Source organism: Leptosomus discolor, chromosome 18 (assembly GCF_034619465.1).
Source record: "Leptosomus discolor isolate bLepDis1 chromosome 18, bLepDis1.hap2, whole genome shotgun sequence".
NCBI lineage: Eukaryota > Metazoa > Chordata > Aves > Leptosomiformes > Leptosomidae > Leptosomus > Leptosomus discolor.
This window is the reverse complement of record NC_141408.1, coordinates 15,879,227-15,950,779: the sequence shown is the minus strand read 5'-3', so window position 1 is coordinate 15,950,779 and position 71,553 is coordinate 15,879,227. Positions and strand designations below refer to the sequence as shown.

Here is a 71,553-nt window from a genome sequence, read left to right as displayed (position 1 = left end):
CTAACCCTAACCCTAACCCTAACCCTAACCCTAACCCTAACCCTAACCCTAACCCTAACCCTAACCCTAACCCTAACCCTAACCCTAACCCTAACCCTAACCCTAACCCTAACCCTAACCCTAACCCTAACCCTAACCCTAACCCTAACCCTAACCCTAACCCTAACCCTAACCCTAACCCTAACCCTAACCCTAACCCTAACCCTAACCCTAACCCTAACCCTAACCCTAACCCTAACCCTAACCCTAACCCTAACCCTAACCCTAACCCTAACCCTAACCCTAACCCTAACCCTAACCCTAACCCTAACCCTAACCCTAACCCTAACCCTAACCCTAACCCTAACCCTAACCCTAACCCTAACCCTAACCCTAACCCTAACCCTAACCCTAACCCTAACCCTAACCCTAACCCTAACCCTAACCCTAACCCTAACCCTAACCCTAACCCTAACCCTAACCCTAACCCTAACCCTAACCCTAACCCTAACCCTAACCCTAACCCTAACCCTAACCCTAACCCTAACCCTAACCCTAACCCTAACCCTAACCCTAACCCTAACCCTAACCCTAACCCTAACCCTAACCCTAACCCTAACCCTAACCCTAACCCTAACCCTAACCCTAACCCTAACCCTAACCCTAACCCTAACCCTAACCCTAACCCTAACCCTAACCCTAACCCTAACCCTAACCCTAACCCTAACCCTAACCCTAACCCTAACCCTAACCCTAACCCTAACCCTAACCCTAACCCTAACCCTAACCCTAACCCTAACCCTAACCCTAACCCTAACCCTAACCCTAACCCTAACCCTAACCCTAACCCTAACCCTAACCCTAACCCTAACCCTAACCCTAACCCTAACCCTAACCCTAACCCTAACCCTAACCCTAACCCTAACCCTAACCCTAACCCTAACCCTAACCCTAACCCTAACCCTAACCCTAACCCTAACCCTAACCCTAACCCTAACCCTAACCCTAACCCTAACCCTAACCCTAACCCTAACCCTAACCCTAACCCTAACCCTAACCCTAACCCTAACCCTAACCCTAACCCTAACCCTAACCCTAACCCTAACCCTAACCCTAACCCTAACCCTAACCCTAACCCTAACCCTAACCCTAACCCTAACCCTAACCCTAACCCCTAACCCTAACCCTAACCCTAACCCTAACCCTAACCCTAACCCTAACCCTAACCCTAACCCTAACCCTAACCCTAACCCTAACCCTAACCCTAACCCTAACCCTAACCCCTAACCCTAACCCTAACCCTAACCCTAACCCTAACCCTAACCCCAACCCTAACCCCAACCCTAACCCCAACCCTAACCCCTAGCCCTAACCCCTAGCCCTAACCCCTAGCCCTAACCCCTAGCCCTAACCCCAAACCCTAACCCCAAACCCTAACCCTAACCCCAACCCCTAACCCCTAGCCCTAACCCCAAACCCTAACCCCTAGCCCTAACCCCAAAACCCCTAACCCCAAAACCCCTAACCCCAAACAGTCTGATTGGGGTTGTGTAGGGGCATTTTGTTATCTGGGTGGTGGAAGAAGAATTTGCATCTCATTTGCATAATTAATGCGTTAATTTATGTAATTAATTGTGTAGGTACTGTATGTGTCAGGTGGGGAATATTTAATGAGGTATGGGATTGTAAATAAAAAGAATAAAAATAATAAGAAATGCATGCAGCAGCAGGGCTTGGCTTGCTCCTGGGGCGTAGTCGCTCCTTAATAAATTATTAATTTTCTTTAAAACTTGTAACAACTATGCCCCAGGAGCAAGCCAAGGCCTGCTGCTGCACCAGTTTACAAAGAAAGAAAGAGACACACAAAAAAAAAAGACAAACACCAAGGAGTAAAAACTCTTTATTAATCTTTATTCCTTTGCTGCTTATTTTCTTTATTTCTGTCAAACTTGAACTCAATGACTGTAGCTCTGCAAAGTACTGAGCTCACAACAGCTACAACACATACATAACTCAGGCGCAGAGCCTACAGCAGGCACAAAGTGTACAGAGCTCAGGCGCAAAGTGTACAGAGCTCAGGCGCAAAGTGTACAGAGCTCAGGCGCAAAGTGTACAGAGCTCAGGCGCAAAGTGTACAGAGCTCAGGCGCAAAGTGTACAGAGCTCAGGCGCACAGCCTACAACAGCTACAACACATACATAGCTCAGGCCCAGAGCCTACAGCAGGTACAAAGTGTAGGCAACTAAGTCATGCCCAGAGCATGCTGAAGACACAGAGCTTACAGATTTAAACCACACAGCATAAACAGCACAGATTTCAATGACAGAGCACCAAGCTTACAGTTTACACACTCAAGGGCACAGCTTTACAACACTGAGTACAAACTGTACCCACCGTCTTTCCCATCGGACGCACTCACGTACACGGGGCTCATCCCTCGCTTGGCGTCCGTCCCTTTTCCTCTTTAGAGTGACTGCTTCTCCAAAAACTACGATGCCCGGGCAAAGAGTCGGCCGGCTCTGCTCCTCCTGACGGGACCTGGCCTTTGGCACCTGCATGCAAACAAACAATTTTTAACAATACCATTACAGCAAAAAACACACAGCCACAGTTAAAAGCCTAGCCATTTAAAATACAGAGAGGCCCACTTCACAACCCTGCCTTCCTCAAAACAGACTATCTAGCCCCTCTCACTGTACCTTTTTATTGCAGGATCCTCAATTGCCTTCCTTAGACACTCATCTAAACATAGCACCTTACAATAACAGAGAAATAGCCACATTCCAGACCGGCTCTCCTCAGGAACAGTGTTCCCAGGGGCCTCCAAAATCACCCTGCCTGCGAAAACCCCGGCCCTAGGCCCTCCGCCACCCAAACTTTGGCGATGATTGTCGCCGTGCGGACCGACCGGGACCGGGGGAAAAAAAAAACCCAGCCGGGGGGAAAAAAAAAAATCCCCCGACTGGGGTTTTTTTTACTCTAAGTTGTGGTTGGTTAATATTTTTTTTAAAAAAAAATATAATGCCTGGAAAAGAAAAAAAATCTCAACTCCATATGCAGCACACTAACAACTATTACATACTAACACACAACCATACAAACCCACACACAGGCACAACACTCGCTCACCTACCCAACAAGCCAACCCTCCCTCTCTCTGCTGCCCGCCGCCCCATCTCCGTGGCTCTCCTCGGGAACGGGGTTCCCGGGGGCCTCCAAAATCGCCCTGCCTGCGAAAACCCCGGCCCTAGGCCCTCCGCCGCCCAAACTTTGGCGATGATTGTCGCCGTGCGGACCGACCGGGACCGGGGGAAAAAAAAACCCAGCCGGGGGAAAAAAAAAAAAATCCCCCGACTGGGGTTTTTTTTATTCTAAGTTGTGGTTGGTTGATTTTTTTTTTTAATACAATGCCTGAAAAAGAAAAAATCTCAACTCCATATGCAACACGCTAACACCTATTACATACTAACACACAACAATACAAAGCCATGCACAAGCACAACACTCGCTCACCTACCCGACAAACCAACCCTCCCCTCTCTGCTAATCCCTTCGCCCAGCACCATGGGCCATCATCCCGTCTCTGCAGCTCACTGAGAATGGTTTTGCCAGGAGACTACAAAATGGCCTTTTGTGTGAAAACCCTGGCCCTAGACCCCTCGCCGCCCAAACTTTGGCAATTGAAGGCACCCCACAGAGCAATGAGGACCTGGGGAAAAAGAAAAAAATAAACCCACACCCAGCCAGGGAAAGAAAAACAAAACAAAACAAAAAACCCCCAGCTGGTTTGGTTTTTTACGTTGCGGTACTCTCAAATCAATACCTTACTGTCAATATTATATCCTACCTGAAATAAAAACAAACAAACAAACCACATTCACACACCCATAAGTTTACACACAATAACTCCCAGTCAGTCAGTCAGTCAGTCAGTCGACTCCCAGTCAGTCAGTCAGTCAGTCGACTCCCATCCATCCGTCCGTCCGTCCAACTCCCGTCCATCCGTCCGTCCGTCCAACTCCCGTCCGTCCGTCCGTCCGTCCAACTCCCGTCCGTCCGTCCGTCCGTTCAACTCCCATCCGTCCGTCCGTCCGTTCAACTCCCATCCGTCCGTCCGTCCGTCCGTTCAACTCCCATCCGTCCGTCCGTCCGTCCGTTCAACTCCCATCCGTCCGTCCGTCCGTCCATCCATTCAACTCCCATCCATCCGTCCGTCCGTCCATCCATTCAACTCCCATCCATCCGTCCGTCCGTCCATCCATTCAACTCCCATTCATCCATCCATCCATCCATTCAACTCCCATTCATCCATCCATCCATCCATCCATTCAACTCCCATTCATCCATCCATCCATCCATCCATTCAACTCCCATTCATCCATCCAACTCCCATTCATTGCTCCCCTCCTCCAAACATCTCTGCTTCACCAGTGACCTTCTAGAATAGCATATTTCCCCCAATTCCAGAAGCAGCCCACAAATTGAGTCACTAGGATCCTCCAAACAACATCACCGCTCCACTCGAGGCCAAAATGTCAGCCTTCATAATGGGAAGCACAGGAAAACGTCACATCACGCTTGAGACCCGGGGCAATGCAGAGCCATATCGTGTGACACAGTCTCACTTCACGCTCCAGACCCGGGGCAATGCAGAGCCATACAGTGTGACGCAAGACCCAATGCAATACAGAGCCATAGAATACTAGGCAGTCATAGATCACAGTTGAGACCAAGCATAATACAAACCCATACAGTGCGACGCAAGACCCAGCGCAATACAGAGCTATAGAATACTAGGCAGTCATAGATCACAGTTGAGACCAAGCATAATACAGACCCATACAGTGTGATGCAAGACCCAGCGCAATACAGAGCTATACGGTGCGATGCAGTCTCGCATCACACTCCAGACCCTGAGCAATACGGAGCAACAGTGCGACGCAAGACCCAACGCAATAAGGAGTCAAACAGTGCGAGCAGTCTTGAATCACAGTCAAGACACAGGGCAATACAGAGCCACAGAATACTACGCAGTCTTACATCACAGTCGAGACCCAGCACAATATGAAGCTGTACGGTGCAACACAAGACCCAGCATAATGCTGAGCCGTATGGTGTGACGCAGTCTCACACCACGCTTGAGACCCAGGGCAACGCGGAGCCATAGAGGGCGACGCAGTCTCACATCACAGTCGAGAACCGGCGCAATGCAGAGCCATAGAGGGCGACGCAGTCTCACATCACAGTCGAGAACCGGCGCAATGCAGAGCCATAGAGGGCGACGCAGTCTCACATCACAGTCGAGAACCGGCGCAATGCAGAGCCATAGAGGGCGACCCAAGACTCAACGCAATACAGAACCAAACATTGCGACGCAGTCTTGAATCACAGTCAAGACAGCGTGATACAGAGCCATAGAATGCTACACAATCTTAGATCACGGTTGAGACTCGTTCCTTTGCCTGGCCAAGCAGAACTGACTCTGGACAGCCCTCTCCCCTAAGCTAAATTTAAAATTCCCTCCCCGACGTTCCCAAAGTTATCTCCCCCTAGTCCCTACCCCCTCCCTCCAAACGCACGTCCCAAAACTTAGCTTGCAGAGGGCCGGGGGCGCAAATCCATCCTCAGCAAAAGAAACACGTCGGCCAAACGGGATGCTCCCACTGTCTCCAAACTCCTCCTTGTTGTCTGAAAAATCCAAAGAAAATAACTAAATATTGCTGGCAGACAGCACCGCACCGCTCAGTTCCAACCTCTGCCACAACACACGCACCCAACCACCCCCAAGAAGGGCCGAGGCGTTCCACTCCTCACCTGCCCTGCACCGGTTCCAGAGTTGGGTGCTGTGGCCCTCAGCGCTCGCCGCACCTGAGATACCAAGAAACAAAAATCACTGTTGCGCTTGTGAGAAGTCACCGGCTCCGTGATCCTCCTCCCCCCGGCTCACCTCAAACTTTCATCCTATTCCAGAAGCAGCCTGCACTTCACCTGCAAAAGAAAAGGTAAGTGCTTAAATAAGCTGCCATGTAACACTTGGCTCATAGCCACCGAGGCAGCCCACAACAGCCTCACCTTCTCCAATTGCTCATCAACATGAGGCTTCGTCACTCCCAGCCCCTGTGTGGCACCTGTGAAAAACAAAGTGGAAGACACAGTTTGAGTTACTGCCCAAAACCAATGCCTGCCCGCAGCGATGCGTACATCCCGCCTCCTACACCTTGCCTGCTCCCCTGTCCAGCCTCTGTCATTTTAGGCTGCTGCAATGAGGCTTGCGTACCACCTGTAAAACACAAACAAGAAGGCATGCTTAAATCTTCATTGACAATACGACAACTGAAAAATAACCGCTACTTCAGCCCGCTAGCCATGGCTCACCTTGCCAGAGTCAGCACCGGCAGCACCATCCCGCTTTGCACATCACTGGGCATCTTCAAATCAGAAAAAAACCCCACACAACCCATGATGTAGTCACATCGCCACCGGTCACATCTTCTCTCCGACACCCTGCACTGACTCACCTTCTTACAAGGCTCTGCTCAGCCCTTCACTATGGTCTGCTCACCTCCTCTGTTGCTCTTCGAAGTGCATATTGTCCCTCTGCATCTGAGAAAACAAAAACCCCGACCAAAACTTGTTACATGGGACACCCAGGTGCTGATCGATAGCTTCACAATTCCAGAGCTCTCACCTCCATTGCGGAGTAGCACCTAGAGGCAAAGGGCAGCCTGCCATTCAAAACAACACACAGAGCTTCGCGGCCCGCAGACACAGTCCTTTGCACCTTTGAGATGCAATCTGCTTCACTCCCGCTCAACAGCCCCTGCCCAGAAGGATCCCAGCCTCTCCATGAAACACTCCCAAAATGACTGGCCGCACAGCCTGCCAACAGCTACTCAACCAGAGATGACTGTACAAACGTTGCCTAAACAGTCTATGCATATCATCAAGACATTAACCAGAGATGCTTATCGCTATAACACCTACCCCTGACTCTACAGCCCTGGGCAGAGCAGCTCCAAGCCACACACACACACACACACACTCAAAGAGCAACGCTACACAACTCTGCAACCAAGAGAGTTTGGGCAAACAAGGCGACTCAAAGAGGAGGGAAAACTCTCAGCAAGAAGGATGACTCCCGATTGAGTTGCGCTGTCGGACAACATGACATACAGAGCCGTAATGCAAGGCGAGGGGTTCTATGGCAGGCTCAGAAAAAAAAAATGGCACGAACCTAATGGCCCATTCTGAGAAGTTACGGTCAAAACCGAGATGACTGATGCGCAGGAAGCCTGCCTTCGAGACCTATGAACGCAAGGATGCAGGGAAGAATTCTCAGTATATGGAAATGGACAGCTAGCAAGCAGAGCTGCTGGTGCAGCCCAGAACCACACCACAAATGAGGACGGCCCGGAAACTTCCGAGATGCAAGACCGATCCACGCTAGAAGCTCGTCACGCAAAGAAAAAAAGAAATGCCCGCGTGGCACTATGCCAACCAGTACAGGCATTCGAGACCACAAGGATGGCGCCTGAGATGTCTGGCTTGCTCTCGAGCGCAAAGAGGAACGACGACATTGAGACCTCAGAAATCTGTAAGACACTGAACGGACTAGACAAACTATAGAACAACACAGAGACAGGCTGGAACTGCCCTGCCCGTGCTACTCCGGTGCCAAAAAGTAACCCGCTCCTTTATCTGCCCAAGGAGGACTGACTCTGGACAGCCCTCTCTCCTAAGCTAAATTTAAAATCCCCTCCCCAAAATTCCCAAATTTCTCTCCCCCTCAGTCCCGCCCCCCTCCCTTCAAACACACATCCCAAAACTTACTTTACAGAGGGCCGGGGGTGCAAATCCATCCTCAGCAAAAGAATCATGATGGCCAAACGGGACGCTCCCATGGTCTCCAAAAACCAAATTATTACTGGCAGACAGCACCGCACCGCTCAATTCCAACCTCTGCCGCAACATCCCCACCCCCACCAAACCACCCCCACCCCCAAGAAGGGCCGTGCCGTTCCACTCCTCACCTGCCCTGCACCGGTTCAAAAGCTGGGCGCTGCAGCCATCCTCGCTCACCACACCTGAGATACCAAGAAACAAAGTTACTATTATGCTTGTGAGAAGTCACTGGCTCCGTGATCCTCCTCGCTAATACCCAGCTCACCTCAAACTTTCATCCTATTCCAGAAGTAGCCTGCATGTCACCTGCGAAACAAAAAGGTAAGCGCTTAACCAAGCTGCCATTTAATACTTGGCTCTTAGCCACTGACCCAACATTCAACAGCTTCACCTTTTCGGATGTCTCATCAGCGTGCAGCTTTTTTCCTCCAAGTCTGTGTGTGGTACTTGCAAAGAACCAGGCAAAAAAACGCGTGCTGAGATACTGTCCAAAACCAAAGACTGCTTGCACCTATGTCTACGCCCCATTTCTTTACCTTGCCCGCTGCCCAGTGCGGCCTCTGTCATCTTGGGCTGCCGCAATGAGGCTCAGGTACCACCTGTAAAACACAAAAAAGAAGGGATGCTTAAAACTTCACCGACAATACGACAACTGAAAAAATAACTGCTACTTCAGCCCGCTAGCCATGGCTCGCCTTGCCAGAGTCAGCACCAGCACCAACATCCCACTTTGCACATTGCTGCGACCCTTCAAATAAAAAAAAAGAAAACAAGCCATGATGTAGACATGTAGCCACCGGTCACAACTTCCCTCCGACACCCTGCACCGTCTCACCTTCTTACAGGGCTCCACCCGCCTCCTCTATTGCTCTTCAAAGCACATCTTGTCCTTCTGCATCTGAAAAAAAAAATTATCAGCACCTGGGTGACTTGTTTAAGTAGCTTCACAATTCCAGAGATGTCGTCCCCATTTCACAGTACAACCTAGAGGCCAAGGGCAGCCTGCCATTCAAAACAACACACCGAGCTTTGCAGCTCAAACAAACATCCCTTAAGACCGTTGAGATTCATTCTGCTTCACTACTGCTGAACAGCTCCTCCCAGAAGGCTCCCAGCCTCTCCATGAAACACTCCCAAAACAACTGGCTGCACAGCCTCCCAATGGCTACTCGACCAGAGATGACTGGAAAACCATTGCCTAAATGGTCTATGCATATCATCGAGACATTAACCAGAGATGCTTATTGCTATACCACCTACCCCTGACTCTACAGCCCCGGGCAGAGCAGCTCCAAGCCACACATACACACTCAGAGAGCAACGCTACACATAACTGTGCAAACAAGGTGACTCAAAAAGGAGAGAAAACTCTCGGCGAGAAGGATGACACCCGAACGACACAAGGTGTCAGGCTAAAAGACGTACAGAGCCGCAACACAAAGCGAAGAGGTCCTATAGGGCAGCCCCACAAAAAAAAAAAACCTCGAACGTAACGGCCCGTTTCAAGAAGTTATGGTCAAAACCAAGATGACTAACGCGCAAGAAGGCTGGCCTCAAGACCTATGAACATAAGGATGTGGGGAAGAAGTCTCAGTCCCTGAAAGCGGACAGCTAGCAAGCAGAGCTGTTGACACAGCACGGAGTGACGACACTAACGAGTAATGGCCAGAACTGGCAAGATGCGAGACCAATCCACGCTTTAAGCTCCTCATGCAGAAAGAAGAAACGCCCCACTGGCACTACGCCAACCAGTACGGGCATTCGAGACTGCAGGGATGGCGCCCGAGACATCTGGCTTCCTTTCGAGTGCCAAGAGGAATGAGGACATCGAGACCTCAGAAATCCGCAAGACACAGTAAACACACTAGATAGACTACATACCACAGAGACAGGCTGGAACTGCCCTGCCCGTGCTACTCTCGTGCCAAAAAGTAACCCACTCCTTTATCCGCTCAAGGAGAACTGACCCTGGATATCCCTCTCCCCTAAGCTAAATTTAAAATTCCCTCCCCGACGTTCCCAAAGTTATCTCCCCCTAGTCCCTACCCCCTCCCTCCAAACGCACGTCCCAAAACTTAGCTTGCAGAGGGCCGGGGGCGCAAATCCATCCTCAGCAAAAGAAACACGTCGGCCAAACGGGATGCTCCCACTGTCTCCAAACTCCTCCTTGTTGTCTGAAAAATCCAAAGAAAATAACTAAATATTGCTGGCAGACAGCACCGCACCGCTCAGTTCCAACCTCTGCCACAACACACGCACCCAACCACCCCCAAGAAGGGCCGAGGCGTTCCACTCCTCACCTGCCCTGCACCGGTTCCAGAGTTGGGTGCTGTGGCCCTCAGCGCTCGCCGCACCTGAGATACCAAGAAACAAAAATCACTGTTGCGCTTGTGAGAAGTCACCGGCTCCGTGATCCTCCTCCCCCCGGCTCACCTCAAACTTTCATCCTATTCCAGAAGCAGCCTGCACTTCACCTGCAAAAGAAAAGGTAAGTGCTTAAATAAGCTGCCATGTAACACTTGGCTCATAGCCACCGAGGCAGCCCACAACAGCCTCACCTTCTCCAATTGCTCATCAACATGAGGCTTCGTCACTCCCAGCCCCTGTGTGGCACCTGTGAAAAACAAAGCAGAAGACACATGTTGAGTTAGAGCCCAAAACCAATGCCTGCCCGCAGCGATGCGTACATCCCGCCTCCTATACCTTGCCTGCTCCCCTGTCCAGTCTCTGTCATTTTAGGCTGCTGCAATGAGGCTTGCGTACCACCTGTAAAACACAAACAAGAAGGCATGCTTAAATCTTCATTGACAATATGACAACTGAAAAATAACCGCTACTTCAGCCCGCTAGCCATGGCTCACCTTGCCAGAGTCAGCACCAGCAGCACCATCCCGCTTTGCGCATCACTGGGCACCTTCAAATCAGAAAAAAAAAAACCACCAAGCCATGATGTAGTCATGTAGCCACCAGTCACAACTTCCGTCCAACACCCTGCACTGACCTTCTTACAGAGCTCCGCTCACCTCCTCTGTTGCTCTCCAAAGCGCATCTTGTCCCTCTGCTTCTGAAAAAAAAAAAACCCAAACAAATCTTGTTACATGAGTCACTCAGAGGCTGATCAATAGCTTCACAATTCCAGAGCTCTCGCCTCCATTGCGGAGTACCGCCCAGAGGCCAAGGGGAGCCTGCCATTCAAAACAACACACCGAGCTTCGCGGCCCACAGACACAATCCTTTACACCTGTGAGATGCACTCTGCTTCACTACTGCTGAACAGCCCCTCCCAAAAGTCTCCCAGCCTCTCCATGAAACACTCCCAAAATGACTGGCCGCATACCCTGCCAACAGCTATTCAACCAGAGAAGACTGTACAACCGTTGCCTGAATGGTCTAGGCGTATCTTCAACACATTAACCAGAAATGCTTATCGCTATACCACCTACCCCTGACTCTACAGCCCCGGGCAGAGCAGCTCCAAGCCACACGCACACACTCAGTGAGCAAAGCTACACAGAACACTGCAAACAAGGCGACTCAAAGAGGAGAGAAAACTCCCGGCGAGAAGGATGACACCCGAACCACACAAGGTGTCGGGCCAAAAGACCGACAGAGCCGCAACGCAAGGCCGAGTGGATATATGGCAGCCCCACAAAAAAGCCTCGAAAGTAATGGCCTGTTATGAGAAGGTACGGTCAAAACCAAGATGACTAATGCGCAAGAAGCCTGGTCTCAAAACCTATGACTGTACGGATGCAGGGAAGAAGACTCAGTCCGTGGAAACGGACAGCTAGTGAGTAGAGACATCGTCGCATCCCAGAGTGACGCCGCGAATGAGGACTGCCTGGGAACTTCCGAGATGCAAGATGGATCCACGCTTGAAGCTTGGCATGCAAGACAAAGAAACGCCCGACTGGCACTACGCCAACCAGTACAGGCATTCAATACCACAGGAATGGCGCCCGAGATGTCTGCCTTGCTCTCGAGCGCAAAGAGGAATGAGGACATCGAGACTCAAGAAATCTCCAAGACACAGTAAACAGACTAGACAGACTACATAACACCACAGAGACAGGCTGGAACTGCCCTGCCCGTGCTACACTGGTGCCAAAAAGTAACCCGCTCCTTTACCCGCCCAAGGAGAACTGACCCTGGATATCCCTCTCCCCTAAGCTAACTTTAAAATGCCCTCCCTGAAATTCCCAAAGTTATCTTCCTCCAGTCCCACCCCCCTCCCTCCAACACCTGTTCCACCACTTAGCTTGCAGGGGGCCGGGGGGACAAATTCACCCTCAGCAAAAGAAACACGTCGGCCAAATGGGATGCTCCCACTGTCTCCAAACTCCTCTTCACCGTCTACAAAATCTGAACAAGAAAACAGTGTTGGTAGACAGCAACGCACCGGTCAATGCCAGCTTCTGCCACAACACACACACAGCCCCAGAAGGGCCATGTCATCCTACTCCTCATCTGCTCCTCATCAGTTCCAAAGCGATGGGCTACGGCCATCATCGCTCACCCCACCTGACATACCAAGAAACAAAATTACTGTTCTGCTTGTGAGAGGTCACCGGCCCCAGGATGCTCCTCGCTAATCCCCAGCTCACCTCAAATGCTCGTCCGACTCCAAAGGCAGCCTGCACGGCACCTGCAAAAACAAAGGTAAGCGCTTAACCAAGTGGCCATGGAATACTTGGCTCTTAGACGCTGACCCGGCACGCTAACACCTCACCTTCTCGGACGGCTCATCAGCATGAGTCTTCGTTCCTCCGAGCCTGTGTGGGGCACCTGCCAAACGCAAGGCAAAAGACATCTGCTGAGATACTGCCAGAGACCAACTCGTGCCCACAGCAATACCTAGCTCCTTCTGCTTTACCTTACCCGCTCCCCGGTCCTGCTTCTGTCATTTCAGATAGCTGCATTGAGACTCAGGTACCACCTGTAAAACAAACAAGGGATGCTTAAAACTTCACCGGCAATACAACACCTTGCCCGAGTCACGACTGGTGCCTGTATCCCGCTTTGCTCATCGTATCGTGCCTTTAAAATACAAAAAATGACCAAAAGATAATGTAGTCAAACAGCCACTGGTCACAACTTCCCTCCCAAACCATGCACCGTCTCACCTTCTTATAGTGCTTCGCTCGCCTCCTCTGTCGCTCTTCAAAGCGCACCTTGTCCCTCTGCATCTGAAAAAAAAATAGTAACAAGAGCCACCCAGGTGCTGATCGATAGCTTTACAATTCCAGAACTCTTGTCTCCGTTTCAGAATACCGCCTAGAGGCCTTAACACCTGTGAGATGCACTCTGCTTCACTACTGCTGAACAGCCCCTCCCAGAAGGCTCCCATCCTCTCCATGAAACACTCCCAAAACGACTGGCCGCACAGCCTGCCAATGGCTACTCAACCCGAGAAGACTGTACGACCGTTGCCTAAATGGTCTAGGCATATCCTCAACACATTAACCAGAAATGCTTATCGCTATACCACCTACCCCTGACCCTACAGCCCCGGGCAGAGCAGCTCCATGCCACACGCACACACCCAGTGAGCAGCGCTACACAGAACACTGCGAACAAGGCGACTCAAAGAGGAGAGGAAACTCCCGGCGAGAAGGATGACACCCGAATGAGACAAACCGTCGGGCAAGAAGACCTACGGAGTCGCGACGCAAGGCGAGGAGGTTCTACGGCAGCCCCACAAAAAAAGCTTGAATGTAATGGCCTGTTTCAAGAAGTTACGGTCAAAACTGAGATGACTGATGGGCAAGAAGGCTGGCTTCAAGACTTATGAACATAGGGATACAAGGAAGAAGTCTCAGTCCGTGAAAACGGACAGCTAGCGAGCAGAGCCGCTGACGCGGCCCGGAGGGACGCCGCAAATGAGTAAACGCCCGGAACTTTCGGGATGCAAGACCGATCCGCACTTCAAGTTCGTCACGCAAGACAACAAAACGCCTGACCGGCGCTACGCCAACCGGTACAGGTATTCAAGACCACAGGGATGGCGCCCGAGATGTCTGGCTTGCTCTTCGAGCGCAAAATGGAACGAGAACATGGAGACCCGAGAAATCTGCAATACACAGTGAACAGACTAGACAGACTACATAACACCACAGAGACAGGTTAGAACTACCCTGCCCGTGCTGCTCCGGAGACCTATTCCTGGACAGCCCTCTCCCCACTATGCTATTTTTAAAACCCCTCCCTACAACTCCCAACCTTGTCCCCACCTCCCAGAACACCCTCCCAAACACCCATCGCTCCACTTAGCTTTCAGACGGCCGAGGCTCTGAATCCATCCTCGACAAAATACCGCATCGGCTAGCCAGGATGTTCCTGCAGCTGCCAGGCTCATCTTCATCTGCACAGAACCAGTACCAGCAGCAAGCATCGATACAGACCTCTTCTACTACACCCTCCTACTCAAATAGAATGTGGCCTTCTGCTCACCTGCAGCAATTCCAGCGTTGGATGCCAGAGACATCGTTGCTTGCGGCACCTAAAATACCGAAAGACAAAAGATTGCTGTTGCTCTTGTGAGAAATCAGGTAATTCACGATCTTGTGACTGCGTGCCAGATATTTACCCTAGCCCCTGCTAGTTAACCTCACCATTGGTCCTATTTAGAGAAATAGTAACAATTAACTCGGTATACACTAAAACTAGTTCCATTTCAATAGCTAGGAGTTCCGAACAAACACAATAGACATAGATTAAAAGAAAAAGCATGCTACTTTTACCAGCCCAGAACAAAATTGTTGACCTAAAAAAAGAAAATTTATATATAAGCATACTTTGTAAGATAAATGCAGCTGAACTTCAACCACTCCAGAAACTCCTACCTCAAAGAGAGCCCTCTGTTTCTTTAAGCGTCAAGGCATATCTGCCAAAAATAGCTTAGGCTGTTCAAAAACTACTAATAACTGAAGGCTCGGCAGAACACTGACACCAAAGAAGCCCCAGAGCAGAATGAGCTCCCTGAGCAGAGCCCGAGGCTCATATACTCCAGGACCCGCCCACCACCCTTCCCACAATCCCCTGGGAAAGAGGCAGGGTCTACCACCATAACACATAAAGGCACCCAGAGGAGCAGCAGGGACTTTTCTTATCTGCTTTCAGTTTACAGGATACAAAGCACTGAATAGAGAAAGCCACCTGGACTAGAAGTTACTCTTCCAGCTCTTTTACTGTGGTTATATCCATTACATCAGCAACGTGACCAGGTAGGGAATTCAACTTCATTTTTCTGGGGTGTAGGTAGAAAAACATAGATGCCTTACTAAGCTATGGAGAGAAGTCACTCGTTGATTATAACAGCAATATTATTATCAAAAATTATGTCCTTTTACTTTACCAGTTTAAAAAATTCCATAATGGTAACAAAGGGAAACCAAAATAGGTCGATAAGAAGGAAATGTTAAAAAGGAAGGAGGGAAATAGGGTCATCAAACCACATGAATGAAGATATTGAAACAAAACGTAAAAGGTGATGAAGATGAGGATAGGCAGGAAGACAAAAAAAACCCAGCAGGGACTTGGATAAATAGAGACACGAAAAGAAAATTTAGAGAGAGACCTAGAAATGTTGTTTTCACAATCAACAAGGAAGAATGAAATAAGAGCCGGTGGGCAGATAGAAAAGGAAAGACATAGAAAGAAAAGGTAGAAGGTGACAGTTGACAGGGCAATGTTAGCAGAAGAGGAAAAAGCTTTGGGGAAACAGACAGCCTGAAAAGGAGAGGAAGGCAAGGACAGGCAAGGAGGCAGGCAGAGATCTAGAGAACTGCGGCGGGGATGGACCCCGGCTAGAGCCCGTAGGGAACAGAACACCCTGGGCCCACGGCACATCGCCCCCTCCTCTGCGGCCCGGCGGCCGGAAACGCATCCTGGATTGCAAACAAGGCGGTGACGGTTTGTGCCTTCGTGCCCTTCGGAAGTCCCGGCGGTGAGTTCGCTACGAGGATCGATGTCTGCAGGCAGCAGGAAAAGAGGAATGAGGAAAGCAGGAGGCAGGCCAGAGGAAAGGTAGAGGTGTGGGACGGGGAGCTGGGAAATGGGATACCGGGAACGAGACGGGGACGGGGAACTGCACGAGGGTGTCGAGAGAGAAACGGAGCTCGGCAAGGAGGAGGACGGAGAGGTGCGATAGAGAGGGACGGAGAGAGCGAGGTGCCCGCAGCCAGGAGAAGAAGAGAGTGGACGGGGGGATTGTGGATTTTACTACAATAGGGAACCGGATAGAGGGAGATGGAGAGAAAACTATAAAAGAGGAAGAAAGGAGAAAGAATTCTTTTTAAAAAAGACAGCTGCATACCGGCATAGACAAATTGAAAAGCGACAAACCTGGTAAAGAGTTCAAAACTAGAGAACGTAAGATGACTGGAGTAACAAACAGAAAGGGAGCGGAATTGGGGCAGAGCGGTGATGAAGGAGACTCCAACTTCGTAGCCTTTTTCTAGGTATATTCTTTAATTGGCACGGGCGTGCGGCATAGCAAAGGAAGCTCCCTCGCTTCTCTTTTTCAAGCAACTACATAGAGGTCTGTCATGCCCGAACTATAAAGCCAAGCAGGATGTTTTATATTCTTCTCTGGCACACCCACGCTCGTGACTCTTTTCAGCCGTGTCTTTTCTCATGCACGATCCCGGGGGGGTTTCCAGCCTGGCCTTTTCATGCGCTCAAGTCTCGTTCTCCTGTGTGGAGAGTTATTGAGAACACCTGGTCTTTTATGTTTATTCTTACGTATTGAGTATTAGCCTCGTGCTTCTCTTTTAGTCTTGGTCGTTCGTCCGTATGGCACCGCTCCCACATCTCCCCCTCTTTGTTTTGGAACATCGGGTTCACGGCAAGAGCGGCAAGGAACCTCGACTTCCGTTCTTCTGGGATCTTGTATGGTTCCCCAGACGATTCTGAGCGCTACAAGTATAAAAAGGACACAAGTGTGGCCGAGACCAACAATTGCCCAAATTTGTAAATTTAATCCGGTAAACCGATTTTTCTGGGGGGCTTTGGCCGCGTCATGCTATCAGAGATGTCATCCGTTATGCTTTTATGTGCTAAAACTTGTAAGCGCTGCCACTTGTCCTTGCAAAGCGAGGGTCAAATCTTGAACTGTGCCATCTATGTTAGTTGAAAAAGCATCTTGAATGTGCTGTTTAATATGATCCCACGTATATACGCTATCGTTCCATACTAATGGAGTAACGCATAACTTTTTTCTTTACATTCCCAGTCGCATTTGTAATTTCATTCGATTAGCCGTTGCATTTTGCCTATCGCCTAACCGTATCGCTGCCGCTTCCGATGCGTCTAAGTGCGTTAATATTTGCCGATCGATATTTGCTTGCGTAGTTAATTCTTGGCTTATGTTACTCAATGTTCCCGCTACTTTGCGTGCGGTGTGTACAGACTCTGCTAAAGCTGTAGCGGTAATAGCTGCGGTAGCTAAGATATTGATTGCGGATATTATAAAAACGATGACCCGTCCTATACAGAGTTTTCTTCGTTGTGGAGGTTGTTTAAGTGCCTTTGCTAACCGACTTAGGCCAGAATCCCCTACCCGTTGTCGAGTCGCATTTACGAGAAGACGTGTCTCGGCTTCTCGTCTCATTGGTATTGTGGCAGATACATTTAATTTAGAGATTTTTGTGTGTGTAATGCAACTGAAATGATATGAGTTCTGTAAGGTGAGTTCAAAGGTATGACTTGTTTTTGGAAATATTAATCTCAGATGCGGCCACAAAAGCGTAAGGATGCGAGGTACAAATAATAAGAGTCATTATGAAAATTGGTCAACTGTAAAGAATATTAATTATTATTTTTTGAATAGACTCCACGTGCTACGTGTCTGAGTCTAAACGGCGAGGCCGATCGGCAAAGCTTTGCAAAATTTGAACTAAAACTCTCCTTAAACTGAGCCTGTAGCACAGGTCCTGAAAGACCTCCTTCTGACCGCTTCGACTCATTAGTTAGTGCATAAAAAATTTACGTCCTTCGAGGAATTAGTTATGAGGTGTCCGTGGGGACCCAGGTCCCAAAATATTAAATGGGTTGTGTTTTGTAGCACAGGTTTTTGGTAGGCTATGAGGTGTCCGATTAAGATTTGTTACATCCTTTGTCATATCTCTGGGGATCTTACATAAAGGTAAGTTAACAGGGGGAATCGTGGTTGCATTTTGACTGACGACCGCGTCGGCTATTCCGGGAGCAGAGCTGAATGTTAAATGGCTAGTTGCTCCTTGTCTATTTTCCCATGTTGATAGATGAAATTTTTCTCCCGTATTAAGGCAATTCGGTATTGGCTCGTTTGACGTGCAAATGGGTGATAACTCGGTATGATACTGATGGGTGTCGTTACTTCGTACCCCGTCCTTGCCTTCCATTAAAGGCCCTGAAGGGGGAATTCGGGTTCCCTCCGTCCATTTTGAATCGTTATCTGAAATGGGAATTTCCGGATCCCACCAGGTATTTCGTTTGAATGGCGGTGAGGGGTCCGACACACGTGCCCGATACAAATGTCAAGCTCGAGTAGGATGATGTATCGCGTAAAGAATAAGTATACGTCCTTACCGTACTGTTCCTGGCGATGACGGCTAAGTACGCCAAAAAAGGTGTTTGCTGGGGTAGGCGATGCACCCGCAGATGCTGTCGTTGTACTTGTGCTATGTTGTAGTTGCTTCAGTTTTCCCCGGGCGACAGGATCATCTTTTGTTGTTCTCTTTCATTTCTGTGGTCTCTTATTTTCATTTGGGTTCAACTTCTCCATCTGAGGCGCTGGATTCCGGGTCACATCTTTGCAGCTTGCGATAAGGCTTGATATATCGTGCCGGAAACCGTTGCGGTCCTGACGGAAGAAGAACGTGCGCGTACCCCTCTCCCCCACGTGATCGATTCGGCGGGACGGTTCTGTCGGTCGCTGGCGCTGGGGCCCCTGTATGTAACCTCTGGACGATGCGATTGTTTCTCTGAAATTGAAAAATGCCTTTCTGCGGCGGTCGTGTTTCTGCCAGCAATATTCTTGCGCTCGTAAAGGCAGATAAAGGATTTTGGGATCGTATCCTGTCTGCGTCCGAATACAATGACGCCCTTTTGTAATTAACCATGTGACCAGTTCTAAATAAGGGGTTATGATTTTGTTAAGCGCATTTGGTAAAACACAACTGTTCTAGGTAAAAAAACTTGCTTATTGTCTACCGACAACTGACCCACTGACCCGATGGGTTGACGTTCGGTTCTGAGGATGAAAAGACCCACGGGTAATTCTGGTCAAATTCTGTCGGCTTGAAGCTCAGATAATTTTTGTGCTACAGGGTCCAATTCTTTCTTTGTTTCTGCTGATAAGCAGCATCCTGAGGTAAAGTTGCTATCCCCTTTCAAAGGTGCAAATGAATGACACTTCCCAATTAGAAATACCCGGCCGAGGGCGTAACTAATTGGTGGTTCCTAATAACTTCTGTAAGTCATTCAAGGTCTACTTTGTCTTGTAAGTTTTAGTACATTGTTCTGATAAAATACACGCCGGCTATTTCCACAGTGGCAGTTCGTACTTTTTAATCAGCGATTTGCAATCCATGAGACTTTATTTCATCTGGCATATGATGCAGGATGTTTTTCAAGTATCCTTTGGTTTTTTACACAGACAAGAATGTCATCGGTGTAACGATATATCGTACCGGACGGGAAATTTTGTCTCGTCGATCGCGGAGCGGTCGCGACCGCAGTCCGACAGACGGTTGAGCTGTTCGTTGTGCCTTGCGGTGTAATAAAGAATGGCTAACTGGCTTTTAGAAAAGTGCTGCTGACCAGCCTTTAGAGATAGGGAGGGAGGCCGATTTGTGCTAATCGTTATGCGTATATCCATTGTGGACTAACTAACAAACACTCTAAAGATAAGAACGAAGCAGAATCCGCCAAGTGAAGGACACCAGGTGCAATCCTCCAATCAGACTGTGGGGCTCAAGGAACACAGAAGACTAAGCAGGAGAGATAGGGAGAGCAGCTAGCAAGAGCTGGTCCTGCGGTTTGGAAAAGACCCAGGATGGTACAGGGCATGCGCCACAGGACAAGTTCAAAAGTTCAACTGTGAGGAAGACTCGGACCTTCATCCCCAATGACCACCAACGACCCCTGACGGGGGGGCGTAAATTGGTGGGACTATGGGAGGAACTTATGGTAACGAATTCCTGGAAATAATTAGAATAACCCAACCTTTTCTTAGAAATGTAATGAATAAACATGAAAGCTGTAAATATAAGGCAAGAATCCTAACGCTTGAGCGTACACGTACGGAAGGAGCTATCCCCTGTGCTGCCTGGCGCCGCAATAAAGAATACCTGCTTAATAACACTTGGTTGTGACGGAGGTTTCTCGGCTTCAGTGTTAATACTGTCCGGCAATATCTTTTCATGGGTTTTGTCAAATTTTTACTCTTGAGCATCTGCCGCTTTTCAGGACGCTCCTGGCTTGTATGTCCTTGTTTACCACAATTAAAACATTTAACAGTGTTCCGATAACTTTGCAATTGAGATAATGTGGCGGCGAGAACTGATACTCTGTGAGTCTCAGTTTCGATGTTTTGACGTACTTTAATATATTCCCCTACGTCCATTGCCTTTCCTTTCAATAGTAGTAGCGCTGATTGACAGTCACTGTTAGCGTTTTCAAAAGCCAACTGGAATAACAAAGCTTTAGCGGCTTCAGGATTATCTACTTGCCTTTGCCCCCTGCAGTATGTCTTCAAATGTCAGAGGGCTCCCGAGAACCTCGTCTTATTGTCAGAAAAGATCCCGTACGATGTCCCGACTTGTGGCGGATGAAGGGCATGGACTCCGATTGGGGATGAACCGAAGACCTTTATTGTTTCTTACCACCATCATTATATACTTTTCTCTATTAGCGCACACACCACTACGTAAGCTATGATTGGTGTACAGGCATGGTTCACGCGTCGCTACTGCTAACTCCCTTGGCTGCTATCCTGCAGGCTTGTGCTCCTCTCGGACCTGATGGTCTGCACCTGTTTACTTCCCTGTTATCTTTCTTTACTCTTATTCAAGGCTCAGGGCAGGACGTGCCTGAATCCTGTTAACTCTTTCCATCCCTTCTCTCCTTGTTCCTCCTCACTGACCCAGCCGGGCTTGTTCAAAAGCCCATCTATCCAGGGCTATTTGTGCCTGTGTGCTTATATGTTGTCCTGTGCCTGTACGCAGACCCGGATGAGTTGGTATTCCTGCACTCAAATTATCCATCACCTGCTCTGTTACTAAGTCGTAATATTCTAATTGCCAAACCTCACAGCGTGCCAAAAATAATGTTGTTTTCGTTAATATTTTCCAATCCCGTGGTGTCATGATGTATGCCACCCGCACTGCCTCTGTTAATCCTACGGTGAACGTATTTTGTAATTCATTTTCTGTAATAGTTTTTTTTTTAAGCTCTTTAGAAACCTGGTAAGGCAAGCCATCATTACTTGGGGACCGGTTTTATTTCTTTATAACAGAAAGCAAAAGTAAAATTAGCCCGTTTTATAGATGCTTCTTTACATTTCTGCGCTACCGACTTGATCTTGGATAACTCCTTCAGAAAGGGATTAGCAGGTACCGTAGACAATATAGAACGTAACAGCGGTGGAAGTGAAAATTTCAGTGGGGGGTGGGGGAGGTGGGGGCGGTGTCTCTAATGGCTGAGGAGGTAATGGTAATAGAGGGTATAAGTCTGGTTCCCCCTCTGCACTAAGCGGCCCAGGGTCAAAAGGGTCTTCAGTCTCAGAATTATTTGGGACATCTTTAGCTCGATCATATATATTTTGGCCCTTTGGCCCCCGTTTCTATCTTTTTTCTTTTTTTTCCCTTTTTCTAACAATAGCCTCTAAAGGTTTGAGCTGCGCCAACATGGAGTATAAAAACTGCCGTGTCACATAACAGCATCAGGAATCTCAAAACCTAGCCCTTTAGGTTTCTGTAAGCATTCCCCTACACCCTCCCGCATAGCGCTATCAAGTGCGCCATCTACTGGGAACCAATTACAATTTTTTTTACCAACAGCAGCGATCACATTAGATGGGTTTTAGTTACACGGTAACCAGCAGCACGCAATACCTGTTGCGGTGCTTTTTAATGTAATTTAGCTCTTGCCAAGCCATCTGTCCCATTACAATGATCCTGTAGTTTTCCTGTTCAATGGGTGCAGGTGTTCCTATTTAAGGAATGTAGCCACAAAAACCTTAGTATAACTATAAAAAGCAAACTCGCCCAGAGGTTTTCCCTCACACGGGGCACCTATCTGCAGTGATGAAGGAGATGCAGACTTTGTAGCCTTTTTCTAGGTATATTCTTTAATCGGCACAAATGTGTGGAATAGCAAAGGAAGCTCTCTTGCTTCTCTCTTTCAAGCAATTATACAGAGCGCGCTCATTCCTGAACTAAAAAGCCAAGGGGGATGTTTTAACATTCTTCTCTGGCGCGCCCACGCTCGTGACTGTTTGCAGTTACGTCCTCTCTCACGCACCCTCCCAGGCGCTTTCCAGCTTGGCTTTTTTGTATGCTCAAGATTCATTTTGCCATGGGGCTTGTTTGGAACACCTGGTCTTTTAGCGTGTTTATTCTTACATGTTGAACACTAACTTCACACTTCTATTTTAGTCTCAATCAATCTTCCATATCGTTGGCACTGCTCCCAAAAGGTAGCAAATTCAAAAACTTGTTAGGGGGAGATTCAAAGCGGAACATAAAAAGCCATGGGCTAAAGTTTCTAGGACAGGAAACTCGGTAAATGATAACAGAAATAAAATTTTTAAAGCAATATGGTACAGGACAGGAAAAAACTAAAACAAGGGAAAGGGAGCTAGATAAATGGAGACATTAAAATAAAATTTAAATAGCCAGAGTAAGGAAAATTTAAAAAGAAATAGGGAGCGCAAACTGAATAAAGGACAAGAGAGTCAAATGTGACTGGGTATGTAACAGACAAGAAAGGATTAAAACACAGGGATAGTCAGCTTACCAAAACGAGACAGAGAAGGAAACCTGAAAATGCAAAAAGCTACGGTATGGTCATCAGAGAACTGAAAATAAGAGACGGCAAACTAAATTACCTGTACAGGTGTAGAAACGCTTTTTAAAGCCAAGAGATTGAGAGAGGAAAAGAATTCAAAAACAGAGACAACAATCTAAATGAATAGACTTGTAGGAAAAAAAAATCATAAAAGCAGCACAGGCTGCAGGACACACGGGAAGGAAATAACAAATAAACATGTTAGCTGGGATAAAATTAAGCACAGAAAACATAAAAAGCCATATGAGGCAAGACAAACAAACCTAAAAAATAAAGGCTGAAGAAGAGACGCACGTCAAAAGTAAATTCAAAAAGTGACCGGGTACTCAAGAAACTGGAAACTATTAAAAATAAGGATAGAGAGCTGGGTCAAAGGAGAAAAAAAAAGTGACTAGGTAGAGGACAAACAAAAAACTTAAAAACACCACCAGCAAACTAGATAAAAGCAGACACAGAAACAAAATTTTTAAAGCCAAGAGACTAAGACAGGAAAGAATGGAACAATAGCCAAAATAACAAGAGAGGAAAGAACAAAGAGCCACAGCAAAAGAAAATGCCAAGGTAGAAAGAATATCTAAATAGTGAGGGCTCAGAGGAATGCACAAAATAATTTTAAAATGTCTCAAAATTAAGACAGTAAATGGGATCTAAGGAGACAGAATTTTAAAAGGAATTAAGACAAGAAATTTAAACACAATGATGGAGAACTAAAATGGATTAAAAAAAAGTAAATGAAAGAGCACTAAGGAAAGAAAGGAAATAATAAAAGTAGGCATAAAAAAAGAATAAAAAAGGTATGGTTACTAGGGAAATGAAAAAATTATTAAATAGGGACAGCAAACCAACAAGTAGAAAGAAAATATGAATAACAACAGCACTAAGGAAAACTAAGAAATAATTAAAAAAAACAGCAAAGGGTATAATCACTGCTACTCTCCATTTCTTTCTCCTCATTTGCCCCAGTTCTCCCTCGTTTCCCCATCTTTGCCTCCGTCGCCCCTGGTCCCCCTCCCTTCTCCTTTTTATCTGTTTTCCCCCCATTTCCCCCCTGTCCAGTCTATGTGGTGCTGAACCTGGGCCTTTCTCACAGCTCTTACCTGGAAAAGACGACTCTGGTTCTCTCTGTGACTAAAGCCCAACGCCCGCACATCCGGCCAGCTGCGGAGCTGCCACCACCAGTGGAGCACCCACCCCAGAGCAGAATGAGCTCCCTGTTGACTTACCAAGAGCTCCACAGCGTCCATTGGTCTTTCCTTAACCCCGCCGCCACCCTTGCTCCATTCCCAAGTGCACTATGGCTTCTGCCGGACTTTCCCAAAGCACACCGAGCTCCCTACTAAATCGCCGAGTGTGCTGTGTCTTTTCCCGGCTTTCCCGAGGCCCAGCAGGGGACATGCCACTTCTCCGAGTGTGCCAGGGATCCTGCCGGGCTTTTCAAAAGCCCACCAAGTACCCTGCTGCCTTCCACCATCCAAACTTTGGCAGAAATCATCTCTGTGCAGACCAATTAGGACCCAATTAGGTTAAAAAGAAAAAAAAAAACAAAACAAAAAACAAAAAAACAGCAAGTGGAAAAAAAAAATCCCCTGACTGGGTTTTTTTTCTTATTAGAATATCTTGGGTTTGGGTGGTGTGTTTGTTTTGGGGTTGTGGTTTGTTGCTTTTTTTATACAAGGCCTGGAAAAGAAAAATACCTCGACTCCAGCTATAACATGTTAACAACACTTACATACTACCACACAACCAAAGCCACACACATGCACAACTCTCACTTCACCTACCCTGCAAACCACCCCTCCCTCTCCGCTCTGCCCTTCGCCCACTGCCTGCCACCACAGGTCTGCAGCTCTCCTCAGGAACAGGGTTCCCGCTGGCCTCTAAAATCGCCCTGCCTTTGAAAACCCCAGCCCGAGACCCTCCGCAGTCCAAACATTTACAATTAACAGTGCCACACAGAGCGATAGGGACTGGGGAAAGAAAAAGACCCACACAGACAGGGCAAAAGAAAAAAAAAAAAGAGACCCGGCACCGTACGGTGCAATGCAGTCTTAGATCACAGTCAAGACCCAGCGCAACACAAAGCCATGTGGTGCAACGCAAGAGCCAGAACCGTACAGTGTGACCCAGTCTTAGACAACAGTCAAGACCCGGCGCAATACGGAGTCATAGAGTGTGATGCAAGACCCAGCGCAATACATAGCTGTACGGTGTAACGCAGTCTTAGAGTACAGTCAAGACCCGGTGCAACACAGCCGTACAGTGCAATGCAAGACCCAGTGCAACATGGAGCCGTACGGCGTGACGCAGTCTTATGTCACAGTCAAGACCTGGCGTGACACATAGCCATAGTGTGTGATGCAACACCCAGTGCCATAAGGAGCTGTACGGTGCAACACAGTCTTAGTTTACAGTAAAGATCCAGCACGACACAGAGCCATAGAGTGTGATGCAAGACCCTAGGAATGGCACCCGAGGCACGTGAAGTGCTCCTTGAGCACAAAGAGCAACGAGGACATCGAGACCCGAGAAAGGTCCGATACACAGAAGACACGCTACACAAGCTACGCAGCTACAGGCTGGAAGAGTCCTGCCTGGCACAAGCTAGTATTGTGCCAAGAGCAACCCGCTCCCTTTACCTGCCCAAAGGGGATGGTTCCTGGACAGCCCTCTCCCCACGCCAATTTTGAAACCCCTCCTTACAGCTCCCAACCTTGTTCCCTCCTCCCAAACATCAGTCCCTCCACTTAGCTTTCAGAGGGCCGAGGCTCTGAATCCATCCTCAACAAAATACCACATCAGCCATCCAGGATGTTCCTCAGTTACCAGGTTCCTTTTCATCTGCACAGAACTGGTACCAGCAGTAAGCATCAACACAGACTTTGTCCGCAACATTCTCCTGCTCAAAAGGAACGTGGCCTTCCTCTCGTCTGCTCCAATTTTAGCCTCGGATGCTGTAGCCATCATCGCTTGCAGCACCTAAAATGCCAGAAGACGGAAAACTACCATTGTGCTTCTGAGAAATCGCATAATTTGTCATCTCACAGATGCATACAAGATGTTCACCCTAACCCCTGTTAGCTAACCTCACCATCAGTCCTATTATAGAGAGAAGGTAACAACGATTAACACAATATGCAACAAATAGTTGTATAGCTCGATAGTTCCATCTTCAATAAAGTCAGGAGTTCCAAAAAAGCATGATACACCTAGATTAAATTAAAAAAAGGCACACTATTAAGCCCTCTTGCCAGCCCAGAAGACTCAAAACAAAATTATTGACCTAAAAAAAAAAAAAAAAAGCTGTATACAAGCATACTTTCTGAGCTAAATGCAGCTGAACCTTGACCAATCCTGAAGCTCTTACCTCAGACAGAGCTCTCTGCTTCTTTAAACATCAAAACATATCTGCCCAAATATTTTACAGAAGTCAAAACCTGCCATTACCTGAAGGCCCAGCAGAGCACTGACATCAGAGAAGGCCCAGAGCAGAATGACCTCCCTGAGCAGAGCCCGGGGGCTCATATACTCCAGGACCCGCCCACCACCCTTCCCGCAATCACCTGGGAAAGGGGCAGGGCCAACCACCACAACACATAAAGGTGACTGGAGGAGCAGCAGGGAGTTTTCTCAGCTGCCTTCAGTTTATGGGGTGCAAATTGTCAAATGGAGAAAGCCACCTGTACCAGAAACATATATTCCTGCTCTTTTACTGCAGCTACATTAATTGCATCAGCAATGTGACTGGATAGGGAATTCTAAAGAAAAAAAAAAAAATTTTCTGTGGTGTAGGTAGGAAAAAAGATAGATGCCCTATCAAGCTGTGTAGGGAAGTAGCTCATTAAATACAACAGCAAGATTATTATCAAAAATTATGTGCTTTCCTTTATCTATAAAACAAACAAAATGGAAGCAATAGCAAATTAAAATAGGCAGATAAAAAGGAAATTTTGAAGGAAGGATTAAGAACAGAGCACGGCAGGGGAGAGAAATAGGGTCAGCAAACTAAGTAAGTGAAGATACTAAATAAAGGTGACGAAGGTGCAGAAGACATAAGCCACACGAACACGGACCCGGATAAATGGAAACACAAAGAGAAAATTTAGAGGGAGACTTGGAAATGCCATTTTCACAAGCAATGAGGAAGAATGAAGTAAGCTGGTGGGGAGACAGAAAGGAAAGGTACAAGGTGACAGTTTACAGAGCAATGCTAGCAGAAGACAGAAAAGCTTTGGGGAACCAGAAAGCCTGAAAGGCAGACAGAGGCCGGGACAGGCAAGGAGGCAAGCAGAGATCTGGAAAACCATGAGAGGGATGGGCCGGGACCCATGTGAGGCGACACATGGCTCCCGGCACCAACGGCACACCTCTACCACCCCAAAGCTTATCTCTCTGTCTCTGCCCCTTCCTCCTCCACAGTGCCAGCTGCCTGACCTTAGGAGTAGGCAGTGGGTGATTCAATGCACCTCTCCCATGATGTTTCCTGGACACGCAGCAGCTCAAGTGTGTGGCCGATGGAGGCAGCAACGTCCTGGTGTCGTGTGTCGGTCAGGCGCTCTGTTGGGGATGGCTCTTTCCTTGCCACAGTGTAACGGGTCTGTGTGGCAAGGTTTTGGTAGCAGGGGGGTTACAGGGGTGGCTTCTGTATGAAGTTGCTAGAAGTTTCCCCTATATCGGATATAGCCAATGCCAGCTGGCTTTAAGACGGACCCGCCGCTGGCCAAGGCCAAGCCAATCAGCAACAGTGTTTTTCGCCTCTGTGATAACATATTTAAGAGAGTGAAAAAGTTGTTGTGCAGCAGTAATTGCAGCGAGTGAGAGGAGTGAGAATATGTGAAAGAAACATCCTGCAGACACCAAAGTCAGTGAAGAAGGGGTGAGGAGATGCTCCAGGTGCCAGAGCAGCGATTCCCCTGCAACGTGTGGTGAAGACCATGGTGAAGCAGGTTGTCCCCCTGCAGCCCATGGGCGGTGGAGCAGAAGACTGCCTACACCCCGTGGAGGGCCCCCACGTCAGAGTAGGTGGATCCCTGAAGGAAGCTGTGACCCTGTGGGAAGCCTGCACCGGAGCAGGCTCCTGGCAGGACCTGTGGCCTGTGGAGAGAGAGAAGTCCACGCTGGAGCAGGGTTGCTGCTAGAGACCCTGTGAGGGGGGCTCACGCTAGAGCAGTTGGTTCCTGAAAGACTGCACACCATGAAGGAGACCCACAATGAGGCAGTTCATGAAGGACTGAACCTGTGGAAGGCTCAGGCTGGAGAAGTCACAGAGGACCTTCTCCTGTGAGGGGGACCCCACATTAGAGCAGGGGAAAAAGTGAGAAATCCTCCCCCTGAGGAGGAAGAAGCAGCAGAAAACAACAGTGTGACGAACTGACCCTAACCCCCATCCCCTGTTTTCCCCCCTGTGCCACTGGAGGGGAGGAAGGAGGAAAATCAGGATCAAAGTTATGCCCGGGAAAGGAGGGAGGGGTGGGGGGAAGGTGTTTTAAGATTTGGTTTTATTTCTCATTACTCCTCTCTGAGTTAAGTGATAATAAATTACATTTCCTTTCAGTTGAGTCTGTTTTGCCCGTGACGGTAAATGCTGAATAATCTCCCTGTCCTTATCTCAACCCCATGAGCCTGTTTTGTTTTTGTTTTTTTTTTTTCCCTCTTCTCTCTCCTGTCCAGTTAAGGAGGGGCAGTGATAGAGTGGCTTTAGTGGGCACCTGGCATTTTGGCCAGGGTTAACCCACCACACACCAGGACTGGCTGCTCCTTGCTGGAGGCAGCTCCTTGTGGAAGCCCCTTTGTTTGCCTCCTCAGCCAGTTCCTGCAGCTGGGCATGCCCAGGCAGTCCCCTTCATAGCCCACAGCAGGGCCAGCCCTACCGTCAGCCTCACTGACCACACCTGCCCAAGCTCCAGCTGGAGTCCATCAGGAACAAGGGCCTGGCAAAAGCACAGTGGCCCCTCCCTGGCACCTGCCCACAGCCACAGGCTCTGCACCCAGGGGCTTGAAAGCCATCCAGGGGCACAGGAAAAATTTACTCATTCCTGCTCAGAACAAATCCTGGCACCGAGTCGGCTACAAGGCTTGGTGCCCAAAGGCAGCAGGACAGTAGGAGACAAGAGAAGAGAAAAAGCAGGAGGAAGATAGAGAAGAGGTGGGGGACAGGCAGCAGGGAAACCAGATGCTGCAGATGGGAGAGGGACGGGAAGCGGGGCAACAGTAGAGAGAGAGGAGAGCTGAGAGATTGAGCAAAAAAAAAAAAAAACAGGGAGAGATGGAGGAATATATAAGGGGGTGGTGGGGGGGGTGGGGGGGGGAGGAGAGAGAGGCCAAAGGGACCAGCAGGACAACAAAGTAGAGACAAGACAAGGGACAAAGGAAAAATCTAAAGTGATAAGGGAAAAGAAGCAGAAGCAAGAACTAACACATAGGATCAGGAAGAAAGAAAGAGGGAGATTTAGGACAGTGAACTGCACTAGTGCATGTAGTAGATACATGGCTTTCATTTCCATTTCATTTTATACATATAAATGAGTATTATTGTCTCTATACATATATATGAGACATTTTTCGCTATTTCAACACCTCACACCCATATTTACATGTTTTAATATTTTTTTAATCCCCCCTCATGAATTTTCAGGTGGTTTTTGGCTATGATCCCCCCCCCTTTTTGGGGGAACCCCACAACCCCCCTCATCCCCCACTCACCCACTACTCTGCTGCATCATCACTCCCTGTGATACTTAGAAGCCCAAGTGACATCACACATACAAGCCCCTTTTTATTCACTCAGAAAAAAACAGTCACAAAATGAGGGAAACTGCCCCAACCAGCAGCTCATTAACTCTGAGAACACTATTTACATACGTACGAACCTCCACCCCATAAAAGGGGAGCTCTGCTAGAAAAATAAAGGGGGATAGCCCCCCCAGATGGCTGCAGGTCCCTCCCAGCCCCTATCCCACAGGCTGGCGGCTGCCCCATGGTGGGGCACAGAGCGTGCCAGAGGATGGTGCCACTTTTCTTGCTCAGGCTCTGCTGTGCAATGGTCAAACCCAGGCTTGGAGGGTGATCGATTGAGCACCACAAGATGCTTACAGACACACATCCAGAAAACAAAAACCCCAAATATATTGCAGCATATTAAAAAAATAGTACAGAAGAAAGCAGAGGAATTAGTTCAGAATAAGGGATAGGATAGTAGTCAAGCTAGAGGAGGATTCTAGGTAAACAGGGCAGCTCAAAACACAACACATCCTTTAAAAGCCATTTGAACACTTAAAAGCAGTATTAAGACTAGAATCATTGAACGGTTTGTCTTGGAAAGGACCTTAAAGACCATCTAGTTTCAACCCCCCTGCCATGGGCAGGGACATCTTCCACTAGACCGGGTTGCTCCAAGCCCCATCCAATCCGGGCTTGAACAATTCCATGGGAGAGGGCAGCCACAGCTTCTCTGGACAGCCTGCTCTAGTGCCTCACCACCCTCATAGCATTTCTTCCTAATATCCACTTGGCCTGCCACCACTTGGCCCAAAAAAAGACGGTGACAGGTGGCAGGCCAGAGGGACAAGGAAAGACAGGAGGAAGGACAGAGCAACATAGAAAACAGGTGACTGACAGGGAGCCAGAAAGCAGGAAACTCTGAAAGAGTCAGGGGTGCAGGGAGCTGGATATCGAGATAGAGAGATGAGAGCAACAGAGCATGACAGGGACAGAGGTGAAGTAAAAATAACAGGAACAGGGAGAAGCACAAAGGGTCAGAGAAAGGAAGAGATGAACAGCAAGGAGGAACAGGACAGTGAGATACAGAATGAAAAACACAGCGACAGTAAGCAAGACAAAGGGGCATAGAGACACAAGGAAAAAAGAAGGAGAGCTACCAGAGGACTGAAAAAAAAAATCGGAGTTTCCAAACCCCCTTGCTTTCTAACACTTCTCACAGAGGTGGGAGGCTAGGTGCGGCCAGGTAAGGATTCTAAGATGAAAACTCAATAACAAGAGTGTTATTTATTCTTTATTGCAGCACTGTGGATTGCTCCACCGGAGGGGTTTCACAAAGCAGTTTAAGTACAGTTTAATCCATCCATATTCAATACGTATTCAGTACTTTCCTAGAATTGATTACTACATGTTGATGATCTTGGAACATATTTTTCGTTACCCCGATCTCATGGTTTACTTGTGCATATTTCCAAGTTCCTGTTGTTTACATATGGTGGTATACCTATATCTTCCAATCACCAAAGGTCATTTTTCTTCCTTGGCAAAAACACATGATAAGTTCTCTATCTCTTTGACTGATCTCTGACAGACAAATTAGGAGGGACGTCTAGCCAGCTGCACCGCCCAGGAGAGATGCCACCGAAACACACCATTGAAAACCAGAGAGAAATAAAGTACTTCAGAACACTCCATCCAAACATGGGGAAAAACACCCCTAAAATTCAGCAGCCTCTCTTTTTAAATGTTTAGAACAAATACTGAGCTGCTTAAATACCCCTCATAAATCACACACTGCGACTATTTGGCAGTTACAGTTTAAACCATGCAAGCCCATTTGTAAGTTACACAATTTTAACTTTTTTTTTTTCCTGTCATAAATCAAACTTACAAAAAGTCAATGAGATAAGAGATCCCCCATATGGTTTCACTTTTTTTGGAAAAAAAATATAGAATCGTGGAATCATTGTGGTTGGAAGAGACCTTTAAGATCATCACGTCCAACCATTATCCTAACACTGGCAAGCCCACCACTGAACCATGTCCCTCAGCATCACACCTATAAGTCTTTTGAACACCTCCAGGGATGGTGACTCCACCACCTCCCTGGGCAGCCTGTTCCCATGTCTAACCACTCTTTCGGTAAAGAAATTCTTCCTAATATCCAATCTAAATCTCTCCTGGTGCAGCTTGAGGCCATTACCTCTTGTCCTGTCATTAGTTACTTGGGAGAAGAGACCAACACCAGCCTCACGACAACTTCCTTTTAGGTAGCTTTAGAGAGCAATAGGGTCTCCTCTCAGCCTTCTCTTCTGTCGGCTAATCAATCCTAATTCCCTCAGGAGCCCCTCATAAGACATTTTTTCATGACCCCTCTGCTTCATTCCCCTTCTCTGGGCCTGCTCCAGGACCTCAATGTCTTTCCTACACGGTGGTGCCCAAAATTGCACACAGCACTCAAGGTGGGGTCTCACCAGTGCTGAGTACAGGGGCACGATCACTCCCCTGCTCCTGCTGGCCACACCATTGCTGATACAGGCCAGGATGCTGTTGGCCTTCTCGGCCACCCGGGCACACTGACAGCTCATGTTCAGCCGACTGTCAACTAGCACCCCTGGGTCCTTTTCTACTGGGCAGCTATCCAGCCACACTTTCCAAAGCCTGTAGTGCTGCTGGGGGTTGTTGTGACCGAAGGGCAGGACCCGGCACTTGGACTTGTTAAACTTCATGCAATTGTCCTCAGCCCATCCATCCAGCCTGTCCAGATCCCTCTGCAGAGCCTCTCTACCCTCAAACAGGTCAACAGTCCCGCTTAATTTTGTGTCATCTGCAAACTTGCTGAGGGTGCACTCGATCCCCTCATCCAGGTCGTTGATAAAGGTATTAAACAAGACCAGCCCCAATACTGAGCCCTGGGGAACACCGCTTGTGACCGGTCGCCAACTGGATTTAACTCCATTTACCAAATCTTTCTGGGCTCGGCCATGCATCCAGTTTCTAACCCAGCGAAGAGTAGACCTGTCTAAGCCATGAACCACCAGCTTGTCCAATAGGATGTTGTGGGAAACTGCATCAAATGCTTTACTGGAGTCCAGAGAGACAACATCCACAGCTTTTCTCTCATCCACTAGGCAGGTCACCTGATCATAGAAGGAGATCAGGTAGGTCAAACAGGACCTGCCTTTCATGAACCCATGCTGGCTGGGCCTGATTCCCTGGATATCCTGCACTTACCTTGCGAGCACACCCAAGATGAACCGCTCTATAATCTCGCTCGGTACCTAGGTCAGGCTTACGGGCCTGTAGTTCCCCAGATCCTCCTTCTAGCCCTTCTTGGAGATGAGCGTCTGTCTTGGTTTGAAAGACAAGTGTCTGCGGAGGAAGGCAGGAGCCTCCCTTGAAATGGAGAGTGCAACCCCCTTCCCTCCAAACTATTATAATTTTGAAATTAACGGGCCTTCAGGCAAAGATATGGGGAATAGGAATAACAGTTCTTTACTAATATATATATATATATATATAACACAAGGCAGGGAAAAACAAACAACCCACGGGTTTACACTGACAGAGTCAGAAATACAACCTGACACCCTGTTAGGGTGGCAGTAGCAGTCTGAAAAGATGGTGGCTGCAGTCCTCCTGAAGTGATGGATATAGTTCTGTGGAAGCAGCGATCTTGTAAAAGAGTCTGGTCTTCCTCCAAAGGTCCAGTGGTAGGTAGGTAGCTCTTGTCCTCTGGAACTCCAGTGGGGAAAAAAGCTCCTCTGGGAATCCAGTGGAAGAAAGGCGGCTAGGGTGTTCAAAATCTCCGTTTTTATTTGGCATGGACTGCTTGGCTCCTTCCCCCCCCTCCCCGGGCGGAGCATCTCACAATGGGATGGGGAGTCGTGAGGCAGTTCCTTGATGGGCCATTAACAGGAGATAGCCCAGGAGCGAGTTATCGATGGGTCAGGTGATAAGGCATTGTTGTGCCCAGTAACAGGAGATAGTCCAGAGGGGGGAGGCAGGGAGCACTGCCCCACCTGGTCTCAACAGCTCCTGAAGATGGTAATAGAATTTTTTTTTTTTCCTTTTGGCACATTTTACACTGTAACCCAGGACACAGGGCCAGCCCTCTCATTAGCCCCACTGGCCACACCTGGAGCCCATCAGGAACAGAGGCCACAGGCAAGAACAAACACCCAAGGACAAGGAGCTCAGAAGAGGGAGATGTAGGAAGAAAACGCTTTTCCACCCTCCTGGCCTTGGGAAAGCCCAATGGAGGCCTCGGGGTTTGAGGATGTCCCTGCTGAGTACCTCCCTCTTTCCCCTTGGCATCACTGGTGATGGCATTTTGGGGGTAAGCCCAGGGATTTGGGGCCTGAGGAGTTGCCAGAGCAAAGTTCAGGGTGCAGACAGTTTATTTGTGGTGTGTGTTTGGAGCAGCAATACTTGGAGGGGTGGGGGCAAGACATGCCCATGGGGCAGGGGCACAGGCAAGGCACACCCAAGGGAGGCGGGTCAGCGGTGGGACCAGCACATGCACAAGGGTGGGTACCACAAGAGGGTCAGGGGCAGCACCAACATGCCCCCAAGGGGCAGGATGGCAAAGGGCTTGGGGGTGGTGCTGACACACCATGGGGGTAATTTTGATGCAATCCCAGGGATTTGGGGCCCAAGGAGATGCCAGAGGAAAGTTCGGAATGCAAGCAGATTATTGGTGGTGTGCATCTGGAGCAGCAGTACTTGGAGAGGTGGGGGCAAGGCAGGCACATGGGGTGGGGACAAAGGGGGAGACAAAGCATGCCCACCTGAGGGAGGTGCAAGGCAGGTGCACAGGGCGAGGACAAGGGGGTGAGGTGTGCGCACCCACAAAGTGGGTACAAAAAGCAGGCAAGGCACACGCATGAGAGGTGGGGTCGTGGGAAGGGGGGCTAAGGCACGCCCATGGGGTGGGTAATTGGGAGGGGCACGAGGCACGCCCACGGGAGGCAGGGCTGCATGAGTCAGGGGTGACAGGTACACCCACGTGGGCTACAGGCCCACAAAATAAGCACAGTCTTGATGCTAATAAACTCGGAAGAGCTTGCCACGAGGTGCAGTTTTTAGGGACAATGTGGTGCTCTGCAGGTGACTGGGAAAGGCAATGGGCCTTCTCAGACCCTGAAATACACTATGCTTTATGTTGCTGCTGCTATTTTGAAAAATGCTCAAACTCTGTATACAGATGCATACAAGGTGCTCACCCTAACCCCTGCTGGAAAACGTGACCATCAGTCCTATTAAGAGAGAAAATCAGCATAGATTGAAATATCGGCAACTTACAGAGCCTACAGCAAAACCGGTGGGAAAAAAACAAGGTTCCATCTTTCATAGTCAGGAATTCCAGGAAAACACAACACATCTAAAATAAAAGAAAAAAATTGCACACTATTAAACCATCTTGCCACCCCCAAACCCTCAGCAGAAAATTACCAACCTGAAAAACAACCAAAAACTGCGTACAAAGGTAGTTCCTACTCTATGTGCTGCTGGACCTTGCCTTGTCCCGCAATGCTTACCTCGGACAGACACCTCCACTTCTCTCCACGACCAAAGCCCAGTGCCCGCACATCCAGCCAGCTCCAGAGCTGACACCGCCGGCAGCACCGGCCGAGCACCCAAGGCCAAAGCCTTGACCCATAAACTTTTGACCTTGACCCTGTGGTCTTTGAACCTGTGACTTTTTGACCTTGATCCTGTGACCATTTCCCCTTGACCTTTGACCATGTGACCCCTGGCCTTTTGACTTTGACCTTTGACAGCATGGCCTTGTGACCTTGACCCGTGCCCCTTTGACCCTGTGACCTTTTGATCGTGGTACTTGACCTTTTAAAATTCAACTTTGACCTTGTGACTTCTTCCTTGGCCTTTGACCCTTTGACCCCAAGCCTTTACCTCTGGGATTTTGACCTTGACCTTTTGACTGCTGACCTGTAACTCTTGGCAACTGACCTTTTGACGTTTGACCATGTGACTGTTGATCTTTGACATATGAAATTTTTACCTTGACCTTTGACCCCATGACATTTGGATTTACCATTGACCCCATAACCTCCTGACCATTGACCCTGTGACCTTTTATCCTTTGACCCCCTACTTTTGACCTTTTTGAACTTGACCTTTCACCCCCACTACCTTTTGACCTTTGATCCCTTGATCTTTTAACCATGACCCGCGACCTTTGATCCATGGCCTTTTGACCTTAACCTCGTGAACTTTTTGACCTTGACCCCTTGACCTTTTGACCTTTTGAATCTTTGACCTTGATCCCGTGACATTATTACCTTGACCTTTTGACCTTGATCCCATGACATTTTTACCTTGACCTTTTGACCCTTTGACCTTGACCCTGTGACCTTTTAACCTTGGTCTCTTGACCTTTTGACCTTGACCCCTTTACCTTTCGACCTTTTTAACTCGGTCCCATGACTTTTGACCTTCAACCTTGACCTTTTTCCTTTGACCTTTTGATCTTTAACCTTGACCTTTTGACCCTTTGACCTTGACCCCGTGACCTTTTTAGACATTTGTCCTTGACCCGTGACCTTTTGATCTTGACCCCGTGACCTTTTGACCTTGACCTTTTTGACTTTGTTCTGATCTTTTGACCTTTTGACCTTGACCTCGTGACCTTTTGACCTCTTGCCCTTGACCTTTTGACCCTTTGACCTTGGCCCTTGCCCTTTGGCCCTTTGATCTTGACCCCGTGACCTTTAAACCTTGGTCCCTTGACCTTTTGACCTTGACCTGTGACCTTTTGACGACCGCTTGAACTTTTGACCTTTTGACCTCGGTCCGGTGACTTTTTGACCTTTAACCTTGACATTTTGTCCTTGGCCCCTTGACCTTTTGCCTTTGACCTTGACTCTTTGACCATTTGACCTTGACATAATGACCCTTTGACCTTGACATTTTGACCCTTTGACTGACCCCGTGTCTTTTGGCCCTTTGACCTTGGCTCTGTGACCTTTTGACGACCCCGTGACATTTTGCTCCTTTGACCTTGACCTTTTGACCTTTGACCTTGACCCTGTGACTTTTTGACCTTTGACCTTGACCCCGTGACCTTTTGACCTCTGACCTTGCCCCGTAACCTTTTGACCTTTGACCTTGATCTCGTGACCTTTTGACCTTTGACCTTGACCTCGTGACCTTTTGCCCTTGAACCCATGACCTTTTGACCTTTGACCTTGACTCCATGACCTTTTGACCTTTGATCTCGACCCACTGACCTTTTGACCTTTGACCTTGACCCCGTGACCTTTTGACCTTTGTCCTTGACCCTGTGACCTTTTGACCTTTGTCCTTGACCCATGACCTTTTGACCTTTGTCCTTGACCCATGACCTTTTGACCTTTGACCCTGACCCCACGACCTTTTGACCTTTCACCTTGACCCCGTGACCTTTTGACCTTTGTCCTTGACCCTGTAACCTTTTGACCTTTGGCCTTGACCCTGTAACCTTTTGACCTTTGGCCTTGACCCCATGACCTTTGACCTTTGGCCTTGACCCCGTGACCTTTTGCCCTTGGCCTTTCAGCCCTGTGACCTTTTCACCTTGACTCTGTGATATTTTGACCCTTGATCTCTGACCTGTAGCCTTTTGACCTTTGTCTCCGATATCATTTGACAGACCCTGTGATATTTTGACCTTGCGACGTTTTGACCTTAGCTCTTGAGTCGTGATCTTTTGAACTTTGACCCTGTGACCTTTTGACCTTTGACACTGCTATATTTTTACCTTGGCTTTTAACCGCATGACCTTTTTTCCCTGCAACTTTTTTTGCCTTTGACCCGTGACCCTTTGACCTTGAAATTTACCACCGTGACCTTTGACACGTGACCTGTTGACCTTTGGTCCCGTGACCCTTTCACCCTTCTCCCTTTTAACCTTGACCTTTGACTCCATGACCTTTTCACCTTTGACCCTGCAATCTTTTTTGCGTTTGACTTGTGACCCTTGGTCCTTAACATTTCCCTGTGCCCTTTAGACCTTGACCTTTGACCCTGTGACACTTTGACCCTGACCTGTGACACCATAACCTTTTAGCCTTGATCATTGACCACTTGGCCCGCCACCACCCAGAGATAAGGAAAGACAGAAAAAAAAAAAAAAGACAGTGACAGGGAGCAGGCCAGAGGGACAAGGAAAGACAGGAGGAAGGACAGAGCAACATAGAAAACAGGTGACTGACAGGGAGCCAGAAAGCCGGATACTCTGAAAGAGACAGGGACAGGGAGCCAGATACCCAGATAGAGAGAGGACGAGAGCAACAGAGAATGACAGGGACAGAGAAGTGAAGTAATAAATAGCAGGAACAGGGAGAAGCACAAAGGATCAGAGAGAGGAAGAGATGAACAGCAAGGAGGAACAGGACAGTGAGATACAGAATGAAAAACATAGCAACAGTGGGCAAGACCAGAGGGGCATTGAGAGAGAAGGAAAAAGGAAGGAAAGCTAGAAGAGGACTGAAACAAAATTCAGAGCTTCCAAACCCCCTTGCTTTCTAACGCTCCTCACAGAGGTAGGAGGCTAGGTGCGGCTGGGTAAGGATTCTGAGATGAAAACTCAAAAACTACAGAGTGTTATTAAGCAGGCATTCTTTATTGCAGCGCTGGGCAGCACTGGGGATCGCTCCACCAGAGTGGTTTCACAAAGCAGTTTAAGTAGAGTTTAATCCATCCATATTCATTACATATTCAGTACTTTCCTAGAATTCATTGCTACATGTTGATGATCTTGGAACATACTTTTCGTTACCCCGATCTTATGGTTTACTTGTGTATATTTCCAAGTTCCTGTTATTTACATATGGTGGTATACCTATATCTTCCAATCACCAAAGGTCATTCTTCTTCCTTGGCACAAACACATGATAAGTTCCCTATCTCTTTCACTGATCTCTGACAGACAAGCAATGTAAATTACAAACACAGAGCATAAGGTCAAACGGTTCTCAAAGTCTAAACTACATAGCTTAAAACAACCAGGGCTCGCAACGTTAATACGGGAAAATCTTAACCAGAGCAGGACAAGGACATGGAACAGCACATACAGGTGCAAAGAAGAAAAGAGTGCCAGGAGACAGGCCAGAGAAATGGGGGGGTGGGGGGGGTTTGGGGGGTGTGGAAAGAGAGACAGATGAAAATCAGGCCAAAGAGACACAAAAAAAGGGAAAAACAGCAGTGGGCTCCAGGGCAGAAACAGGACGAAAAAAAAGGAGAGGGAGCAGGAAGAAGTGCAGAGAAAAAGAAAAGAGAGTAGTAGAACAGGAGAGAGGAAGGGAGAGAGGAAAAGGGAGCAGGATAGAAGAGAAGTATAGGGAAGAAAAACCATCACAACAGCATGGGAAAGAGAAAGGGCCAGAGGAGGGGTGGGGGTGGACTGGGATGCACAAGGGGTGACAGGGCCCCCCAGGGCCCAGGACTCACCACAGCTCTCACACTTGATGCTGCCAGGAGTACTGTCGTCTTGTTTGCTCAGTCAATAAATCTGAAGAGTGAAGTGTAAAACTTTAAATAAAAATAATAAAGTCAAGTTTAAAACTTTCTTTAAAGAAAGAACAAATCTCAGTAATTTGCTTTATACTACAAAGGCACGTGGGTGTTTATGTACGTCCAATAAAAATGCTTACACTACAAAATTAATTGATTTTCCATCTGCATTAACTGAACTTGCCTAGCTGTGAATGGATATCATTAAATTACCTGGCTCCAAAATACACCGTTCCAATCCAACTAGGGGTTTTCCTGTGCATTACACCATTAGGAGGGATGTCTAGCCAGCTGCACCGCCCAGGAGAGATGACACCGAACGGCCAGGGAAACACACCATCAAAAGCCAGACAGAAATAAAGTACTTCAGAGCACTGTGGCCAAACATGGGGAAAAACACCCGTAACATTCAGCGACCTCTCTTTTTAAACATTTAGAACAAATACCGAACTGCTTAAACACCCCTCATAAACCACACACTGCGGCTATTTGGCAGTTACAGTTTAAACAACACAAGTCCATTTGTAAGTTACACAATTTTAACTTTTTTTTTCCTGTCATAAATCAAACTTATAAAAAGTCAGTGAGAGAAGAGATCCCCCATATAGTTTCACTTTTTTGGGGAAGAAAAAGATAGAATGATAGAATCATTTTGGTTGGAAAAGACCTTTAAGGTCATCACGTCCAACCATTATCCTAACACTGCCAAGCCCACCACTGAACCATGTCCCTCAGCACCACACCTATAAGTCTTTGAAACACCTCCAGGGATGGTGACTCCACCACCTCCCTGGGCAGCCTGTTCCCATGTCTAACCACTCTTTCGGTAAAGAAATTCTTCCTAATATCCAATCTAAATCTCTCCTGGTGCAGCTTGAGGCCATTACCTCTTGTCCTGTCATTAGTTACTTGGGAGAAGAGACCAACATCAGCCTCACGACAACTTCCTTTTAGGTAGCTGTAGAGAGCAATAGGGTCTCCTCTCAGCCTCCTCTTCTCTAGGCTAATCAATCCCAGTTCCCTCAGGAGCCCCTCATAAGACATTTTTTCATGACCCCTCTGCTTCATTCCCCTTCTCTGGGCCTGCTCCAGGACCTCAATGTCTTTCCTACACGGTGGTGCCCAAAATTGCACACAGCACTCAAGGTGGGGTCTCACCAGCGCTGAGTACAGGGGCACGATCACTCCCCTGCTCCTGCTGGCCACACCATTGCTGATACAGGCCAGGATGCTGTTGTCCTTCTCGGCCACCCGGGCACACTGACAGCTCATGTTCAGCCGACTGTCAACTAGCACCCCCGAGTCCTTTTCTGCCGGGCAGCTTTCCAGCCACACTTTCCAAAGCCTGTAGCGCTGCATGGGGCTGTTGTGATCGAAGCGCAGGACCCGGCACTTGGACTCGTTAAACTTCATGCAACTGATCTCAGCCCATCGATCCAGCCTGTCCAGATCCCTCTGCAGAGCCTCTCTACTCTGAAGCAGATCAACAGTCCCGCTTAATTTTGTGTCATCTGCAAACTTGCTGAGGGTGCACTCGATCCCCTCATCCAGGTCGTTTATAAAGGTATTAAACCGGACCTGCCCCAATACTGAGCCCTGGGGAACACCGCTTGTGACCGGTCGCCAACTGGATTTAACTCTGTTTACCCAATCTCTCTGGGCTCGCCATGCATCCAGTTTCTAACCCAGCGAAGAGTACTCCTGTCTAAGCCACGAGCCACCAGCTTGTCCAATAGGATGTTGTGGGAAACTGTGTCAAATGCTTTACTGAAGTCCAGAGATACAACATCCACAACTTTTCCCTCATCCACTAGGCAGGTCACCTGATCATAGGAGATCAGGTTGGTCAAACAGGACCTGCCTTTCATGAACCCATGCTGGCTGGGCCTGATTCCCTGGATGTCCTGCACTTACCTTGCGAGCACACCCAAGATGAACCGCTCCATAATCTCGCCCGGTACCTAGGTCAGGCTGACAGGCCTGTAGTTCCCCAGATCCTCCTTCTGGCCCTTCTTGGAAATGAGCGTCACATCGGCAAGCCTCTGATCTTCCGGGACTTCTCCTGTTGATCAGGATTGCTGATAAATGATGGACAGTGACTTGGCAAGTTCCTCCACCAGCTCCCTCAGCACTCTCGAGTGTATTTCATCCAGTCCCATAGACTTGTGAGTGTCCAAATGGCAGAGCAGGTCATTAACTACTACTTCCTGGATTATGATGGAATTCTCCTGGTCTCCATCCCTGTCCTCCTGCTCAGGGGGCTGATTACCTTGAGGGTAACTACTCTGACTATTAAAGACTGAGGCAAAGAAGGCTTTAAGTACCTCAGCCTTTTCCTCACCCTAATAACAAATCCCCAGTGCTGTAATACCTAAGGCTACCAAACATGACTGGCAGATGTGCCAGGAAAAAAAATTTTTAAAAACCACCAAAAAAAACCCCACTAACCTTGATCGCTCTTAGTACAGATGTCAGTATCTCAGTCAGGTTTTCACATACCCCTAAAAGATATTTTAAAAGCTAACAGACTGAAAAAACATAAAGCTTTTATTGTGAAAAACGTCCGTTTCTTCAGAACACCCGAACTCTTCCACACAGTTTCTTTCCTCTTTGGCTACAATACAATTCTCACAGAATCATTTCTTAGTAAGTGCACAGAAACAGAAGAATATGCACACTCTCAGAAAGAGAAAATAAACAGAGGCAAGTACATTTTTCATAGGCCTAACATGCTCCAGGATAGACATTATTTTATTTGTTCAGTCATGACGGAGCAGTGGGGAAAGTAGCAAAAGTGAAGACAAACAGCAGCAACATTAAGTGAAATCCAGCTTTAATTCTGATCACATCTTTAAGAGACTCTCCAAGTCTACACCTCAATCCTATGAAGGACTAGTCCTTTTTTGGAAGGACAAGCTTCTTTTTTTTTATGTAAAAGTCCTAGACTGAGGACTCCACAGAACAGAACGTGGACTGAACCACAGGACAAGCAGTCATCAACGCTGTAACAAAAAAACCAAATCAATTATAAACCAATTTAAACATCACTTTCCATCCTGTTTCTTTGGTTATGTTTCTACTGGCGTCTAGGTGCTCAAAAGTTCACTGTCCTGACACCACAGGTTACTGACAATGTATTCGGGCATCTAAAAATAAAAGGCCATCTCCATCTCACCCATAAAAATAGGGTGAACCAACAGAAGAGAAACAGACAAGGTAACAGGCAGCTTTTACTTTATCACAGATGAGTCTCTTCCTTTACCTGGAATGAAAACATTTCAAATTCCCAAAGGCCCCCTTGGGGAACAAGAAGCCGTGCTCTGTTAAAGGCACTTTGTCACCAGCTTTTCTGCCCTGGCAGCAGATGGGCCAGGCTTGGACGGGGAGGGGCAGGGGGACCCTTCCACTCGCCCTGGTCCCTCCACACTCTCCCAGCCCCACATGGGCCATCGCCCGACCAACGACTGCAGCTGATTGCACAGGATTTCCCTCACAGGACGTGGAATGTGACACTGGGAAGAGGCTGTGGAACAGGAACCTCTTGGTCAGGTTTCCCAGCCAGCGGCGAGAAGATCAGGCAGGGGAAAAGCCTCACATGGGCAAAAACCTCTCACGGAGGCATGGACAGGTGGATAGGGAGGGGCATATACAGGTGCATACATGTTGCACATTCTAATACCTAATAATCTCACCTTCAGTCATATTAAGGGAAAAGCTGTCAGCCAAAAAAAAAAGTTTCCATCCTGCATGAAGTCCAGAGTTCCAGGAAAATCCAGTGCAGCTAGAATAAAACAAAAAATTCAGTTAAAAAAAAAAAAATCTGTGTTTTTAAAGCATCTTGCCACCCCTGAACACTCAGTATAAAATTACTGACATCAAAAACAACAAACTGGCATCCAACGGCACTCTCTACTCTATGTGCTGCTGGACCTTGCCCAGTCCCACAGCTCTTACCTCACACAGATGCTTCCGCTTCTCACCATGACCAAACCCCAATGCCCACACAGCCCAGCCAGCTCCCGAGCTGGCAGCACCAACAGAACACCCACACCACAGCAACCTCAGAGCAGAATAAGCCCCCTGAGCAGAGACCAGGGCTCATATACCCCAGACCCCGACTACCACCCTTCCCACAATCACAGGGAACTGGATAAACGGAGACACCGAGAGAGGGAGACCTAGAAATGCCATTGTCACAAGCAACGGGGAAGAACGAAATCAGAGCTGGTGGGGTGACAGAAAGGAAGAGACATAGAAAGGAAAGGTGGAAGGTGACACTTTACAGGGTAATGCTAGCAGAAGAGCAAAAAGCTTTGGGGAAGCAGACAGCCTGAAAGGCAGACAGAGGCAGGGACAGGCAAGGAGGCAGGCAGAGACCTGCAGAACCAGGGCAGGGATGGGCCCGGACACACACGAGGGGACACGTGGCTCCTGGTGCCAACGGCAGACCTTCACCGCCCCGAGGCTTTTCTCTCTGTCTCTGCCCCTTCCTCCTCCACAGTACCGGCTGCCTGACCATAGGAGTAGGCAGTGGGTGACTCAATGCACTTCTCCCATGAGGTTTCCTGGACATGCAGCAGCTCCCACTTGCAGCCAACAGAGCCGCCAAGGTCCTGGTGCCGTGTGCTGGTGGTGTGCTCTGTTGGGGATGGCTGGGAGGGATCCTTCCTTGCCACAGGGACCGGCTGGAGACAGCTGCCTGTGGAAGCCCCTTGGTTTGACTCCTCAGCCAGCTCCTGCAGGCAGGCATGCCCAGGCAGCCCCCTTCCTAGCCCAAAGAAGGGCCAGCCCCATCATTAGCCTCACTGGCCACACCTGCCCCAGCTGGAGCCCATCAGGAACAGGGGCCTGGCCAAATCCCCACAGCACATGGCCCCCTCCCTGGCACCTGCTCACAGCCACGAGCTCTGCAACCAGGGGCTTGAATACCATCCAGGGGCACAGAGGAGGCAGGAAAAGTTTACTTACCTCTTCCCAGAACGACTCCTGGCACTGAGCTGGCTACAAGGCTCAGTGCCCAAACGCAGCAGGACAGCAGGAGAGAAGAGAAGGGAAAAAGCAGGAGGAAGATAGAGAAGAGGTGGGGGACAGGCAGCCAGTAAACGGGATGCTGCAAACAGGGGAGGGACAGGGAGCAGGACAGTAGCGTAGAGAGAGGAGTACTAGGACACTGAGCAAAAAACCCAGGGAGAGGTGGAGGAATACATAAGAGAGAGGAGGAGCAGGAGAGAGAGGCCAAAGGGACCAGCAGGACCACAAGGCAAGGACAAGACGAGGGACAGGCAAATATTGTAAAGCAATAGGGGAAAAGAAACAGAGGCAAGAACTAACACATAGGGTCAGGAAGACAGAAAGAGGGAGCCTTACAAAGACAATGTGAAAAGTGACACCATTTCCACCCACTCTTGATTTCCACATTTTCCCTGACTTTGCACCCCATCTCAGCCTCCACTTTCTTCCAGCCCTGCCACCTCCCCCTGGCTTGAGGGGAAGCCCCAGTGCCATCGGAATGGCAGCAGGGTGCCTGGCAGGCTTCCACAGCAAAGGGGCCAGGACAGAAAGCCATTGCTGGCCCTCCCCATCCCTGGGCAGCCCTTTCCCAGGCAGCGGAAGAAGCGACAGGCAGGGCAGCAGAGATGGACCGGGATGTGCATGGGAGAACATGTGACTCACCCCAGTTCCCAGCACTGGCTCAGACCTTCAGTGCCCCAACACTTTTCTCTCAACTCCCCTCCACTGCCAGGCTGGCCAGCGGCTCACACACAGCTGATGCAGGCATCAAGCTCTTGGAAACCAGTGCTGGTGGTCTGCTCCAGCACAGACAGCTCAGAGGGACCCTTCCTCACCACAGGGACCAGCCATTCCATGCTGGAGGCACCTCCACCTCCTCCTCAGCCAGTTCCCCTTTACCAGCTCCCTCAGGCAGCCCCTTTATAGTCCACAGCAGGGCCAGCCCTCTCATTAGCTCCACTGGCCACACCTGGAGCCCATCAGGAACAGGGGCCACAGGCAAGAAGAAACACCCAGGGACAAGGAGCTCAGAAGAGGGAGATGTAGGAAGAAAATGTAAAAAGTAATGCTGCTTTTCCACTCTCCCACCCAACTCTGCCCTTGGGAAAGCCTGATGGAAACCATGAGACTTCAGGGTGTCCCTGCTGGGTGCCCCTCATTCCCCCTGACATCTACTGGTGATGGCATTTTGGGGTAGTCTTAGGGATTTGGGGCCCAAGGAAGTGCCAGAGCAAAGTTCGGAATGTTAACAGTTTATTGGTGCTGTACATCTAGAGCAGCAATACTTGGAGAGGTGGGGGCAAGGCAGCTGCATGGAGCGGGGACAAGGGGGGGACAATGCATGCCCATGGGAGGCAGGTGCAAGGCAGAAGCACAGGGCGAGGACAACAGTGTGAGCTATGCACACCCATAAAGAGGGTACTCAAAGCAGGCAAAGCACACCCATGGGAGGCAGGGACACGAGAAGTAGGGCCAGGCACACCCACCCTTAGCAAGGCCACCAAGTTGGGGGTGGCATGGGAAAAACCCCACCTGCAGCCACGGACGGAGGGATGGGGGGGCATAGACAGGTGCAGACGTGGTGCGCATCCTCACGGCTGCTCGATAGTCTCACCTTCAAGTCCTAGGAAGGGAAATGTGGTCACAAACACTCCTCACAAAAAACAAGTTGCCATCCTGCAGAAAGTTCGGAATTCTGGGAAAATCCAGTGCACCTAGAACAAAACAGCACCAAAACTATCAGTTAAAAAGGCTGTGTGTTTTAAAACCCTCCTGTCACCCCTGAACACCCCCTAGGAAACTGCCGACGTAAAAAAAAAAAAAAAAAAAACAACACCAAACAAAACCCAAGCTGCATCCCAGGGCACTCTCTCCTGTGGGTGCCGCTGGACCCTGCCCAGTCCCACAGCTCTCGCCTCGCACAGAAGGAGCTCCCTGGGCAGAGCCCGGGGCTCATCTACTCCAGGCCCCCCCGCACCGAACCGGCACTTGGGCATCCTGGAGGACTGCGGGCCCATAGAGCGCAAGTTCGGAGGACTGAGGGGCACTTCCGGCGTCATGGAGGACCGCGGGGAAGCGGCGGGAGCCTGCCGGAGCCCCGGAGGAGCCGGTGAGTCCCCCGCGAAACGAGTGCCGCCGCCGGCCGCGGTGGCGGCGCCGCCGTCTCGGGGCCGCATCCGCGTCGTTTCTCTCCGGAGCTGCGGCCGGTGCTTGGAGGGGAGGGGAGGGGGGGGGGGGGGGGGGGGGGGGGTGTATGGCGCCGCCATCTTGTGAAGGCTGAGGCTGCCCGCGACGGGGATGGGGCCGCGCGGGCAGGAGGGGACAGGCCGCCGCCCCGCCGTGCAGAGCTGCGTTCCTTGCGTGTTTCGGCAGGAATCGCTGTTGAATCCGTCTCGCTCTCCACGGCTTCCGGGCAGCTTCTCCGCCGGCCCTGCCGGTCCGCGGTTAGGCCGGCGCGGGGCACCGGTGACGGGACCTGCGTGCGTGCGTGAGGGGCTCTTGCGAGAAGAGCCTCACAATAAGCAGGCTCAGCTCCGGGGCGACACTAGTAAATGGCATGGTCCTCGGGCGCCGTTAATCCGTGCCACGCGTTTGAGCTGGAATTTGAGATAATAGTCTGTTATTTAAATGGCCCTATTGAAGAGTTGACTGGTACAAAAAGCCGGTGAACGAACGGCTCACAGCTAGCGAGCGCTCCGTGTACCGCTGCTGAAGGGAGCAGGAGCAAAGCGCAGGCACCGGACTGACACAAGAGGAAAAGGTTAATTACCGTTGGAAATCACGGTTTCGGATTGTGAATTAGAACTCTAATTAGGGGTACGTTCACGACGACCGTTACCCTAAACTGCTCCCAATTGGTATTCTATTTCTGCTTCCTAATGAGAAAATTTTCATCTGATGGTGCTGCGGGGGTATCTTTAGTGCATCGGTTTAAGATGGCTAGTATTGTTAAACGGGCATTCATGATGCCCAGTTAGCGTTCAGTCTGTTTCTAAAATGAAATCTAAGTTTTTGTTCATCGGATTTAATTGGCGTCGTTTTTTTCTTTTAACTCTACTTGGAAGGAATTGGTACCCGTCCCCTCCTCCCCCCCCAAACGGCTATGTTTAAATTTTGGCAGTCGTGACTCCCTGTTGGTTTTCTAATTTTCCTTTTATTTTAAATCTAAATCTTTTAGCGTTATGTTAGTTCACCACTGCCCGGGAATTCTTTTAGTACCTACATTTAAACGTAGCCGTTATTGAACGATTCCTTTTTTTATTTCTCTTTATCTAAAAATCTAAAGCTTCGATTACTCTTTTGGTTCTAAGCAGGAGTCACTGTTGCCTCCCAGCTTGCTTACAGCGGTGTGATCGTTTAAGCGTTAGAGCCTCCCAATTAGTTTCCAGTTCAATTTGTTTAGCAGTGGTTATGTTTAAATGGAGCTGTTAACGACTCCCAATTAGTTTTCTGTCTTTATCACTTGAAGAGGATCTCTAAACTATTAATTTTTTGAATTGCAATACGGACTGGGAATAATTACTGCCTGGTTCATTAAGTAACATCTGCCACTAAATTTAGTCATTACTCAATCCTAGGTACTATTTCTTCTCTTTAGGCGCGCTCTAATATTTTGTGACTTTACCACGAAGTGGATTAACTAGGACACGTGATTTTTTTCTTTTCCTGTTAGAGTTGTTTCGCTACAGGTATTACTTCCAGTTAGTGCTCTGTTGTTGATATTCTGCTGCTTGCCCTTTGATTACATCAATGGGGAGTAAGTACTGTCTGCAGAGTGGGAAGCAATATCTAGAGCGGACGACGGGCAGTATTTGCTCCCAAAGACTATTCTGGTTACTGTGACGGACATTTTTATTTTAAACGTTTTGGCGTAAACAAGCGGTAAAAATTAGACTAATAGAAACTGACCACTTTGGAATTCCCCAGGAAAAACCACCGGAGCGCCTCGACGCGACGGAGCGAGGACGCCTGCCGCGGTCCACTTGGGACGCTCGACGGTTTTGCGCTCCGTCTCCAAAGTTTGAAGCTCCGCGGAGCGCACCCTCCCCGAGCGGCGACTCGGCCTGCAGCCACCGCCCGCTCTTCTCTCCGGCTCTGCCACCCGTTTTTCCAGAGCAGCCCAAAATCCCGGGGAAGCGAACCCGCGCACAGCAGATACGCCGCGACACCAAACCTCCGGCTGTCCAGCTGCGCCGCCCCCGACCGTCGCTGCTGCGCCAACGGGAGCCTCCAGCCGACGCGGTGCCGAGCGCCCGCGACCCCGTCGGCCGCCGGCTCTGCCAGCGGCGCGGTCCGGCGAAATCCGCGACGCTGCCGAGTCTGCGGCGAGTCTGGGGCGTGTTTTTTTAGCGAAGGAAAATGCCGTTTCAAGTCTCAAGTCCAACCTGCAAGGAAAAAGAAAGCCCGCGTAACAAGGCTAGACCCGTTCCTGTCTGTTGCAGAACTTGTACCGGCGCTACATTCTGGACGGGACCGAATGACAAAGCCGAATGACAGCCTGCAAGAATCCTCCTCTCAGAGCTCTCTGGTTGCAAAGTGAATATTGTAGATCACCAGCAGTTGTAAGACACTCAGACTCCTACTTTTCTCCATCTGCCTCCCTCAACAGAAATAAGTCCCAAAGGACAGAAAACACCGGGATAGGGTTGAAACCAAACCGAACCCAAACCAAAAACCAAAACCAAGGAAAAACCGTCGGGGAAAAGAACCCCAAAGCATCAGGAACTGCACCAAGCACCTTAAGTAACACTGAAATGACTCGAACCAAAACAAGTGACAAAGCACCTCAGGAGAGGTGCCAGGAAAGACAAATGAGTCCACACAGAGCAACGCCCGTGTCCTTCTGAGAGGACTAGGCAGGTGAGAGAAGGCCCTTTGAAGGCCCGCGGTTCTAAGAAGGCCACTTGTCACGCAGATTGATTCTGGTGCCTGGATGGGAAATGGAGGGGACTGAGGGGCACACGAAGGGGAGGGAGGAACTCGGACAGCTTACGGAGATGCCTGCGGTGCAAAGCCAAAAAGACGGCTGCAGGATGGCTCGGCGTCGGTGCCATCGACCCCCCCCCAAAGATGCTGTGACCCCACTTGGGGGCGACAACCTCTGGCCCTGGCGCCCCCGGGGCTGGGCAGAGGCAGCAGCGCTCGGCGTAGATGGTGGCAGGGGGCCCGACGGGGTGGAACGCGTCCCGGCAGGGCCTGGCCAGGCCCAGGAGCACATCTGGTCCTCGCTGAGGGGCTGGAGCCGATGGGGGCCTGAGGAGTACAGGGGTGGCCTGGTGTCCCCGGCCGCAGCTCTTCCCTGCCGCAGCCGCCTGCGCTCCTGTCCGCGCCCGAAGCCCCATGGCCGCAGAGGCAGCTGGGTCTGGAGCTGCCAGCGCCAGCAGCCCCAGAGCAGAATGAGCTCCCTGAGCAGAGGCCGAGGCTCATATACCCCAGGCCCCGCCCCCGGGCAAGTGGTGGGGATGGGACACAAGGGGGGGCGGTGCCGGTGGGGGGGGGGGGGGTGGGCAGCAAGGCACGCCAACGGGAGGGTGGGGCATGGGGCAAAAAAGTCACGCCCACGGGGGGGCGGTGCTGGGGTGGGGTGCAGGACAACAAAGGCAAACCCGGGAAGGGGAGGGGGTGGGGGCCGGGCAGGGCACGGCCACTGTTGGCGAGGCCATGGGGGGGCCGGTGCTGGGGAAAGGTGCAAAGCAGCAAGGCACGCCCACGGGGGGGGCCGTGCTGGGGCGGGGCACGGAAAAGCAAGGCACGCCCACGGGGGGGCGGTGCCGGGGCGGGGCACGGAAAAGCAAGGCACGCCCACGGGGGGGCGGTGCCGGGGCGGGGCACGGAAAAGCAAGGCACGCCCACGGGGGGGCGGTGCCGGGGCGGGGCACGGAAAAGCAAGGCACGCCCACGGGGGCGGGGCCGGGTCAGAAAAGGCACACGGGGGGGGGGGGGGGGGGGGGGCAAGCAGGGCAAGCCTACAGTAGCTAGTGCCGAAGAACGGCAGCAAGGCACGCTCACGGCGGGGGGGAGGCGCCGGGTGGATTTGGGGCCAGGCACACCACTCTTAGCAAGGCCACTGAGTTGGGGGTGGCATGGGAAAAACCCCACCTGCAGCCACGGACGGAGGGATGGGGGGGCATAGACAGGTGCAGACGTGGTGCGCATCCTCACGGCTGCTCGATAGTCTCACCTTCAAGTCCTACGAAGGGAAGTGGGGTCACAAACACTCCTCACAAAAAACAAGTTGCCATCCTGCAGGAAGTTCAGAATTCTTGGAAAATCCAGTGCACCTAGAACAAAACAGCACCAAAACTATCAGTTTAAAAAAGCTGTGTGTTTTAAAACCCTCGTTGCCCCTGAACACTCCCTAGGAAACTGCTGACAGAAAAACAAGAAAAAAAAAAGCCCAAGCTTCATCCCAGGGCTCTTTCTACTGTGGGTGCTGCTGGACCCTGCCTAGTCCCAGAGTTCTTGCCTTGCACGTAAGGAGGAGCTTCCTGGGAGAGCTCAGGGCTCATCTACCCCAGGCCCCAACCACCACCCTTCCCACAATCATAGGCAACTGGGTTGACTGAGACACGGAGAGAGGGGACCTAGAAATGCCAGTTTCACAAGCAATGAGGAAAAATGAAATCAGAGCTGGTGGGGTGCCAGAAAGGAAAAGCCATAGAAAGGAAAGGTAGAAGGTGACACTTTACAGGGCAATGCTAGCAAAAGAGCAAAAAGCTTTGGGGAAGCAGACAGCCTGAAAGGCAGACAGAGGCAGGGACAGGCAAGGAGGCAGGCAGAGATCTGGAGAACCAGGGCAGGGATGGACCCGGACACACACGAGGGGACACGTGGCTCCTGGTGCCAACGGCAGACCTTCACCGCCCCGAGGCTTTTCTCTCTGCTTCTGCCCCTTCCTCCTCCACAGTGCCGGCTGCCTGACCTTAGGAGTAGGCAGTGGGTGACTCAATGCACTTCTCTCACGAGGTTTCCTGGACATGCAGCAGCTCACATGTGTGCAGCCAACAGAGGCGCCAAGGTCCTGGTGCTGTGTTATGGTGGCATTCTCTGTTGTGGATGGCTGGGAGGGATCATTCCTTGCCACAGGGACCAGCTGGAGACAGTTGCCTGTGGAAGCCCCTTGGTTTGACTCCTCAGCCAGCTCCTGCAGGCAGGCATGCCCAGGCAGCCCCCTTCGTAGCCCAAAGCAGGGCCAGCTCCATCATTAGCCTCACTGGCCACACCTGCCCCAGCTGGAGCCCATCAGGAACAGGGGCCTGGGCAAAGCCCCACAGCACATGGCCCCCCTCCCCGGCACCTGCCCACAGCCACAAGCTCTGCACCCAGGGGCTTGAAAACCATCCAGGGGCACGGAGGAGGCAGGAAAAGTTTACTCACCTCTGCCCAGAACAAATCCTGGCACTTAGCTGGCTACAAGGCTCGGTGTGCAAATGCAGCAAACGCAGCAGGGCAGCAGGAGAGAAGGGAAAAAGCAGGAGGAAGGTAGAGAAGAGGTGGGGGACAGGCAGCCAGTAAACAGGAGAGCTGCAAACAGGAGAGGGACAGGGAGCAGGACAGTAGTGTAGAGAGAGGAGTACTGGGACACTGAGCAAAAAACCCAGGGAGAGATGGAGGAATACATAAGAGCGAGGAGGAGCGGGAGAGAGAGGCCAAAGGGACCAGCAGGACCACAAGGCAGGGACAAGACGAGGGACAGGGAAATATTGTAAAGCAATAGGGGAAAAGAAACAGAGGCAAGAACTAACACATAGGGTCAGGAAGACAAAAAGAGGGAGCCTTACAAAGACAATGTGAAAAGTGACACCATTTCCACCCCCATCTTGACTTCCACATTTTCCCTGACTTAGCACCCCATCTCAGCCTCCACTTTCTTCCAGCCCTGCCTCTCCCCCTGGCTTGAGGGGAAGCCCCAGTGCAATCAGGAAGGTGTTAGGCTGTCCATCAGGCTCCCACAGCAAAGGGGCCAGGACAGAAAGCCATTGCTGGCCCTCCCCATCCTTGGGCAGCCCTTTCCCAGGCAGCGGAAGAAGCGGCAGGCAGGGCAGCAGAGATGGACCGGGACACACACAGGAGAACGTGTGACTCACCCCAGCTCCTGGCACCAGCTCAGATCTTCAGCGCCCCAACACTTTTCTCTCAACTCCCCTCCACTGCGAGGCTGGCGAACGGCTCACACACACAGCCAATGCAGGCACCAAGCTGCCAGCAACGTGTGCTGGTGGTCTGCTCCATCATGGACAGCTCAGGGGGATCCTTCCTCACCACAGGGACCAGCCATTCCATGCTGGAGGTACCTCCAGCTACCTCCTCAGCCAATTTCCCTTTATCAGCTCCCTCAGGCAGCCCCTTTATAGCCCACAGGAGGGCCGGCCGTGTCACTAGCCCCACTGGCCACACCTGGAGCCCATCAGGAACAGGGGCCACAGGCAAGAACAAGCACCCAGGGACAAGGAGCTCTGAAGAGGGAGATGTAGGAAGAAAATGTAAAAAGTGATACTGCTTTTCCACTCTCCCACCCACCCCTGCCCTTGGGAAAGCCTGATGGAAACCATGAGACTTCAGGGTGTCCCTGCTGGGTGCCCCTCATTCCGCCTGACATCTACTGCTGATGGCATTTTGGGCCCAAGGAAGTGCTAGAGCGAAGTTTGGAATGCAAACAGTTTATTTAAAACAGTTTGCATCTGGAGCAGCAGTTCTTGTAGCGGTGGGGGCAATACAGGTGCATGGAGCAGGGACAAGGGGGGGGGGACACAAAACATGGTAATGGGAGGCAGGTGCAAGGCACACCCATGGTGGGGGGGCGTGGGGGGGGGGGGGGAAGGCAGGTGCACAGGGGGAGGATAGGGTGTGAGCTATGCACACCCATAAAGTGGGTACAAAAATCTGTCGGGGATAACCTGATTGAGGAAGATGAAGTTGACCTTGACAGCATTCCAGTATACCCTTGAAAAGACGGAAGAAGTGGATGAAGAATGTTGTAAACAAGTTTGAGGGAGTTATAAGAGACTGAGCAAGAAGAGACTGAGCAAGTAATACCACAGAGCAGAAACTTGGCAAGAGAACAGTAGGTACAGTGAGAAATACAGTAGGAGCTCCAGCCAATCATTATGTGAATGGAGGTGAATGGACAGAGCTATTGAGCAAATCGTTTTAGCAGCCTTAGTGCATGAACAGGTGGACAGATAAGAAAGGTTATAAAAGGGTATGCTTTTTTCTGCTGCACCATCTCAGCCATCTTGGTTTTTGCAACTTAATAAAGACTGCCTTCTTACATATACTCTTGTCGTTGTCCATCCCTACCATGAAAAAAAAGCAGGCAAGGCAGGACCATGGGAGGCAGGGACATGACAAGTAGGGCCAGGCACACACACGGGAGTCAAGGCCACAAAGATTGGGGTGGCATGGGAAAAACCCCACCTGAAGGCAGAGACAGGGGTATGGGGGGGCATAGACAGGTGCAGACGTGGTGCACATCCTCATGCTACTCGATAATCTCACCTTCCGTCCTAGGAAGGGAAATGGGGTCACAAACACTTGTCACAAAAAACAAGTTGCCATCCTGCAGGAAGTTCAGAATTTCAGGAAAATCCAGTGCACCTATGTCTTGGTTTGAAAGACAGGTGTCTGTGGAGGAAGGCAGGAGCCTCCCTTGAAATGGAAAGTGCAACCCCCTTCCCTCCAAATTATTATAATTTTGAAATTAACGGGCCTTCAGGCAAAGATATGGGGAATAGGAATAACAGTTCTTTACTAATATATATATATATATATATGTAACACAAGGCAGGGAAAAAACAAACAACCCACTGGTTTACACCGACAGAGTCAGGAATACAACCTGACACCCTGTTAGGGTGGCAGTAGCAGTCCGATAAGATGCTGGCTGCAGTCCTCCTGAAGCGATGGATGTAGTTCTGTGGAAGCAGCAATCAGGTAAAAGAGTCTGGTCTTCCTCCGAAGGTCCAGTGGTAGGTAGGTAGCTCTTGTCCTCTGGAACTCCAGTGGGGGGAAAAGCTCCTCTGGGAATCCAGTGGAAGAAGGCTGCTAGGGTGTTCAAAATCTCCGTTTTTATTTGGCATGGACTTCTTGGCTCCTTCCCCCCCCCCCCCCCCCCCCCCCGGGCGGAGCATCTCACAATGGGATGGGGAGTCGTGAGGCAGTTCCTTGATGGGCCATTAACAGGAGATAGTCCAGGAGCGAGTTATCGATGGGTCAGGCGATAAGGCATTGTTGTGCCCAGTAACAGGAGATAGTCCAGAGGGGGGGGAGGCAGAGAGCACTGCCCCACCTGGTCTCAACAGCTCCTGAAGATGGTAATAGAATATTTTTTTCTTTTGGCACATTTTACACTGTAACCCAGGACAACCTAGAACAAAACCACAGCAAAACTTGCAGTTAAAAAAGCTGTGTGTTTTAGAACCCTCTCATCACCCCTTAACACTCCGTATGAAACTGCTGACAAATAATAATAAAAAAGCCCAAGCTGCATCCCAGGGCTCTCTCTACTGTGGGTGCTGCTGGAACTTGCCCAATCCCACAGCTCTCACCTCGCACAGAAGGAGCTCCCTGGGCAGAGCCCGGGGCTCATCTACTCCAGGCCCCTCCCACTGCCTTTCCAAACATCCCCCGGGGAAGGGGCCGCCGCGGGGCACAAAGGTGAGAGCGTCCGGTGCGTAGCCCACTCACTGTAGGCGGTAGCAGGAGAGAGCGCGGCAGCGCGCACCCGGAGCTGCAGTACCGCTTTTCAATCACAGGGTGACAGCAGGGTGCGCGGCAGCGCCGCCGGGGATGTAGTACCGACTTTGATCACCGGGTGGCAGCAGGGAGCGCGGAAAGAGCCTTCGCGGCTGCAGTACTACGTTTCGGTCACAGGGTGGTAGCAGAGAACGCGGCAGCGGCAGCAGAGAGCGCGGCAGCGTGCCGTCGGTGCTGCAGTACCGCTTTTTGGTCACAGGGTGACAGCAAGAGAGCGCGAAAAGTGCCTTCAGGGTTGCAGTATCGCTTTTCGGTCACAGGGTGGCAGCAGAGAGCGCGGCAACGCGCCGCCAAAGCGCATGCGCGGCTTTTAGACTGCAGTACCGCCCTTTGCTCACAGGGTAGCAGCAGAGAGCGCGGCAACGCGCCGCCAAAGCGCATGCGCGGCTTCCCGGCTGCAGTACCGACCTTTGCTCACACGGTGGCAGCAGAGAGCGCGGCAACGCGCCGCCATGGCGCATGCGCGGGTGGCAGCAGAGAGCGCGGCAACGCGCCGCCATGGCGCATGCGCGGGTGGCAGCAGAGAGCGCGGCAACGCGCCGCCATGGCGCATGCGCGGGTGGCAGCAGAGAGCGCGGCAACGCGCCGCCATGGCGCATGCGCAGCTTCCCGGCTGCAGTACCGACCTTTGCTCACACGGTGGCAGCATATAGCGCGGCAACGCTCTGCCATGGTGCATGCGCGGGTGGGAGCAGAGCGCGCGGGAACGCGCCGCCATGGCGCATGCGCCGGTGGCAGCAGAGAGCGCGGGACCGCGCCGCCAAAGCGCATGCGCAGCTTCCCGGCTGCAGTACCGCCCTTTGCTCACAGGGTGGCAGCAGAGAGCGCGGCAATGCGCCGCCAAAGCGCATGCGCGGCTTCCCGAGTGCAGTACCGACCTTTGCTCACACGGTGGCAGCAGAGAGCGCGGTAAACGCGCCGCCAAAGCGCATGAGCGGCTTCCCGGCTGCAGTACCGCACTATGGTCATAGGGTGGCAGCAGATAGCACGGCAACGCGCCGCCATGGCGCATGCGCGGGTGGCAGCCGAGAGCGCGGGAACGCGCCGCCATGGCGCATGCGCCGGTGGCAGCCGAGAGCGCGGGAACGCGCCGCCATGGCGCATGCGCCGGTGGCAGCCGAGAGCGCGGGAACGCGCCGCCATGGCGCATGCGCGGCTTGTAAACTGCAGTACGGACCTTTGCTCACACGGTGGCAGCAGAGAACGCGGCAACGCGCTCCCATGGCGCATGCGCCGCTTCTAGACTGCAGTACCGCACTACGGTCACAGGGTGGCAGCAGAGAGCTCGGCAGCACGCCGCTGGGGCTGCAGTTCCCCTTTTCGGTCACAGGGTGGCAAAAGGGAGAGCGGCAGCGCCTTCGGGGCTGCAGTACTGCTTTTTGGTCACAGGGTGGCAGCAGAGAGCGCCACAAATCGGTGTCACCGTACACGCGCGTGTACCCCGCCCCAGTACCCAACCCTAGTCAAAGCGTGGTAGTAGAGCGCCGCAACGGGCCGCAAGCGCGCATGCGCGTACCCCGGCCTGCAGTACCGCAGGCCCCCACGCGGAGGCAGCACAAAGCGCCGTTTCACGCAGCACCTTCGTGCGGTCACAGCGGCGCAGCAGCACCTGCGTCTTTCTCTGACACTGGGGGTACAGGGGGACCCGGAGAGGGGTGGGGGATGACCGACAACAACAGCTCTCCCCGGCATAACCCACAGACGAGCACTCACCTGCCACAGCCCACGAGACAGAATCCACGCTCGATGCCTGCCCCCCGCCAGATCATCGACGCCGGCTGCCGCATAGCAGAGGGGTGGGGGGCATCCGCCAAAGGACGGTGCCGTGGCTCTTGCTCGCACTCGGCTCTGCCACGTTCCCCGTCCCGGACCACACCTGACGGGCTCCCCAGAGTAACAACTGCCCCTTTCCCCACCGGACAGCCGTGGCTGCTGCACCTGCGGGGCAGCCCTTGGACAGAGACAGAGCTGGCCCCGCGGGGCGAGAGCACTGAGCCACCAGCAGGCAAACCTGGGGGGGGGGTTGTGGGGGGGAGCTGCTGCGCAGCACCGGACACTCACAGCAAGACATCGGGAAACAAAAGGCCTCAGCCATAGTTCAGCACATTAGAAGAACAACACAGAAGAAAGGAGAGGAATTCAATAGAACGAGGGACAGGAGAGCAGTCGAACTGAAGGAGACCAGCCCGAAATACAGACGCATCCTCTACAAACCAGAGTGATTTGAATACTTAACACTCCATAGAAAGACAAACAGATACGATTTCCAACCCATTCTTAGCAGAAAAGCAACTGCTCTTGCTCATGTTTGATGCCCTTTCTTAGAACGCTGCTGCAGGACAAGGCTGTACACCCCCATCTAGATCTATGCTTACACCTGTCTCCAAAATACACAGTTGTTATTTGACTCTGCTCCTGCCCCACCTTGTTCTATCATGTCACATGATTAGAAACCAAGTACTTCAGAGCGCTCTGTCAAAACACAGGGAAGAAACTCAGTAACATGCAGCTGCCTCTGGCTCGGAAAGAGTTAGAGAAACCCCTGACCGCTTAAGTACACCTCATAAATTACATGCTGTACTGATTCGGCAGTGAGTTTAAACCGCGTTAGTCATTCTGCCAATTATACAATTTTAACTTTCTCTAGAGTTTCATATATGATAGGAAAAGATCAGTGAAATAATAGATCCCCCACATGGTTTTACTCATTAAAAAGAAAAAAAAAAAAGAAATTCAAATCCCCAGGGCTGCAACAGGTAAGGCCACCGTACAGGACTGGCAGATGCGCTAAGGCTTCTGGCTGTACCAAAGCACGCAGAGGAACATTTTTTAATCGTATCTCGACCGTTGCAACCGAGAATGTAAAGACCAGCGACGCCATCCACTTTTGGAACACCTGCTGTGCTTCAGTCTTCGGAAACAAATTGACTTTGCTGTTGTTTTGTTTTTCAAAAGCGGGCAAAAAGTCTCACTGCTCATGACTTCTACAGCCAAGCACACAGAGTCCGACAGGCAGTTCGTACAACGCAGTTTCTTTGAAGGAGAAATATTTCCATTCCGGGAAAATCCCTTTTCCAACTGAAATCAAAGTTATGCACTGCAGGACAACGGTCCCTGGTCCCTCAGCTTCGCTTCCAGAGGGCTGGGGATCCGCGTCCATCCTCAGCAGAAACCACATCAACTAACCTGATTACTCCTGCAGTTGCCACATTCCTCCTCATCGCCTACAGAAAAAAAAACCCACACACACCGCTGACAGCGGTAGTTGTCACACGGGTCACCACAGACCTCCTCGAAACACCCTCCTCCTCAAAAGGAACGTGGTCTTCCGCTCAACTGCTCCGCACCGATTCCCGTGTTGGACGCTGCAGCTGTCATCGCTTGCGGCACCTAAGGTAGCAACAGACAGAGAAATACCATCACGCTTGGGAGAAATCACCAGCCCTACGCTCCTCCTTGCTGCTCCTTAGCTCACCACCTCAAAAGCTCACCCAACTCCAAAGGCAGCTGCGTAACACCTGCACAACCGCACAGAAACGCTTGACCGAGCTGCCGCAGGATGCTCCGCTCTCGGACGCCAGCCCGGCTGACAACCGCCTCTCCTCCTCAGGCCGCTGGTCGGCGCGCGGCTTCGCCCCTCCAAGGCTACGTGCGTGACCTGCGAAAGCCAAAACAAAAGGCACATGCTGAGATACCGCCCGAAACCACAGCCTGCCCGTGCCCATTCCCCTCTCCTCCTCCTCTACTTCGGCCGCCCACCCACCCTACCTCTGCCAGCTGCCGCGTTGAGGCTCCGGTACCACCTGTAAAAACACAACCAATAAGGGATACTTATAAACTTCACGAACAACACAACGCCTGAAAAGTAACTTCTCTGCTGCAGCCCACCAGTCCCAGCTCACCTTGCCCCAGCCACCCGCAGTGCCGATACCCCGCTTCGCTCGCTACTTCGTGCCTTTGGAATACAACAAACCTACCAAGACCTGTCAGCTGCTCACACAGCCATTGGCCGCATCTGCCCGCTGACACCGCGTGCCGACCCACCTTCTTATGGCCGCTCCCCCGCCCCTCCTCTAACCCTTTGGTGCACGGCTCGTCTCACTGCATCTGAAAACGGCATCGAACGAGTCACCCGGCTGCGGAGCAACAGCTTAACGGTTCCGGAGATCTCCTTTCCATGTAGGAATACCCTCAAGACTCCAACAACAGCCAGCCAGCCATCACAGAAAACCAAAGCCAAAGCAACACCTGGCCCTACGCGTACGACCCTTAGCACCTTCCACCCCGGAAGTCAAACGCCACGGCCCCTGACGAAAAGATACGGCCGCGGCCGCAACCGCAACGGTGGATGCGCGAGAAGCCGGGCCCCAAGACCCAACATCCACAGGACGCGGAGAAGTCGTCGTCCCAGAAGAGGGCTCCGTGAGAACAGACCGCTCGACAGCGGATACCCCAGCGCATCCTGGACCACCCGTCACCTTCTCGGACACGAGACGTGCTGGACAGATCTGTGTGTGGAGCTTCTCGCGCGAGACGGGGAGCGCTCGGTCGGCGGTACCCCGGTGAGTCGAGGAGCACGAGACCCTCGGTGCGGCTACCGATGCGCCCGCCTACCGCAAAAGAATAAACCTCCGGAGCATCGAGACCTCATTAATGTGCAGTATAGCGCACACGGAACAAGCACCACCGACCGCCTCCTTACCACTGAACCCCTCAAGGAATCACAGTGGCGGTCAGCTGACGGAAAAACCACAGCGGCTGAAAGATCTAACACAGGCACCTTACAACCACAGAAACCAGTGCTAAACACACAACAGGTGAAAAACAACACGGAAACGTAACTGCTGTGACCGGCACTACGACACGTCTCATCGGGCACGTCATGAAAAAGTCAGAAACGGAGTAATGGGAAGGCTCGCGTGCCCGGGCCTACGACAGAAGACAGACCCCGGGCTGGAGACTGTTACCAGCGCAAAGAACACAGACCCTCTTCTCTGAGAAGTTCTGGGGAAGATGCCTTCTCGAGAAACTCTCAAGCTCCGTATACAGGCGAGTACAAGATGCTCACCCTAACCCTCGCTGGACAATCTCACCATCAGTCCTATTAAGAGAGAAAAAAGAGCGTAGATCAAGACATCAGCAACTTACACAGCACACAGTAAAAACGGTGGGGGAAAAAAAACAAGGTTCCATCTCCCATAGTCAGGAATTCCAGAAAAATGCAATGCATCTAAAATTAAAAAAAAAAACGGCAGGCTATTAAACCATTTTGCCACCCCCAAACCCTCAGCGGAAAACCGCCAGCCTGAAACAACAAAAACAACTGCATACAAGGGTACTTCCTACTATGCCTACAGCCAAACCTCGGCCGGTCTCGAAACTCTTCCCTCACACCGACGCCTCCGCTTCTTGCCGTGAGCAAACCCCCAACGCCCGCGCAGCCCAGCCGGCTCCAAGAGCTGCCGCCAGCGACCGGACCAGCGGAGCGCCCGCACCGCAGCAGCCCCGGAGCAGAACGGGCTCCCTGTGCAGAGGCCAGGGCTCGTACACCTGGGGCCCTGCTCACCACCCTTCCTGCAATCCCCTGGGAAAGGGGCTGGGGCGACCCCCAGCAGACACAAGGGCGGCCGGAGGAGCAGCGGGGAGTTTCCTCACCTGCCTCCATGTCATGGGGTACAAAGCGCTGAGCAAAGACAGCGACCCGTACCGCAAAGGACGACACCTGCTCTTCTACTGCATCTGCGGCACCAGCAACATGACCGGGCAGGGAATTAAACTAACAAAACCGCTTTAACTGGGAGAATAAGGACACAAACCTGAGCCAGATGCAGTCAGCAACATCCCCGGGGAGGAACTGGCAACCAAGTCCTCAGCGCTGCCCCTGGGAGACATAAAGAACGGCCAACTGTTGTCCACAGCGACGGCCACCCCCTTCCCCAGGCAGGAACCCCTCCTTCTGCAGGAGCTCCTGGGGACACCCCTCCTGCTCCAGACCATTGCCAACGGCACCCGCGCTTATGGGGCAAGAAAGCATGTTCACGGGTCAGCTTGCTGCCGCGAGGGCAGGGTCTGGGGTGGTCGGGGGCTACAGGACAGGTGCTGGAGCCGTGGGCAGCTGCATGGGGTGCACAGGCTAGAGGACTTTTCCAGGGGGTAGGAAGGCCTCCAGGTGCCTGGAGGCAGCCATCTGCCCCTCTTCCTCCTTCCTCTCCACCAGCTCAGAAAACCCGACGTCTGCTGTCGGCACTCTCGGGCAGGCGTGCCCTAGCAGCACCATCCCCTGGGGCTGCAGCCCTGTGACACAGAGCGGCCATCGCCATCAGCCTCGCTGGCTCCCTCCGCGGCTCCTCCACAGAGAGATTGAGACAGAAAAAACAGCCAGGAGCAACGAGGTGGGGCGGGGGCGGGGGGAAGATGCGAGGATCTGGAGCCAGACAGAGAAACAGCAAAAGAAAATGACAGCGACAGGTTCCAGGGAGGAGCGGGAGGAATGAAGAGACAGAAACGAGGGGTCGGACCCAGTGTGACACACACAGGAAGCACAGCAACAGCTGGAGGGCAGAGAGGGAAGAATTAAAACACAGGGACAGGGGACCAGAGGTGGGGTGGGGAGACAGATAAAGGGGGAGGGGGTGGACAGAAAAGACAGGCTACAGGGAGAAGCAGGAGGAATTAAAAAAGTGGGATCCAGAGCCGGACAGAGAGAAGGAGAAAGCAGCACAATCACCAGAGGCTACAGGGCCCAGAAGGAAGAAACTGAAAAACAGGGAAGCGGGAGCCGTCCAGAGAGAGATATGAAGAAAGGGAAGATAGCGGGGAGCTGCCACACAGCAGCAAGGGAAGGATTAAAAAAGGTGGGGCAGGGAGCCGGATGGGGAGCGATGGAGAAAGAAACAAAGCCCCACGATGGGCTACAGGACAGAGACGAAGCAACTAAAGACTCAGGAAAAGGAGTGGGACAGAGAACAGAAAAACAGCGACGGGCCACAGGGCAGAGGGAGGAACCACATATGTGGGGAGAGGGAACCAGCCAGAGAGAGATGAGGACAGACAGACAACAGCACTGGGTTACAGAGCCAGGAGGGAGAAACTGAAAAACGGGGACCGAGAGCCAGGAACAGGAGAGACGCAGAAACACCAAATTGCAATAGGCCACAGGACAGAGAGGGAAGAAATAAACATCTGGGACCAGGAGCAACCTACAGAGAGACATCAGGAAATGGAAGTTTCAAGAACAATGCATACGAGGCAGAGAGGAAGGCATTTTTAAAAGCGGGTAAAGACAGGGACAGAGACACAGCGAACAAGAAAGCAACGATGGACTGCGAGACAGACAGGGAGGAACTGAAAAATCCTGGTAGGGAGCCGGACAGGGCGAGACAGCAAAAGGAATGAAATCGCGATGCGAACTTCGAAAGTGACAGGCTGCAGGGCAGAGAGGGAGGAATTTTAAAAAATCCAGATCTTGTGCTGGATCGAGAGAGACTGAGCAAATAAAAATGGTGAGGCCTAAGAGGGCACAGAGGAAGGAATTAAATAACAGGGACAGAGAGTCAGACAGAGAAAAGTCCTGACAGGCTTCCAGAGAGAGGGGGGAATTGAAACCTAGAGACCAGGAGCTGGACAGAGAGAGACAGAGAAAGGAGGAAAAAAAAAAAAAAAAAAACACACACACACACGACAAAACTGCATCGGGCTACTGGGCAGAGAAGGAGAGTTTGAGAATGAAGATCATGTGATGGACAGAGCGAGGGGGAAAGGAAAGAAGCGACAAGAGACACGGCACAGAGGAAGGAAGGAAGAAAGAGGGACAGGAGGCCGAACAAACCAAGACAGCAAAAGACAGACATAGCGACAGACGAGAGGGAAGACTTAGAAAAACAGGGACAGGGAACAAGACAGGCGAGATGGAGAAAGGAAAAAATACTAACAGGCGACAGGACAGAGAAGGAGGAATTCAAAACAAGGAGCAGGGTAAAGAGAAATGGAGAATGAAACAGACTGGCAGCATGGTACAGAGCCAAGAAGGAAGACCTCGACCAACAGGGACAGCGAGCCAGACAGAGCGAGCCAGAGACAGCAAAAATACTGACTGGTTACAGGACCGAGAGGGGGGGAGTGCAAACAGTGTCCGGGAGCCAGACAGAGAAGGAAGAAATATCCACCGGCTGCACAGCGGAGAGGAGGAGGACCTAAAAGATGAGGACAGGGAACTGCTCAGAGGGAGATGGAGAGAGCAGGTACGGGAGGCGGGGATCGCAGCAGCATGTGGAAGACAGAGGGCCAGGGGAGGGCCTGGGACACACAAGTGGGGCGATGGGGCCCTGAGGGCCTAGGACTCACCACATCTCTTGCTCTCAGTGCTGCTGGGAAAATTTGATCATTCAGATACTTCCTTCTCTTCCTCTCCTCCCTTCCTCTCCTGTAGCTCCGGTCACACAGTGGTTCTCCACCTAAAAGATTACATGGCTGTCTCAACTCTTGCGAGCTTCCTAGACATGTAGCCTCGCTCGCTCGTGCGTCACACGGCCGTACCGCACCTTGGGTTACGCACACGGACCCTCCGGTGCACACTGGCAGTCTCGGTTTTGCCTGCAGCAGGAGGCAGTTGCCAGCCAGCCTTCGATTTCTTCTTTACCTTTCTCTGGCCTCTCCAGCTTCAGCCGCAGCAGCTCCTGTCCGCTGCCCACAGCCAGCAAGCGCTCCGCCCATCCCCTTTTGCCGTGACAAGAGCGAGGCCAGGCAGACAACCCAGGCAAGCCTGAGGCAGGTGCAGGCAACAGCATCCCCAGGGAAGGAAGAGACACCTGTGCCCTCAGTGCAGCCTCTGGGAGACAGAAAGAAGAAGCAGTGACCATGATTGACCGTAGATCATCCCTGGCCAAATCCACCCCTTCCACAGCAGCTTCTGGAGATGCCGCTTTTTCCCTGCGCTGCAGGTAATGGCACCCACGTTAAGGCAGAATCAAGTGCATTCGAGGGCCAGCTTGCTGCCATCACAACAGGGTGACCTGGGGCTGCGAGACAGGCTGCAGGGGAAGTGCTGGAGCTGGGGGCAGCTGCGCGGGGCGAGCAGGGCCGGGGGAGCTCTGTCGAGTCGGGGAGGCGGCCGGCGCCTGCACCTGGAGGGGCGTCGGCCTCCTTCCCCTCTTCCCTCCCACCAGCTCCCGGGAGCTCCCCGGGGCTGCCCTGACCCGGCTCGCCCCGAGCAGACCGGCAGCCCGCCGCAGCATGGGCTTGGAGGCTTCCCGTCCCGCCGCCCCCGGCAGCCAGCGGCCAGCAGAGACCCCCGCACCCGCCGAAGGGACTCGCTCGCCTCACCGCCGGCCTCGGCCCTCACCCGCCGCCATACTGCTCCTGCGCATCGCGCATGCGCCGGCCGCCGACGGGGGGCCGGAAGAGCCATAGCCGGCGCGCGACAGGCGCGCCACCGCCGCGCTGCAGGACCGCGCTTCGGCCGCGCGGCAGCAGCGCCCGCCAGGCGGCGCGTGCTCGGGGCAGTCCTGGCGCTGCAGCCCCGCGCGTTGCGCGCCGAGCGCCTGCCGGCCCCGCGCCCCTGGGGCGGCAGCGGCGCGACCCGACCGGGAGGCAGCGGCCAGCGCCGGGCACCGCCCCGGTGGGGCGGGGCGTGAGCGGGGAAGGGGCGGGGCTGAGCTTGGGCTGGGGGCGAGGGGCAAGTCGGAGGATGCAGGCGGCCCCCGAGGTCCGGAAGCAGAGGGGCTGCGGGAGGGCGGTGCCGAGCATGACGGGGCGGAAGGGGCACAAGGTAGGAGGGCAGGGGGTTCGGGGGGCACGTCCCGCAAAAACCTCGCATGGGGCAACATCTCTGTGGGAATCACTTGCGGGGGGCAGGGATGTGCCAGGGAGGGACACGACAGCGGGGAGGAGACCCTCTTGGCCCTGGACTCTCCCCACCGGACAGCCCCGGGCTGCAGCACCCGCGGGTCCCCGCTGGAGACAGAACCAGGAGCCTCCGGCCGCAGGGCTGACGCCACCAGGTGAGCACACTGAACGGCCGGCAGGCAAACCTGAGCGGGAGGAGCTGCCGAGCAGCACCAGACACGACAGCTCAAGAACAAAAATCCCAAATTATGTCTCAGCATATCAGAAAAGTAACACAGGAGAAAGCAGAGGAATTCAGTGAGAATAAGGGATAGGACAGTGGTTGAGCTAAAGGAGGTCAGCTCAAAATACAACACGTCTTTTCAAAACCAGAGCCAGCGGTACGCTTAAAAAATCAACATTAAGACTCACCAATACAATTTTGAACGCATTCTTGGCATAAAAACAAACACGCTTGCTGGTGCTGGAAAATGTCTTGTCCCTTTCTCATGGCACCCCTGCGGGGAGATAACATCCCCCACCCTCAAGACCACAGGACAACCTCGTACCGTCATCAGACTCACCGCAACAGCTACAGCCCTTGCGCCGCCACCGCTGCTGCACGTCTCGCTTGCTCGATCAATGAATCTGCAAAGTGAAATGTAAAACTTTAAATAAACATAATAAAGTCACAGTTAAAACTTTCTTTATAAAAAGAACAAGTCTCAGTTGTTCGCTTTATACCAAAAAAATGGCACATGGATGTCCATGTACGTCCAACAAAAATGCTTACACTATGAAAGTATTTGATCTGATGTTTGCGTTAACTGAACTCACCTAGCTGCAAGCAGATACCATTAAATCACCTGTCTCCAAAATACACCGTTCCCATCCGACTGGGGGGTTTCTTGTGCATTATGCTATTAGGAGGGACATCTGGGCAGCTGCACCGCCCAGGAGAGATGCCACCGAACAGCCAGGGAAACGCGCCATCAAAAGCCAGACAGAAATAAAGTACTTCAGAGCACTCCATCCAAATATGGGGAAAAACACCCCTAACATTCAGCAGCCTCTTTTTTTAAACATATAGAAGAAATACCGAACTGCTTAAACACCCTCATCAATCATACCCTGCAGCTCTCGGGCAGTCACAGTTTAAACAAGTCCATTTGTATATTACACAACATGAACTGTTTGGATTTTTTTTCCTATCATTTCCTATCAGAAATGAAACATACAAGTACCCGGGGAAAAACACAGACACACGTGGCAGACGTACCTTGTCCTTGCAGGCCACTCGGGATCCTCTGGGCCAGTCTTGTACCTCCAGGGCAGAAGAAAGAGTCACCATGGTGAAATGATGCCAGTTGATAGTCTGCTGAGAGAGGAAAAAAAAAAAAAAACAAGCCACCTTTTATCACAAAGTGGGCTAGGAATCGAAAGCTTCCTATTTCGGCGAAGGTTTGCAATGACTACAACTGGGTGGAGGAAAAAGCATTTTGCATCATCTTTGGTACAGCTATTGAGACAGGCCACTAGAGATTTTGGTTTTCATAGAAAACTGGGTGCTTTCTGCCTTTTCTTTTTTTTCTCCTTCTGACTCATTGGCAGCTTCAGTCTCACCAGAACTCCCTTCCTTAGATCGACACAGATAACTACGCACCTTTTCTCAAGCCTACACAGAGCCAGGGTTTCCTCACCCTAGACATCCCAAATCGAATACTATCCTTAAAATGTACAGCGACCCACCTGCCCTCGTCAACTGCCTCTTTGCAGAAACTGCCCCTTCACAGCTCATCCCCGTCTCGGCGGATTGTCCTGCTGGAGGATGAAGTGCAGAAGATCCGTATCCCCACAGCATTTGTCTGTGAGGGTACATGTTCAGAAATACTCCGAATCTGTAAGACAGATAGGTGTAATTTCTGTGATTTCAATCATCAGAACTCAATTGTGAGGAAACAAACTAACGTTTAAATGAAGGGTCTGTATGCTACAGTCCTAGGAGAGGGGCAGGGGGGAGAAAGGCATTACAAATTGGAAAAAAAAAGGGCATGATTCGGAGCTCCCAATCATGACGGAGCGGTGGGGACAGTAACAAAAGCAAAGACAAACAGCAGCAACGTTAAGTGAAATCCAGCTTTAATTCTGATCACATCTTTAAGAGACTCCCCAAGTCTATACCTCAGTCCTACGAAGAACTAGTCCTTTTTTTTGAAGGACAAGCTTTTTTTTTTTTAACACATAAAAGTCCCAGACTGAGGGCTCCACAGAATAGCATGTGGACTGAACCACAGGACAAGCAGTCATCAACACTCTAATGAAAAAACCAAATCGACTATAAACCAAGTTTAAACATCACTGTCCATCCTGTTTCTTTGGTTACATTTCTACCGGCATCTAGGTGCTCAAGAGTTCACTGTCCTCACACCACAGGTTACTGACAATGTACTTGGGCATCTAAAAATAAAAAGCCATCTCCACCCCACCCATAAAATCAGGGTGAACCACGAGAAGAGAAACTCTCAAGGCGGCAACAGGCAGCTCTGCACTTACCACGGAGGAAAGTCTGTTCCTCGGCCCGGAAAAAAAAAAAAACACTCTCGACTCCCAAGGGACCTCCCAGGGAACGAACCGTGCTCCATTAACGGCGTTTTGTCCCCAGCTTCTCTGCTCCGGGCTTGGGTGGGGAGGGGCGGCGGGGCCCTTCCACTCGCCCTGGCCCCTCCGCGCTCCCCCAGCCCCACGTGGGCCATCGCCCAAGCACCGACCGCACCCGCCCGCGCGGGATCTCCGTCGTGGGACGCGGAACGCGACGCCGGGAAGAGACGGCGGAACAGGAACCTCTTGGTCAGGTCGCCCGGCCAGCGGCGAGAAGACCGAGCAAGGTTCTGCCCGAGGGGCCGGGCAGGGCCCCCTGCAGCCCCAGCCGGCCCGTTTCCGTCCCCTTTACCCGGCACCGAGCAGGCCCCGCCGCCCCGCCCCAGACACCGGCGAGCACCGCCCGGCCCGCTCCGGCGCACCGGCAGGGCAGCCCGGCAGCGCCGCGCCCCGGGACCGCCGCTCCCGCCGTGCCGCGAGAGGCGCCTGCCCGGCTTCCGGCCCTGCGGGGACACCGCCCTCCCCACCCCCACCCCCCCCCCCCACGGCGCGGCTCCCCCCCGCTCCTTCCCCCACGGCGCGGCTCCGCCCGCAGCCCCCCCCCCGCTCCGCGCCTCCGACACGGGCCCCGCCGGCCTGGCCGCCCGCCTCACGGCTTTCCCCGGGACCCACCGGTCGATCGCCCGCTCCCCACTCACCTGTTCCCCCGGCGGAGCCCGAGCCAGAAGAGCCGCAGCCCCAGCCCCGCAACGTTCGGTGACCGCGCCGCTCCTGCCGCGACTCGCACTGCCGGGCGTGCACCGCAGAATGCAGGAAGCCACGCGCCCCGGAGGGGCGGGGAGAGAGGCGGAAGTGACGCTTCCGGCGGCGCGACAGGATGCAGGAACACGCGCCCACCAGGACGGGGGGATGCGGCAAAGCGCGCCCCCTGCCGGGCGGGGGGAGCATGGAAGACACACCCCTGGGCGGGCGGGAGCACCGCTGGGCAGCGCCAAAGCACGCGCACCCCCTTTATACTGAGCATGACACAATGGTCCGGGCTACACCTGTAGCTGACTCAAAACTGCTAACAGCCTGCTGAGCATTGCTGGGCTGTGATTCTGGACCAGCCAAACCGTGACGGCAAAACACAGACAAGCAAGTCTGTAGACAGAAACTTTTAAAAGCGATGGGGATTAAGGAAATAAGGGAAAAAAAATAGTAATGGAGAAGTAGAAAGAAAAATCTATAAAGCAAAGGCACTGAAGAAAAAGAAAAAGTTAAAACTTAAGATATCAAAAAGCAAAGAGTAGATGTAGAAAATACAGCGTAAGCAATAGGGATTAGGGAAATAAAGGGGAAAGATAAAAATACAGAAAGTGACAGCCAACAAAAATGGAGACAGAAAGAAAAATTTAAAAGGATGGTGGTAAGGAAAGATAAGGCATAATTAAAAAATAAAGACAGGATGTGGGATAAAAGTAGATAGAAATCTTTAAGAGCAACAGGATACAAGAAACAAATAATTTAAAAATAGGGTTGGGGAGGTGGATAGAAGAAAATTGAGCAAGAATTTTTTTTTTTTTTTAAAGTGAGAGCATACAGGACAGAGAGGAATTAAAAAGGAGGGACAGGGTGCCAGAGGGAGGGAAAATGAGAAAGAGAAATTGCAATGCAGTGAGGCACAAGAAACACGGGAAAGCATTAAGAAATTGGGAGAGGGAGCCAGAAAATGGGACACCATGAACAAGAGAGGGATGGAGAGGGGGACAAGGGTGTAGAGAGGAGAGCTGAGAGATTGCACCAGAAAAGAGGGACTGAGAGACAAATCGGAGAGATGGGGAGTGAGGCAGAAGGGACTGACAAGACAGAGGCAAAACAAGGGCCAGGGACAAATTCTAAAGCAACAGGGAAAAAGAAACATAGGCAAGAAATTAAAAATAGAAACAGGGAGCCAAATAGAAACACATGTAGAACAAATATTTCAAAAAGCGATGGAGTACGGGAAACACAGGCAAGAAATAACACATGGGGGCAGGGTGACAGATGGAAGAAGCAAAACTGAAGAAGTGGTTGGGTAGAGGACACAGAGGGAAGAATTAAGAACTAGAGACAGGGAGATGGACAGAGGGAAAAGCAGAAAGAATATTTTAAATGTGAAAGGGTACAAGAATTAAAGGAATAGGTATATGGACCGGCGTAAAGGGATGCAGGCAAAAATGTGAAAACCAACAGGATACAAGAAACATAGGCAAGAAATTAAAATTAGGTCAGGGAGGGGGAGAGCAAGAGAGAGGTTGCAAGAAAATTTAAAAAGCGACTGGGTTCAAGGGACTTAAGTGAGAAGTTAAAAGACAGGAACGGAGAGGTAGAAACTTTCAAAAGCGATGGGGTACAAGAAACATGCAAGAAGGAAAAAAACAGGAACAGAGAGCCCAGTAGAAGCAAACTGCCATGGGTTGACCTTGGCTGGCTGTTGAGTGCCCACCAAGGTGCTCCATCACTTCCTTTCCTCAACCAGAGGAAGAAAATACAACAAAAGCGCTAGTGGAAACCCACCACGCTTCCCACAATCAACAGGGACCTGGATAAATGGAGGCAGGGAGAGAGGAGACCTAGAAACGCCCTTTTCACAAGCAATAGGGCAGAATGAAAACAGAGCTCGTGGGGTGCCAGGAAGGGAAAGACAGAGAAAGGAAAGGTAGAAGGTGACACTTTACAGGGCAATGCTAGCAGAAGAGCAAAAAGCTTTGGCAAACTAGACAGCCTGAAAGGCAGACAGAGGCAGCGACAGGCAAGAGGCAGGCAGAGATCTGGAGAACCGGGACAGGGATGGGACTGGACACACGTTAAGGGACACGTGGCTCCTGGTGCCAACGGCAGACGACCACCACCCCGAGGCTTTTCTCTCTGTCTCTGCCCCTTCCCCCTCCACTGCCTTACCTTAGGAGTAGGTGGTGGGTGACTCAATACACCTCTCCCATGAGGTTTCCTGGACATGCAGCAGCTCACATGTGTGCAGCCAACAGACAGCAAGGTCCCAGTGTCATGTGCCGGTGGGGCGCTCTGTTGGGGACGGCTGGGAGGGATCCTTCCTTGCCACAGGGACCAGCTGGAGACAGCTGCTTGTGGAAGCCCCTTGGTTTGACTCCTCAGGCAGGCGTGCCCAGGCAGTCCCCTTCATAGCCCAAAGCAGGGCCAGCCCCATCATTAGCCTCACTGGCCACACCTGCCCCAGCTGGAGCCCGTCAGGAACAGGGGCCTGGCCAAAGCCCCACAGCACATGGCCCCCTCCCTGACACCTGCCCACAACCAGGAGCTCTGCACCCAGGGGCTTGAAAACCATCCAGGGGCACAGAGGAGGCAGGAAAAGTTTAATCACTCCTGCCCAGAATGACTCCTGGCACTGAGCTGGCTACAAGGCTTGGTGCCCAAATGCAGCAGGACAGCAGGAGAGCAGGAAAGAGAAAAGTAGGAGGAAGGTAGAGAAGAGATGGGGGACAGGCAGCCAGCAAACGGGATGCTGCAAACAGCGTAGAGAGAGGAGAGCTGGGGGGTGGATGGGAAAAGATGGAGGAATATGTAAGAGACAGGGAGCAGGAGAGAGATGGAAGTAACCGAGGTCTAAAGTGATAGGGGAAAAGAAACAAAGGTAAGAACTAGCACATAGGGTCAGGGAGATAGAAAGAGGGAGACATACAAAGAAAACTTAAGAAGTGACATCACTTTTCTGCCCTCCCACCACCTCTTGACTTCCACATTTTCCCTGACTTTGCACCCCATCTCAGCCTCCACTTTTTTTCCAGCTATGTCACACACACACACACACCCCCCCCAGCTTGAGAAAAGCCTGGCAGAAGCCCCGGTGCCCTTGGGAAGATGGCAGTGTGCCCAGCAGGATCCCACAGCAAAGGTGCCAGGATAAAAAACTATCGCTGGCCCTCGTGGTGTCTGGGCAGCCCTTTCACAGGCAGCAGAGTGGGAAGGAGCGATAGGCAGGGTAGCAGAGATGGATGGGGGCACACACAGGAGAATGCGCAACTCACCGCAGCTGCTTACATGGGCTCAGACCTTCAATGCCCCTCCACGGCCAGGGACTTGCATGTGCGGGTGATGCAGGCACAGATTTCCTGACATAGTGTGCCAGTCATCTGCTAGGGGATCCTTCCTTGCTGCAGGGACCAGCCCTTCTGTGCTAGAGGCACCATACTCCCTCCTCAGCCAGTT

The 71,553-nt window shown here is 51.3% G+C and overlaps 1 protein-coding gene across 5 annotated transcripts; it reads right to left on the bottom strand.

Moving 5' to 3' along the window:
- Positions 1–57,605: 57,605 nt before the first annotated feature.
- Positions 57,606–68,109, bottom strand: LOC147414203 (uncharacterized). 5 transcript variants are annotated; one of them, XR_015183953.1, is made up of 11 exons: positions 68,046–68,109; positions 66,499–66,647; positions 66,029–66,124; positions 65,334–65,397; positions 63,468–63,754; positions 63,271–63,380; positions 60,744–60,808; positions 58,696–58,730; positions 58,419–58,585; positions 58,114–58,317; positions 57,606–58,005 (listed from the first exon to the last, which is right to left on the bottom strand). XR_015183953.1 is itself a non-coding variant. In XM_086475317.1 (10 exons), exons 6-10 carry the CDS (start codon positions 63,273–63,275, stop codon positions 58,302–58,304), a joined length of 288 nt encoding a protein of 95 aa, XP_086331443.1. In that variant the 5' UTR covers positions 63,276–63,380; positions 63,468–63,754; positions 65,334–65,397; positions 66,029–66,127; positions 66,499–66,647; positions 68,046–68,109; the 3' UTR covers positions 57,606–58,301. The 5 variants fall into 5 exon arrangements, 4 of the variants coding, with proteins under 4 accessions (XP_086331443.1, XP_086331442.1, XP_086331444.1 ...); XM_086475317.1 differs by having other exon boundaries at positions 57,606–58,317; positions 66,029–66,127; XM_086475316.1 differs by having other exon boundaries at positions 57,606–58,317.
- Positions 68,110–71,553: the final 3,444 nt, after the last annotated feature.

Excerpts from the sequence above, each read along its gene's own strand:
- LOC147414203 (XM_086475315.1), bottom strand. The coding sequence starts at position 60,924 with ATGGTCTGGAGCAGGAGGGGTGTCCCCAGGAGCTCCTGCAGAAGGAGG. Across the intron at positions 58,731-60,743 it reads GCTGACTGCATCTGGCTCAG|GTGGTACCGGAGCCTCAACG; the intron begins GTTTGTGTCCTT and ends GTGTTTTTACAG. Across the intron at positions 58,586-58,695 it reads CAACGCGGCAGCTGGCAGAG|GTCACGCACGTAGCCTTGGA; the intron begins GTAGGGTGGGTG and ends TGGCTTTCGCAG.